Below are 72,089 nucleotides of genomic sequence, written 5' to 3'. Positions count from 1 at the left end.
AATGGATTTTATGGTGTAAACTGATGTTACACTAACCCAGTCTATCTCTCTTAAAAGATGGTTTTTGGTCTTAATTGCTCAAATTAAGTTAACAAAACAGATATACCTTGATGCTGAAAAGATAATCTACGAATAATTAAAATATTTAATCAGTTTTTGATTCATCTGAAAAACCTTTACAATGTTTTAGTTCCTCCATAGAAACACTGTGTTTCTTTCTTGTTCAGTGCAAATTTGATCTCTCTTGATTTTGCATAAGTTCAAAAATTCCACACAGCATTCAGCAATCTCTTAAGTTTAAAGTCATACAATTCATCACCTGAATGAATTAAGTGAAAAAATGCTGTTGAAGATCCTTGAACAAATGTTTGCCGTCTCTCCTGGGTTTAACTGGTGCTCTGAGCGTTACACAAACAGTGATAATTGCATTTTTTTTTAAAAAAAAAAAACCTAATCAGTAAGCACAAACATGACAACCTTCGACACAAGCAAAATCCTTCAAATTTTTACTCTTTGTCTGGAAAGGAAAAAAAAATAATAATTCCACAAACCTGTTCAAATCAAGCCTCTGCAGCATGTCCAACAATCTGAACTATGCCACTAAATAAGGGAAGTGCTGTTTTGACATTGCTTCAGTTTGTCTTGAATAAGTTTTTACTGTGATAGCTTACGTGCACATATTTTTTTAAAAAATATATCTTTCTGCATGGATAGATAGATCAAAACTTGGGTCTTGTACACAGAATCTGTACTCAGCTTAGATGGATGAAAAGTCTCTTGAGAAATAGGAGAAAAACATAATAAATGAGCTTGAATCGGAAAGACAGAAATCAATTTAGATAAAAATGTCACAGATTATTACTTTAATTGCATTCCACATCCTTGCAATTTACCAAAGTGAAAGGCAATATAGTTCTTTTTTTCTGTAAAACAGCAAGTATCTTTTTGTACGGAAAAAAAAGAAGAATCACTGCATTTTGGGGATGTTTTCAGCTACTTGAAACATACTTTAACTGTTTACTTTACTTTTATTTTCCTAAAGGATTTTAATTAATGTGTATAATCTTTCCGCGGTTTATTGAAAGTGAAGAGTGGCGAGCTGTTTAGAGGAAATAAAACCCATTCGAGATGCCGTGGGGGTTGAAGGTGTTTCCTCTTCATCTACTGATGAAAATGCGTCTCACTCAAAACAAATTAAAACATTTTTCACCCTTTGTTTAAATTTCTAGCCTTCCTGTTACAAAATGTCATTATTTATTTCCGCTCTCCCCTAATGGTTCTGCTTTAACGTTTAAAATGCAGCCTATAGATGAATTTGCACAACAGCAAATGCATCCAAACATTAAAAAAAAAATAGCTGAAAGACATCTGTTTGCAGCCATCAGATATTCACAGATTCACAGGAGTAAAGATGCTTTCCACAAGGACAGAAACAGGGCGCAGTCAGAAAAATGAGAGAATCACTTGTAAAATGAAAACAATGGATGAGAGGGTGGCAAATCCACCCTTCCTCCATTAAATTATGTTTCAAGATTATTAATTCAAGTGGGTGAATAAGGATAATAGGTTTGACTAGGATGCACCAAAAGGAGAATTTTAGGAGATGTAGTACAAATCTTTTGATAAAATTGTGAGTACTAGATAAGATGTTTTTTTTACGCATTTTATTTATTTGGCTGAATGAAGACTGAAAAGAGTGAAACAACAAGGACTACAATACAAGTCTGTGAAAGGCTGTTTGAATATGTTTTTGGTAGGACTAGTAGCACGAGAAGAAAACTGATCATATCATAAACAACTGAGTGGTAATTTCACTTACATCCCTGCTTGTTTTACATTTTCCTGACGAGTTACTCATCATGGCTCAGTGGTTGAAGCAATATCTCACACATTAGATTTGTTTGGCAAATTCTCATGCTGCCAACCTCATTTTCCCGCATGAGTTTCCCCTTGTTGATCCTGTTACACGCCTGTTAGTGATGTGCCAGTATCGTGCCTCAGCCTGAAACTTATCATGCTGCTGACGGTCCTCTCCTGTGGCCGTCCACCTGCCAGCATTCACCAGTTTTTGCTTTTTTTTTTTTTTTTTTTTGCCACACACGTCTGCCATCAAATGTGAAGGCAGAAGTGTTTATTTTGGCTGTGCTGGTTTGTGAACTGCTCGCTCATTGAATAAAAAGGCATGAAACCCAAGAAATAACAGTAACACTCTGGTTTAACTTAGAAATGATGGATCAAGAAAAATAAAAAAAGATTAATAAAAGGTTGCAGATATTGTTTTTCCTTTTCTTCTCTAGTAATCAAATTGTGCACCAAGCAATAAGGTTTTACCCAAACACAGAGCTCAGTGGACAAAGTGAGCAGAAATGGTATACAGGCTGAACATAATGAATCCCCAGAACAACTAAACTGCCAACTAGTTTGCAACAAATTGGGATTCTAACAAGGCTTACCTCATATATTGGGGAGGATCTCCTGGAGCCACGCAGGGTGTTGTCTTCTTCTGTTAATAATAGTTGCATAGGAATGTCTTGCAAAACAATCAAAACCTCTGTGGACACTGACAGAAGTAGTAGATATTTTAGATTTCCTAAAAGCATAAAAACCAACTTGACATATTTTACTAATATTCAGAGTACTTTTAATTCAAAATGATGAACAGGAGCATCCGACAAACATTTTACAGACATTCATCTGGCAAAAGACCTCTGGTTTTGTAAAATTCCGGCATGGGTTGTCTTGCATGCATTGCATTTTTTAAGAAGTCAATACACATTTTTTTCTTTCATTTATTTTGGATAACTGTAGGAAGCATGGGAAAAATCTTACTGCGCTGTTCAAGTCGCACACAGATTTTAAAGAGTGTGTTTACAGTTGAAGACATTGTCCTTTTTTTTCTCAAGTTTTCAAAAACAGGTTGACTTTTTGTTTACAGTCAAATGTTAACATTTGGCAAAATCCAACACCAGAACCATTACTAAAATAACATGTTTGACAGTACAGAAAAGAAGTTATTGTCATTAAATTCTGAAGTTGTTTTTTTCTCCTAAAAACCCAACTTTTTCTCATGGCAAAACTCCTGCTTCTTATTTATGTTATAAACTGATAAAACAGAATATAGAAAACACTTTTTTTTGCTTAATTTTCATTTTTAAAGAGTTTAAGGTGGATTCTGTGGATTGATGGGATAAAGTTTAAGAAGTCTTTACATTTTCCGCTGATGAGTCTTCATCTTCTTTCTTGCCATCTTGGTGTCAAACTCCAACTTGTGTAAATTCTTTTGATAAAGATTGCAATTTTTAAATCCAACTAAATTATTTATCAGATTACAATTCTGTCTAAGACCACAAAAGAATTTATTGAATTGTATTGTACTTGTGAACACAAATCAAAATATTGCATCTAAATTTGAAATAATCTCATCTATTTATACAAGAAGTCTTTAATTAAAGTACATAGCTAACTGGGATTCAGACTGACATTAGGAGCAACTCTCCGGAGCCATGACACTTTAAAGAAAACTACGAGGGGGACTTTGAGAAAATTAGAACAATCTTTTATCAGGATAACAACTGATCCTGCCTGAGGCCTTTCTGTGCTGAGTTTGCATGTTCTCCTTATGTTTCTGTTTTTTTTTCTTCTGAGTGCTCTGATTTCCTCCCACAGACCAAAAACATGCATGTTAGGTTCATTGATAACTCTAAATTGTCGTAGGTGTGAGTGAGAGTATGAATGGTTGTCTGTCTCAGTCGTCTCTGTGATGGACTGGAGACCTGTCCAGGGTGTCCCCCGTCTCTCACACAGTGACAGCAGTGGAGTCAGGCACCAACTCCTCACGACCGGGACAGGAGAAGCAGGTAAAGAAAATGGATGGATGGGTGCATTATTACTTCTCATGAATATTTTTCATTCTATGCCATTTTGCTTTTTTGACTCCACTCCTGAAACTGGGAACTTGTCTTCTTGTGGTTGGAGGAGACTCCAGACATTTTTTGATCTCTTCTTTCCCTTGAAAATCAGTATCCTTGTGCGTCTTTTTTAAAACTCTGTTTAGTTTTTCTCAATGATACGAGTAAAAGGTGCTTGAGAATTTATATTCTTCTGTGATATTGTTGTCTGCCCTTTTTTCATGCTGGGAAGACAGTTTTGCACCTCAGGAGAAATCTGATCATTGGCAGCTGGATAGTGATTGTTAAACAAAAAGTGTTTGTCGACTCATTTGTCCGTAAATATGTCATCCTAATACTCTTGTGCTTTTTTTGTATGTGTTTGTTGTGGAGGAAGAATCCTTGCAATAATGCTCCTTTTAAGTTTTTTTTTCTTAAGGAAGTTATGAACCTGATTTTACATTTGAAAGTGGGATGATTTTACATAAGTGTATGCACAAATTAAATAATATGACATCTATTTTTTGTTTCACTAAATTACATGTTTGCAGTTCTTCTGTGCGAACGCTTTATTTGGCTAAAATTCTGCTCCTAGATTATTCCAGTTCACCAACTGCTCTCAGTTTTGGTTCTGGGTGCTGGTATAAATTGAGTCCAGGGTGTGTTGCCAGCCTCATCCTCTGACATTTAAACTGGGATAGTGACAATGCATTTCAATAGCCTATTGTTCTGAATCACTATCATCAGTAAAGCCCAGAACCTGGACGCTGTGCTTTTCCACCAAAAAGCAGAAAATGATCACCCATAATCAGACATCATACACCGAGATGTCTTGAACAGGAGCATTTCCAGCCATTAGATGTAATTACACCCCTGTATCTGCTTTTATATACCACTGTATTCATATCAAATAAGCCTTTTTGCACATACTAAGACCATAGTCCTCTCTGGCCTTTTTATAGGACAACAGCAGTTCAGGGAGCAGTTAAGAAAAACACCCTGAAAAAGACATGCTTGGCAAAGCTGAAGCTAGAGATGAGAGGTCTCTCTATTGGAGGTTTGGAACTTTGTTATTGATTTGTGCTAAGGCCACAAAGCAGGAAAATCTAACAAAAATATCTATATTTTCCTCCACCATCACTTCTTTTTCAGCATTTTTAAGTGCAGATTTGTAGGATTTAAAAACATGTTCAGAATCTCCAAAGCAAAAAGCACCTTTTTTTTTACACAATCCAGCTAAAACCAGAGTTTCTACAGGGATTTTTTTTTGTATCCCAATTTTGGTCCAACAGTATTTTTTTGCCAAATGGCATAAATTTGACAATAGTATTTGTGATTTTGAAAGGCAGGGCATAAAGCTGTACAAAAAAAAAGCAAAAACATGTGCAACATCAGAAAATCCTCTGCCTCGGATACAATCTGAGTGCACATCTGCTCATAATCACATTTTAAACACTGGTTATGCAATAATCTGTCTTTAATGTCTGTGTCCAACTGCCAGAACCTTTGAAATGAGATAAAGAGATTTGTAGGTAACAATCGTGTTTGCAAACTGTTTAACCATGATAAAAAAAGGGGGTGCAGCATTAATGAGGATTTTGTGAGAACATTGTTTCATGAAGTGACACATTTTTTCCTCTAAAATCTGTTGTGTATGCACATGTATGCACATGAGACAGATGCAAAGTAAGTAATTTATTTTTTAACGGATATATACATATTTTTTATTGATAAATTTCATTAGATAAAACAAAAAAGGGAATAAATCTACTGCTAAAAATGAGAAATCTTCATTTTTTTTCTAATTTCTACAGTTTTTGAAAAAAGAATGAAATTTTGAAATGCTTTTAATGTTTTCTTTTCTCAACAGTTTGGAGGTCCCATTTTTCAAATCCTTTTTTTTTTTTACAGTATTTTCAGAGAATTTCTGCACGGTACCCTGTTTTTCTCAGTTTTATGTTCCCCTGGCCAACACCTGTTTTAAATATGAATGTTCTGAGTTTGTAAATCACTGAATCTCTAACCATTTTGAAACATTGGCTATTTTCCAAGTTTTCTCCAAGTGAATGTGGGTTGATGTAGTTTTTCGTTATAAACATTTTTGTTTAGAAGAACACAACTGAATCTATAAAACAGTTGTGTGCTATGATGACAGTAGTTGCAGCAATAGTTGATACTAATGTAAATTAGCTTAAACTACTGAACTTTTGTTCAGTAACAAGATTTGCTGACTGATCAGGGAAGACGATGTGAAAAAAATGAAAACGTGAAACGATTTTTTTTTGCAGTACTTATATCTGTCGCTAATATCTGATCCAGCATTTCTCAAATCAGGATAAAAACTTTCTCTCAAACAGGAATGTAACTTTAAACAGTATAATACCATGAAACTTGATAAAAATGTTTCAAACATTTGGGTGATCTTACATTTTGAACAGTGGGGTATGTCATTGTAAAAAAAAACAAAATCTCTCTCATTGACATTGCTCAACAAGCAGCAAGTCTGCTGAAATACTGACGATGCTGCCAAATGGGACAGTTCTATTTATACGTTTTTGCTCCAAACAGTTTAATCAGTAACTTTTTCTCACAACCACTGGCTGTGATAAACATTTGTTGAATGCATAGTAAAATAGATAGTTTTGCACAAGGAAGAAAATGGTTCTTGGTTTAAAAGGTGTGGACACAGTTTCTAAACACAAGCTCTTTCAGAATGAAAGGAAAAAAATCATTATTAGTTTGAGCCCAAATCTGAGAAGTTAACAGAAAAAAACTTTAATTTATTAATTCACTGACAAGTTTTTAGCTATTAGCGTTTTAGTAATAACATTATAGCTGCAGAAATATAATTAATGTCAGTGAAATGATTTTTTTTGGATACAGTTAAAGAAGAAGTGGCAGACCCAAAAGTCTTGAGTCATCCCTCATTTCTTTATATTTTGCCACTCACTCTTTTAGTCATACCCTTGATCCTGTTCCAATGAAGAGTGAGTAATTAACAGTCCTCCACCACACCGTCTATACTGATTTTTTTTAAACCTCTGAGCTTATATTAATAGACACCACATCTGAGAGGAAATTTAATCATAGTAAATGTTTGCTAAGGAACCACAACAAACATAGTGTTGCATTACTAATAATAACATATTATTGCAAACAGAGGGCATCTGATTTGTGTTTAGACTATTTTGGTTTCTGTTTCCTTTTTCATTTGTGAAATTTAGTCTTTACTTATAACTCTGGCTAGAGCATTAGCAGATTACATATTTTATATTCAAACTCTCCTTTTTTTTCCATCAGGGCGGAACCTTTCAGTTAAACGTAACCAGAATGTCCATTACCTCACACACCAAACAAATTTTCAAAACCTTGTGTAAAGATGCCAGATTTTAGGAGATCCTGTGTAAGAGTCATGAAATGAATTTGTTATTTTAGCAAGGGAAGCTGCCATTCCTTTCTTCAGACTGCTCCAAATTGTTTCTGAAAAGTCTCTAGCTAATCCACAATACTGCAGCTTAATGTCTGATATGAATATGAATGAGCTGAAGAGGTAATAGTTTTCCAACATCAGCCTGTCTGTGACATTCAGAATAGAATTTAAATTTATTTTATTCCACTTATAAAGCATTTAATGACTGAGCTCCATCGTATCTTAAAGATGTTATTGACTGATTCCCAACGGTTCTTTGCTCTCAGACTGTCGTTCCTCATTTATGAAAAGCAGAGTTTTCAGCTATCAGGCTCTTTTTTTGTGGAACCAGTTCCCAGTTTTGATTTCTGGGGGTGAGCAGCTTATCTACTTTAAATACTTGGCCTAAAACTTTGCTTCTCTTATCAAATAATCTTGAAGCCAACCCTTTGCTGCTCTAGACAGTTGGAGGAGCTCTTATGATGCAACGACCAACCTCACTCTTTATGCATATACTGTATGTGTACTATTTTTACTATTAGTAACTTTGTGGATTGTTTTCTTTCAGCAAACATTCTTCTGTCTGGGTCTTATATCTGTCTTTTCAGCTCCCTGGTTCTGCTCTTGAAGACAGTTCTCTTCTCAGAGTTTGCTTCTACATTGTTGCTTGTGGCTCCTGTGCAAATTCAAGATAAGGAACTGAACTGAAAGATTCAAAGTGGTTTCCTCAGCTGAACCATTTTACTTGCATAATACAAATGATTTCATTTTGTTTGAAATTAAATTAACTGGATCTAAATAGGGCTGTACGGTGGTGTAGGTAGTTATGCTGCATCTTATTTGTCTTGGAAGTCAGAAATGGAAATCTGAAAATGACATCACATCTAACTTAACAGTATTTGAAAACCAGGAGCAATGCCTTACTGCTGTGCTGCCCAAGTTGAGTTTTTTAGTAATACAAGCTGATAACAAGGCATTGTATTATCTGTTATGCATTCAGAAGCTGTAGCAGTATGTTTCCTATTAGAGGTAGTCTAGTATATGACTAATTTATTGAAAGACAAACCAACAAAAGTAAAACAAAGTTTATAATTGCAGTTATCACCACTTTTCACTTTCAAGGCAGCCGTAACAGATGATAAGATTGGAGTTGGTCAAGGACCTCCAGCTTTCCAAGTTTGAATTCTGACTTTAGGGGGACTTTCCAGTTGAGTTTTTAACTTGGAAATGTTAGCTTCTGAGTACGACTGGAACGCACAATTAACCACTGGGAGGGTTACAAGTTGAAATCTCAGCAGCAGCTTCTCTGCTCTCCCCGTGCACAGTTCAAAAACATGCTTATTAGGTTAAATGATGGCTCTAAATTAACCCTAGGTGTGGAATGGATTTAAATGGAATCTGATTGTTTGAAAAGCATTGTATTTAATTGGACTTAAATTAAACTTTTATACTTTCTCGGTGTAGTGCTCTGATGACTTTTTATGGTGATTTTACTCAGCGGAGATAAAGTGAATTAAATAAATTAGATTGGCTGAAATGAAGCAGCATCAGGAGACCAGGCAAAGTTTGTGCTCGTGAAGAAAAGTTCAATTAGTGATATCACAGTGTTTTAACTCTCAAAGGCTGTGCTCCATTTGACTATTTGTGGATCGCCATGGTAACCAAAGCAGTGAGGCCATCAAACTGGGGAATGATTCAGCAGCTGAGGTCTTTTGATCCAAAAAGCAAGGTAATTAAATTCACTGGACTTCTGTGTATCTACAGGTCCATAAGAAAATATGGCTCACGTGTGTGAATTTGGATTTTACACAGTAATCGTCTGTGCTGCCTGGTTTTTAACAGCAAAATTTGGACAATGGCATCATCATTCTGAAAGATTGCCGCTCGTCATTTAAAATCCTTTTAAACCTATTTACTTTTACATTTGCAGAAGCTTGTTTGGTCAATAAATTAGATGTTACTCAAACATTAATGTGATGCTGAACATTGCCATTCATCCATATGTATGCAATGAGTGTTTCAAAAATTCATCTCAGTCTGGCACTTATAGGGGCAATGAAAAAGAACTCGAATGTCTAAAAAGTAGAAACAAAAAAATGGGTTGTTGTGTTACCATGGAAACTCTCACCCCCACCGTATTTTACTGCAAATGCTCAATCATGTTTTCTGCGCATTGACTGCTTTCATTATCATTTTCAGATCATGAGGATCCACATGAAAATCTCATAAACTCTGTCCATTTTTTCCCAGTCATCTTGTATTGAAAAATATGAGTTGCAACCTACAGTCCTGTCCTGGATCACAACTTAAAAAAACCCATCTAATTTATTAAAAAATAAAATTACTGGAGTCAATGTGACAAATAAAAAGTTAAACAAATATGTTTTTATTTACGCTTGCATAATTATTTTTAAGTCACTTCCATATGAAAATGTCAAAATCTGTATGTTAACTAAACTGGTGACCCATTCAGAAGGTGTTCTGTCTCCTATAGGACAACAGCATTGATAGGCTGAACAGAAGAAAGTGAGAATGGAAAAAGAATGAATAAATAAATAGTAACTTATAAAAGTTACCCACTGAATTTCTAAAGAAAACCCCACAAAATATTATAAATGTAACAAATAAAATCTTTTAAAAGTGCATTTTCCTTGTGGTGTTGGTCAGGTATATGACTGTCTTCTGTTTGAATGTTTGATTGATTATACAAGTGCTTAGAAAAACCAATTAATGTCTGTCTACAGTTCATATCTAAAATGAAAAAGACTGAAATACAAAGGTCTAAAATAACCAGAAGCTATGTTGGTTCAGATGCAGGCTCTCCACTCTTTTTCACTTACCCAGTAAAGTGGCCCTCACTAGTCTCTCTCTTATCTCTGAATAAAGTGAATCAGTGCGGCCGGCTGAGCAGTAGAGCACCTGGCCCTACACAGCTATCTGATTAGAGGAGGTTGCAGGCCAGGCTGAACCAGACCAGACCAGGCCAGGCAGCAGTGGTGGCAGGGCAGATCTGAGTAAAATGAACAAAAGCAGACTAATTCTATTGCATCATTACCTCCCTCTTAGAGAGAGCAGGGTCAAATCAAAGCAATGCCACAGCACAGATCAGTCTTATCAAGCCAAGTAACAGGAATGAGGAGCACAATGGAGAAACTATAGCTTCACTGGTTCAGAACAGCTGATTAGTGCTCTCTGAAGCATGCATTTAATGATTAGGCTGTAATTATCTGTGGAGTCCCAAATTGGCTTATAAATGAGACTCCTCTGATATATTTTATCTGAATGTTGAGAGTGACAGGAGAGTGGAGGCATTTGGGAGATTTCTGCACACTCACGCATACACTCACACACACATAAATACCGGCTTTGGAGTGTGTTCTGTTTTAATCAGTTTTTGTTTTATTTTAAAGCATAAATTAAAAATGACAAGCAGAGAAGAGGAACAGATATAAACCCAGTTTGGCATAAAGATGCTTGTAAGCATCATTCACAGTTACAAATACTGCTCAACAGTTTGGATTTAAATGTCATTCTGGTGGATTTCATTCCAGATTATTCAATATTGATTATGTTTACTAATTTTGGTTCTTGACCTCATAGTTAGCAGAAAGACAGGAAGTAAAACATGCATGTTGCGCATTTTTATGTATGACACAGCCACATGCTTAGATTGCTTGAAACAGTTTATTTAGTGACACAGAAGCTTGTTAAAAGAGGAAAGTGATGAAGAAATAACAGTAACAACATTACAGTAATACCATTACTGTAATAACATTACAGTTCCTAAAAATCACACCTTTAGGACAAATAAAAAAGGATGAAAGAGCTTTTATTTGTTCAGAGCTGTGAGACATTTATAAATGAAAAATAGTGGCTTTCACTTAAGCAGCTGCTGTTACAGAATAACAAAAATAAAATAAATCAAATCAAAACTAGTTTTAAAAAGGGTATTTCTTTTGTAAGAGACACATTTTATGCATATTATCTTAAGTGTGCAGAAAGGTTTTCTTATGTTGATACATAATTTTAGTGTTAGTGCAACTGAGCCTAAGTCAGAAACAATTATTTATTTTTTAGAGATAATAACCCATTGCAAATCAAAACAAACAAACAATAAACAGGGAAACACATACATCAGGCTGAACTTTTTAAAAAGCAACATCTTAGATGTTAACTTGATGCTTGGCCTATATACTCATTAATTATTTATATGGAGAAGTATTGTTCCTTCATTAAAAAAAAGAAAGTATTTTGTACATATGGTCTCACACAGCTGAAACGGTGAATATTTCACAAGAAATGAGTCACTAAATCACAATATCAGTGAATGTGACAGGGGATCATGCTTACCTAATCCTTCTAATCCTTAGGCACTTGTTAAAGTTGCAAAACCAGTTCTGTTATACACAGTTCACTCCATAACTATACGTTGACATAAGGCCAAACAGTCCTAATTTGTTTACCAAAATATTACTTTGCACCAACTAGGAACTGCAAACTTGGTTCCCATTAGTAAGTTGGCGTCTGAACACATTTTGACCCTCAGTCATGATTGTTGATTTAAGTAAACACACATTTGCACAAAACAAAATGCTGCTACTGTGGTGATTAGTTCTCTGGTTTTGGTTTTGTTTTCTATTTGTAGTTATCTGGTTTTTGTTTTCTTCTTGGTTCTGTCCTCCTCGTGTTTGTGTTCTCATTTCCACTCTCCCCCAGTCATTCATTTGTCTGTTAGCCACGCCCATCTTCTGCTTCTTCTTTTTAATTTTTATTGGCGGTTGGCAAACAACGAATTTGGTGCATTACCGCCACCTACTGGTATGGAGTGTGGACCAGAATGACGCTCAAAACTAAATTCTATTAAATAATTGTGTTAATTTAAGATAACGAAATATTATTTGAAAATTTTTATTTTCCGAATTATTTCTAAATAAATCAACTATATCTAATTTAACTTTATTTCTATTTAATTGTTGGACCAATTGTCGTCTTTCCCCCTCATATTTTTGACAAAATAACATCACACGTTCTATTGTTTCCTCCTCTCCACAATAATCACATTCACCACTGCAATGTTTCCCTAAAATAAAAAGAGTGCTATTTAACCCAGTATGCCCAAATCTAATACGAGAAATGATTGTTTCTTCTCTCCTCGTCCTCCCCGCACTTCTCATTTCTCCAGTCTTCCTTTGTATTTTATAAAACCAACGTCCCTTTCTTTCTTTCTCCCATTGCATTTGCCATATGTCTTTCATTTTCTTTTTAATTATCATTTTAATTTCTGCTCTACTAAATTTAACAGCTAAATCCACTGCTGAATTTCTAACAGCCTCCTTTGCCGCTCTATCTGCTATTTCATTCCCCTCCACACCATAATGAGCTGGAACCCATAAAAAATTAATCATTAAACCCATCCTATGAATTCTATATAATATTTGTTGTATTTCTAATAAAATATCTGGTCTGCTTTCTGAATGTCTGTATTTTAAACTAACTAACGATGAACTGGAATCAGAACAAATTATTGTTCTCAATGGTCTTACTTCCTCTATCCACTGGATGCACGCCCATCTTCACCTGTCCCAAATCAGTAATCATTCCACCCGTTCCCACTCACCTCGTTATCCGCAGTCTTAAAAACCCGGTCACTCTTCCCATACCTCGCTGGTCCATTGTCTAAGGTTTGTTTGATGTTTGTCTCTCTTGTTTGCTTCGCTCCATGTTCCTGGTTTTCTGAGTTCTGTTCCATATATGTATTTTTATTTAGTTCTTATCTGTTTGCTGCCACGTCAGCTTTTTGTTTTTGTTCGTTTTCTTAGTTTAATAAATTAGTTTTTCTTTCTTTAAAATGAGTCTGCATTCTGGGTTCGCCTCCGTCATCTCCACTGTTCCTGACAGCTAAGGGTTATTGGGATTTACAGAAGTTAGGCCTTGCTCACGGACTCTTTTCATTTGCTTCATTGTATTTTTTACTGTTAGCTGATAAACAGTGTGTGAGTTACAGTGCATGCTGTTGTATTTATCTTCCACTAAAGAAACATTAGCTGCATCTCAGTGTTCAATATTAATGTGAAGATTGTGCCTCTGAGTGATGTGGCATCAACTGTTTTGAAAGTGTAAACTGCTTAGCTAAGTGGGAAGAAATAACTAAGAAAAACAGATGGTAAAGCGAACTGCATGGAAAGATAACAGCCTTTTCAAACCATCCGCCTCCTGGTGTCTTTGCCACTCTGAGCTAAACGTGCAGAGACAGATGTTAAAAGGTGTTGATGGATGTCCTCAGAGGAGCAGTCGTCCATCTTCATACAGCCCTTTCTTTTGAGGGATTGGTGTCAAAACATGGCTACTAATGGATGACTTGTTCAGACAGGACTGCAGTTGTGCCTTTGACTGTGTTTTCAGTCTCACTGTGTTTTGAAGTCACACTTGTTAATGAGCCCGTCTACCATTATAGCGCTATGCTGAGTGTTTATGTTGGAAGCACACAACAGGTATGGAAATGAGTGCATTTTACTTGAATTGGTGGCTTCTGGATAAGACACTAATTGCTGCTGTTTGTTTAATATATTGTTGATTTAATCATCTTGAAGAGAAACGTTCCACATCATGCTGTTTGTTTATGATGGTGAGCTGGAGGTGACAGCTTTTCCTGTTTCAAAAGTTTCTGCACACACGTGTCTTCCTATTGGCCTGATTTTAACAACAGCATTCTGTTTTCTTCTCATCTTTTGAAATGGGTCATTCTTGTGGAGTCAGCAGCTGCTTTTATGTCTTGTTGAAAATACTGCAGGCCTGTGAAGAATGAACAAAAGATGTGATTAAAAATGGACTGTGTGTCCTGAAGGGAAGTAGCAGATGACATAGAAACTGTGAGAATAAATCACAATGTTTGTGAAGTTCCAGTTTACGCTGGTATTTTCTCATTTCCTCTCCATTTAGTTTTCTTTTTGCAAAGTAGAATCATTAGCTTTACATCATCTGTTTCACCTTTGTGAACAATGTTGTGCTCATGTTATATAAAGTTAGAATTGCTTTTAACCATTCAAGAGATAATCGATGTATAGCTTGTTAAGAAGTATTTATTTTACTGTGTACTTGCAGTGTGTAGGCTGTCAAGAAAAAGGAAATGTTTTCCAAACAAATAAAAAAAACCTCATTGCCAGTCTATAATTCCAGGTAATTAAAGTTAAATGCAGAGTATTTTTCATGCTGTGGTGATTTTGTGAAGGTCCACTCATTTGTAACAATTCTGTACTTGTATTTATCTTAACAAATGGTCTCTAAAAACCCGCTCTGCTACCTGTGATGCAAATCAATCAAGTGTAATAGATTTTTAATTGACATCACTGTGTCAATTAATGTATTCATTTTTGTTTTAATAAATTACCAATAATTCAAATACATGTTTCAGCTTTTCTTGTTATATCTGGATTCAGATATGAGACTATAAGAGACAGTTTCAGGAGTCTCAAAGGGTCATTTGGACCCCAAACTGATGTTTAGCTCATAATAGCTGTTATGTAAACAGTCAATCAAAGAACTACAAAAAGATATACAACTACTACAAAGAGACTCAAAACAGCCTCACAGGGAAGGGCCACAAATATACAAAAATGACTCTAAGACACAAACGTCAAGAAAGACATAAAATGACACACATTTCAGACACTTATGTGCATGTTCACAAGGAAAAAGATAATAACTCCAGCATAAATATATCCAGCATTCTGTGATGAAACATTTTAACAACTAATTGCAACATACCCTTTTTATTTGAAGGATTATTTTAGGATGGTGACCTAAGACAGTTTCATAGGAGAATGTAAAATAGTGACAAAAAGGGTACTTATGGAACACTTACAGGGGTACATACAGGGTACTTATGGAGGGGCATGCAGGGTAATTTAAGAGTATTTACAAGATACTTATGAGGGGAACTTTCATGGTAAAAACAGAGTAACTACAGTGCACTTATGGCAGTACCTACAGGTACATATTGGGGTACTTACAAAGTATCTGTGGGAATCAGGCTGTTTTATGAAGGGACTTGTTACCCCGTGTTGTACCCCAGTATGGCTTAATACCAAGCAACGATCCATTAATTGATATATTTTTAGTCTCAGCTGCACCCTTCATGAGTTCAGTTGAGACAAAAATGCACCTTATGAGACAACTGCGGAACCAATATGCTACTTATGGATATTATTAATGTTTACAGTTTAGTACATAAGCAAAATTAATATCATAGGGAAAAAGATCAGTTATTGAATGCATTTTGTTTTTGTGTAGTCATGGCATAATCAACTACATGGTCTTACTACATATACTTGAAGCTTAATCTGCTCTAATTTTGTAATTTATTTGTAGTTTTGTGAGTAATTACTGCCCAAACCCGGTTTGTGAAACCCCTGGACCGCAATCTGCTTTCGCCTGTAAGCAGAGGGCCGCGAAGCTGTAAAATCGGAGTTTCGCTGTGTTCCCTGAAGGCGTCAGCTCCTGGGACGTTCAGTGCCCTCCTCCCAGCCCCGCGCCGCCGCGCCTCCGCGCCGCTCCCGCCGCGCCGCTGCTGCTCCCTGCCGCCCGGGCTGCCTGCTGGCCGCTGGGCTCGGGATGACGCCACCTCTCGCTCCGCCCCGGCGCAAACTCGCTCCCTGCGTTCATTTCATTCCTGCTCTCATTCCGAGCATTCTTCGCATCTCTGTCAGTGCGCGAAGCGATTCACCTACACCTTCCTGGCTGGCCCAGAAACACCCGAATAACTTAAACATAGTATCCAAAATACCCAGTAACATCACAATATCAAAAGAAAGGGACATTTGTATATGAGATATCAATAACGAGGTAAGTTTCAGTGGTAGTTGCAGGTATGCAAACTGGTTGTGGACTTCTGCTCATGGAGGTTTAGTTTAGCTCTTTTGGAAATGCTGCACAGTGTATTAAATGTTTTCCTATTTAGGTCTTTATATGTTTCTGTCCCATTCCGTGACGTTTGGTGGTTTGTTTCCTCGGTGGGAATAGATGGCCGCTGTTGCAACAGGGTGCTCACTTTAAACACTGTTGTAGCTTCACGGCTCTGACACGGCAGCGGAAAATCTTTGACATTTTTCACATTTTTCCGTAAAGAAGCCCCCGATCGTACGCCCCTCGCGAAAAGCCTCAGATGGTCCGCGTCAGGCTGCGGGGGGAAACTCGGACTTGGGATTCGGGCACTAACTAAAAATATACCAGAACGAATTACAGCTTCTTTTTTTTCCTGCTTTGGACAAGATGACGGTTGAAAACGCTGCTGTTTTCCTCTCCGTAGTTGGCTCAGCTCAGCCGGGAGTTGGTGGAGATTTCGCCGGAGGGTTTTCGGACCACCTCGGGGAGACTTGTTGCTTCAGCTCGCTGGACGGTGCCGCTTTAAGCCGCCGTCGAAGTTTTTTTGTAAGTATTTTTTCTTTTTTTTTTTTTTTTGGGTGAATGCTTGTTTGTGATTTTCCCCCCCCTCTCCTGTCCGTGTGCAGCTCTCTCCATGTTGTTACTGTAACAACTGGAACCGGAGGGAAACAGCCCTGCCGAAACTCTTTTATTGTTTCACTTTCACGCGTCTTTGTCGCCCTTTAATTATTTTACGCACAAGGAAACGATCAGTTTGAGCAAAATCCACGCAGTCTTTTGAGCTTTTTGGTGACCTGAGGTAGTTTAAAACAGCATCAAAGGAGACTATTGTGATACTTTCTGTTTATTGCTGATGAGGAAATTTTCCCTAAATTTAGAATGACTCCCTTGTTTTTATGACAGACCATTTTATCCAAATGTAGCCATGAAGGGCAGCTTATGGACTTGACTGAATAAAATCCAGAGCCGCATATAAGCTATAGCTTTAATTTGGAGTTTCTTTCAATGTTGTCTTTTTTTTTTTTTTTTGCCAGCTCAGCTAAAACTCAGCTCCCCCCCACCCCCCAGCTGAAGACCAACTCTGTCAGTCCCAATCTTTTCAGCCACATTTAGGTGGGAACCTGGGTAGTTTGCAAAATGAAGAGTTTCCTATATTAGCAACAGAAAAAAGTTAATTATACACCATGTTGCAATTAAAGTTTAGCCCCTTTTGTAACTGACATGGGGTTGTCTCCGCTTTGCTTTCCCGTGTTTCAAGGTTATGTGAAGTGTAAGAAAGAAACAATCGCACAGTCGGATGGTAAGTAAATAAGTTAACAGTACGTCACACACACATATGCTAAATACAACCTTTACACACCTTCAAAACTCTAGGACAAAACACAGAAATCCTAATTTAAAATCAAACGCTTTTAAAACTTGCGACTCCAGTTTAGGGCTTTTGGATACACACATTTTAACCAATTTTTGTTCTAACTCTATTTTACAACCTGGCAATATAATCAATATGGTTGCATGCCGCTCAGATCAGTGTTGAACGTTTTGCATATTCACCATTGTGAACTGGAAAAGTATTGCATTCTTGAAACCTTTGACTGTAGGGTCTATGAGCGATTGCATGACAAGGCACTCTGTTTTTGTGGGTGAGAGGGTAAACTAATTTGTGTCATATGTAAGGCCTTCTTTCCAGCGTACTGGCTGTTTTTAAATAGTCAGTTTTGGTTTGCTTTTCACAGATAATCAGGCTGTAGTTGACACAGCTCTGATAGCCTGGTGTGATTTAATCAAGTTGTTTAATAGATTATTAGCTTAGCTGAGAATGATAATATAAATAATCCTCTATTCAGCCTATTTTCAGCTCTCTAATTGTGCTTTTATACATTTTTATTATCTTAACATGCATTTAATGCATACAAAAATTACTTGTTGATTAGTGACAAATAAAGCAAAAGATGAAATAATCCCCTCTCATTCCTTCCAAACTTTTTGCTGCGCCCCCCGATTTTTTTTTCTTTCTTTATTAAAAATGTAGCTGGTTACTGTAAGTGAGCGACTTCTGTGCACTTTTAAACATGCGCTTTCTTATCATTAAACTAGTATGAAATGTTTATTGCAATGTTTTGAGTCACAAAAATATTTTTATTTTCATTGAATTAAAGCAAAGGGTTACCTTTATTTTATGGGAAAACAGCTTAACTGCAGTTAGGTGTAACCTCAGACATGTCACAGTATAAATTTGCTTCATAAGAATAAATATGCTTTGTTTTTCTTTCACATTATGTAACCATTGGACCTGTTGCACAGAAGCCTGGAAACCATTTATACAAGAATAGCTTGTTGTGTCTGTTTTGACTGAGACTTTGGCCCTAAATTGTTTTCTGTCTGCTTTATTGCACAGTAAGCATTATCAGCAGTCTTGAGGAAAGTTTGACACAAAAAGGATCACAGATTTTTTTTATTACATTAAGGTTAGGTTTCACTTTTAGATGCATAATTATGAGCATAATTGTACTTTAAGAAATACTGCAAAGATCATATTGCAACATTGTCTAAAGAAGCAGATTCAGATGAATGTCTGAGAAAGGATTGTGCTTGTAGATATATTGCCTCATTGTTCAGGTTGTCTTCCTTTCTGCTGCCTTGTACAGGTCAGAGAGGGCAGGACTGCAGAAAGTGTAGTCTATCTGTGCTGAAGTGTGGACAGAATAATGTGCTTTTGTGAAGCGCAGAGTGGATTGTGTTACGTCTTGGAGCCAAGTGAGACTCTTCTTTTCTCTTGTTAACCTTTAGAGAACTGTATTTTGGTCAGACATTTGTCTGATGTCCTTATTCAGTTTGTGCTTTAAAGGGAAATGCTGCAAGTATCGTGCTGTATATCAAACAAGTCATTTCGTCTGTCAGCGAGGGGGGTTTGTGAGCTTGGCATCATTTGCAGGCAGCACATCTCCGTCTCATTCAGTGAACTATAATGACAGAATATGACCATAATTACTTATGACAATTGGAAGTACACTGAATAGATAACTACAGTTATCGGGACTAAACGGTAACACTGAGAAGTTTGAATGATACTAAAACTCATTGCCAAAGACAAGCTATACCTTTAACTGCTTGTTAATACAATTAACAAAATTTCCCTCTGATTAGAAATAGTTTCGTGCTGATTTCATAAAAAAAAAATTGAGAAAGTCATTCCTATTTGATTTTGGGGAAACCAGTTCCACAAAGATGTGGTTTTATTTCTCAGTATAGCATCTCATTTACAAATAACCTTTTTATTCAGCAAGCATTACATTGCAATAGTGTGTATTTGCTTTTTTTGAACTTACAACAATATTTACAAATGATGTGGGCAAAATTCTGTCCTCAATGTTTTAATCAAGTATTTAAATTTCTCATACTGTTAACAGTTAAAGATTCTCATTGCAAACTATGACATACATATATATATATATATATACACATACATATTCTGAAGTATATCAAATGATTACTCAAGTAGTTTTCTGAAGATATTGATGTGTAATTCTGAAATGCAGGTATGCACTCAATGTTAAAAACAAACCACCTTTTGCTGCATTCTTTACTAAACAAATCTTAACCTACATATGTATCAGTACATAGAAATCGCCTGACTTCTCAATCCCAAACGGCTTATCCACGGACGTTGACCTGTTTCCAGTCACCTCGGCTCTTTCTGTAGAACAACACACAGTAGTTGTCTGCCATTCACAAGTTTTGCTTGGAAATTTTTGATTTAAGGACACATAAACCAATATTTTGAGAAAAAAAAGTGCAGATTTTGTTTCCTATTTCTGACTTTTATTTTTTGACCTGTATTCATGACATTGCAACTAGTACCTTGGACAACTCCGGTAGTTTTCTGGTTTTGCATTGTTTTTGTATGAAGGAAAACCAAACAAAACACGGATTTAATTTATTGGGAGGGCTTGTCTTAGTCCTCTTCATTTTTTTTTAAGTTTTAGTAGAAATTGTACTAAACATTTCATTGCAATGAAAGTTATTGGCTTTAAAAATAACTGATGTCTATAACTGTATTATGACACAGAGTCATTAATTGCGCTATTGGATGTTTTTGTACCAGAGGCTGAATCACATCAAAACATTAGTTTTCTGCAGTCAAAGCAAAAGAGGGACTCTGCTGCAGGCTTGCTGGCTGTGTGTGCCCCGAGGTAAACCCTGGTCTAGAAAGGGAATTTTAGAGTGTGCACTGCTGCTGAGCAGTTTGAGAAAGTCCCACTGAGGCCAATACTGAGAGCCACCAAAAAGGAAAAGCTGGCTCAAAGCCACTGACGTCATCTAAGTAAATCTGTTTCAGTAATGCAGCCATAAAATGACTGCCAGTTACCAAATGCCCTTTGGCCCTATCAACCACCTCAGTTTAGAGTTAGAACAACGTTGTCATTTTGTCTCGTCTTTATGCGTACTTATAGAGGGCTATGTAAGTAAATTTCTATCTTATTCAGGTATCATTAGACAATGGGTAATCAATAAAAAGGAACATGTTAGGTTAAAGCAACATTAAAGAATCTTACACACTCGTTTTTTTTACTCACATAATTCTGTTGAGACTTGTGTGGAGCTGGTGCATTACCCAGCAGTCAACAAGTGACAGTCAGGTACACCCTGAACAGATTGCCAGTCCATCACAGGGTCAGCACAGAGAAACACGAGACAAACATCCATGCATGCACACACTCACATCTGAGGTCAATTTAGAATCACCTATTAACCATAGGGTAGTATCTCACTGGGCTGCAGCTGCTGGAGACTAGTTGGTGACTCAAAATTGGAACAAAAAAAAAAGAAAGCAAATTTTCAGCTGCAATCTCACTGAATTCTGAGTGTTTCTGATCAGTGAGCCATGCTGCCGCATTTTGCTTAACCAAATTTTGAAAATCGCAACCTGTTTTTATGTGCACAGCTTGCAAAACTGTATTCTAGGCTGTGGACAATGTTGTATTGCCTGCCTCTGCCCACATCGAACCTGCCTCGGCTCACTTTGTACTACTGGAGTACATTTTTGACAGGAAGAGAACCAGATTTGGACCTTTTTTTTAAAAAAAATTTAATCATCATTTATCATTGGTGTGGTTAGCGTTGGGGGCTGTAGGTTTAAATGTTTTCTGTCACTACAAGCGATTCTGCACAGGTGTCAAAAGTATAGCTCTAGCTGTCATGGACAGTGGGAGGAAACTGGAGAAGAGCCATGCAGGCACAGAAAGAACATGCAAACTCCACACTAAACAAATGGTGACAGTGCAGACCGACTCACCCAAAAGAGAATCTGTGAACTTTTGTTCTGCTGATTTATTTTGATAGTGCATTGTCATCTTATTGAGAACACTCCTGGAGCCAAAACTGCCCTGAAACAAAGAAAGTGAACAAACAATCGACCAAACATCAGCAAAACATTGGACTAGCTAGAAGAAAAAGAATTTGATGCAGATCCTGACCTTGTTCTTAATAAACGGCTGTTTTAAAACCAATTAGCTTGTTTTTTGTTTGTTTGTTTTTTTGTCTCATCTTTGCTTTGCTTGACTGTTGCGATTGTTCTTGAAAAGAATGACACCAACAGTGTTGTTCGCATAGAAAACAATACTTTTCTTATTGATTACAAACTTTTTTTGTGAAAGGGTTTTGATTGTTTCAACAGCATTTTACCTTTAGTTTAATTATTTCAAACTTGTGTTGGTAAACTGGACACTTTAGCTTCTGCATGTTATAAATCAGGTAGAGGTGATTCCTCTAATAAAACCACTGCTTTGTCAAAGTCAGGCTCTCATTTCACTCTTGTATTGTACAATATAATTTCTATACAAATAAAACGTTTTATCATGTTTATATATTCCTGATATTTGCTATAGAACTTTGTAAACCCTGTGGTATAAAATACATTTAATTAGGGCAGGAGTGTATTCACTTATTATTTATCAGGGACTGAAATGTTAGAAACCTATGGAAAAATTTCCCTTTCTCACAGTGAAAGTGCATCATTTAACCATCTCAGTTTTGTTTATATGAGTGCACAGATAAGTTATTCCCTTGTAAGCGAACATTTGTTCAATGTTACATCTTTCCAAAGGTTCACTGCAAGCTTATGACAACTGGTACTTTATTTCTTCTTTTATTGGTTTCACATATACGCCAGATTCAAACTAAATTCTGTTTTTTTTTTTGTGTGTTAGTTTATCAACTACAGTATATTTTACAGTTTATAGAAAGGTTAAATCTTCTTTGGTCCTATAAAATGACCCTATCTTGTTGCGTGACATTTTTGGAGGCTTCATTTTTTATTCTCTTCAGCATAATAACAAATAGACGTATATGACTTTGCAAGGGCAGGGTTTAGATTGAGGCTAGTTTTTACAGCAATAGTAATATATTTAATAACTGTTGGGGGGAGCCCAGATGCAATAAACAATTGAACATTTTTACTGTTTGAAGTCATACTGCTTTAATATTAAAGCCTTATAATATTTACCATGTGGCACCCTCAGTTATTTGTTGTCTACTAAGGGATTTCAGTTTCATTATGTCCTAACTTCTTTGATTAATGTGGAAGCTTCAAAAGGTTTTTAAATGGTAGGACATGTTTTTTTTTTTCTAATTGTTCTCATTATATTTAGAAATCACAAGACAAACGAATGAGTTGGCACATGGTCATACGAAGACAAAAAGCAGTATGTACTTTATGAATCATTTTATGAGTCAGTTTCTGAAACCACTATAGACATTTCCAGCTCTTACCCACAATGAAATCAGGAAATCTGGTCTACAACAACTTCCTTTCTGAGTGCTGACCATAGAAGAAGCCAAGGTGCTCAGCTTCTCACTAGTGAAAGGAAATCTTTGCAGCAAAACCAGGGAGTCACTTAATTTATTCAGATTGTGTAAAGTTTGTGTCTTGCATTCAAACATGCCTTTTTTACCCCTCTCTGTACCACTTCATTCCCCAGTCATCACTTACACTGAATTCCCTCAGGAGCTTTTATCGGTGGTTGTTGTGTTGTTATCATGGCTGACACAGATCATGAAGACTCTTCGTGCCCTAAAGGTGTCCTGGATTCAGTGAACAGCACAGAGGGTAAACTCCTAACATTAGTGTGCTCTTTATGTCTGGTAAATCAATTAGGAATGTGTTTCAGCATGTCTGGTCTGTTTAAATTTGTCTAAATATTGGATATTTACAACAAAGATCTGTGGATTTCTATTACCAGCACGTGAACTGGATGTCCATTATTATTTTGAGCATATAGTATGTAGTCTTAATAGGATAACCATGTAATAATCAACATTTTGATGATACAGTAGCATGAAATTAGTGTGATTTCTTACTCTTTTTTTTTTTGAAGTTCCAAGGTTGTTCATTGCAGCAAACGATGTTGCTCTGAAAACATGTTGCAGCTGTAACAACAGGCACGGGATATAGGAATGTGTAGTTTGTGTAGTTTGAGTTTTCTCACTTTTAAAAACCAGTAATGAATTTTATCTGACATTTTTTCAACCAAAACCTTTAAAGTACAGATGTTTTGGCTTCTACCACACAGCAGTGACGATATATGGTCTGTGCGACCACCCAGTCATGGGATTAAACAGCAGCAAACAGCTTTATTACCCAGGGAAAATCAATGATGACGCCTAGCAACTTTGTATTTAGTTAAGAAAACTAGTTAACCACAAAGAGAATCACTTAAGTAAATTATTTTTGTCATGTTTGGAAGAGGATTTGAGTCAGACATCCCTCACACATCTAATGTGATGCGCTCCACGTTAATGCAACTTAGTCCTGCTCCATGCCTCTTTTGGTTCCAAGATACTCACTTCATTTCTGGAAGCTCACATGTATGCAGGACGTGGCCAAGCTCCATCACTGATTTATGAACGACCAGAGGCAGCTTAATGATGGACTGGTCTTTGCGGCTATGTCACAGAACTGTTGTGTGAAAAGCCTTATAAGAAGAAGGCATTGTTTTTGACTTAAGCCCTCTTCACACTGGATGGCAACCCCTCTCCGGCATAAAAAGTCAGACAGACTATGGATGGCTTTTGCAGGGTACAGTGGGCTCCCCATTACACATGATAGGGCGTAATAGATCCACAATGATTTTGAGCATGCACAAAGACTTCCATGGTGAGTTCATGTTAGTTTAATATTTTGGTGGCAATGTGTCTGGTTCCTGGTTGTAGCGTCATGAGCGTGGTGGCAGCGCATGACATGACATGGGGCCCGCGTGCACTGGTGTGGCTTGGTCATCCAGAACTTGAAGCAGGACTGACCACACTGGCCTCAAGTCAAGACTAGTTGTGATCATGACAAGATTACTGAATTAACCTATAATACCCGTAGCTGCATCCTGACACGGTTTGAGAATGTGTAGAGTGTAGTGAAGGCTCAGGAGAGCGTCTTGAGAATGCAAAAAATAACAGTGGAAAAAAAAACTATTTCATGAGTACTTATTGTGTAGCAACGTCATTATACCCTTCACAATAAACAAGGTTTTCCAAATTTGGTGCAATCCAGCTACGTTCCAAACGATTGTGTAGGTTGTGGAGAGTGTATTGGGGTCATCATCATTATGGAGGGGGCATTACAGGTTTGTGAGCTGCTGCTGTTTGAAGCCTCATCCTGAATGTTTTACAATAAAAAGTAACAATATTTGGACAAGAGGATAAAGCTGGAGAGTACAGACTGAACAAAATATGTGTTTTTGAGATCTAACATCTTATAAACATGAACAAGAACTTTTTAACAAGGTTTTTGTTTCTACTGCAGGACATTTATATCCTCATAGTCCTCATTGTTTTGCCGTTCCCACTTTAAAAACCCAGTGTTGTTTAGCTTCATACAACAATTAATGTGATTAAAGTCTTATTCTTTACTGTGAAAATAGAGCCTTTTCAATTAGGTGTTTCCTTAGTGAAACGACTTGCACTGTTTAATTTGGTTAAATATTCCTATGCCACTAGAAAACTAACCTAACATTGTTTTTATTATTACTAATATTTATCAAGTCTACAAATTACAAATATTTAGTTGCTTTTTTAAACCGTAATTGTTACAGCTAGTTTTCTTTTTGTTTCACTCACTTCTGTCAGCCCGCCCCAGGGCAGCTGTGGCTACAGTGTAGTTTACCATCATCAGTGTGTGAATGGGTGGATGAATGGGTGAATGAGATTGTAGTGTGAAGCGCTTTGGAGTCCTTGGACTTGATAAAGCACTATACAAGTGCAGGCCATTTATTTAATCAATAGCCATCATATATGTTATAAAAGAGCGAGAGTTTGTATACAGAAGCTATAATATCACAATTTGGAAAGTTTGTCTAATTTACAGTATATTTTAAGCTTCTGTGTGTACACATATTTTTAATGCACTTACAGTAACTCTTATGCTATAGTCATAAGACAATAATAATAATAATAATAATAATAATAATAATAATAATAATTAGAAAAAAACAATTAGTCTTGTTAATTTGCCTCTTAATGACACTATTTTAATCAGTAGTGTGGAGGATCTTTTGAGAGTATATAAAGAAAAGAAAGATGAAACAATGGCAACAATGAAACAAAAATGAAAGAGGAATACAAAGGGATAAATGATGGCTAAAGAATCAGAAATAAAGAGATGAAAGTCAGTGAGAATTGGCAGCACCAAATGCAAATGGTGGCCTTCATGCACATCTCTATGATTTGTTTTTTCATGTTCGTCCACACGCGTCCTGAATGAGCCAGCAGCCAGCCCTCGGCCTGCTCTGCTCTCATAACTGTCAGGAGATCTTTTATCTGACAGACCTTTATTTACAGCTTTAATTTCCTGAGCTTTATGTGTTTCGCTCGCACTCCACGCTGCTGTGACATGGACTTATGCTGTTCGGAATGCACTGCAAATTTTTGATAGGAAAATGTCCTCTGAGCTGTCATTAAATTTCTCGTTTAAATGGCAGACTGCGATTTTTATATTTCATGCAGAACAGGGCTGTATCACCACCAGAAGAAATTGTATTGTTAAAATTTACAGTAAATTTCCCATCTGTTGATCAGAGAGAAAGACCTTTGGCTATATCGGGCTGTTTGCTGGGCTGCCAACATTTCTGACGTGGTCCATGTCGTATTGTTGCCTGTTTTTTAGGCTGAGCCAGGTAAAGACGGCTGCTTTGACAGAACCTGTAAATCTATAAACAAAGATTGATCCCACAGTTGCCTGATGGTTGCTGGGTAGTTGGACGGAGGCCTGAGATTTGAGATGTCAGACGGAGTCACTGCACTTAAATCTGAATGTTCAAAAAGCCATGAAATAAGCAAACTACCACTGCCAATAACAAAGATAGCGAAATTCAGCTTTCTAGTATCTAAAAGACATTGATGCAAGTCTATTTTTTTCTTATTTTGTTCATTTCAAATAGTTGCTCTTCAGATTTATTCATCAAAATGCAGATGTATTGTCTTGAAATATTTGTGAAGTTTAGTGACAAATTAATTCTTAAAAAAAATCTGTCATACTATCATTTTTTTTCTTGAAACATTTTTTAAAGTTTTGCACTTTTTAATTACTGCAGAAATTAAAGTGAAATGAAATTAACCAAACAAAGTCTGGATGCCTCAACTTTAGTTTGACTCTAAATGAATTCAAAGAATTTCTATCATTTTTTAAATAGTTTTATTTGTCCATGGAACTGTATTTCAAGGCCCCTAAAGACTTACTGAAAAAGACTGCATTTCATAAACATGCATTTCTCAAGGTAATTAATTTGTTTCTAATGAAAAAAAATGAATTTTAACAACATTTACCATTGTCATTGTTCATAGTCGGTAACACATAAAAAGGAATAATTTTGACATTGCTTTTATAATTATGCAAAGGCCAGGATATGTCTTTACAACGTGTTAAAAATGTTGAGCTTTGAAATCACATGGTAATTACAGTTTTGCACATTGTGGCCTTAGCTTGTGTGGGCCATTATGGGGTGCACAAAAGTCATTCACAGAATCATTATTGCACCCTCTGAGATAACAGCACAAAAGAACTCCACATGGAAAATTACATTTGAGACCTCTCATCTGCTATTTCATTACCCTGCTCTGTCTGATGGGTGAAATGGGTTCTCTTAATTTAAGGAGCTGGATTCCAGCTAGGTGAGTGGTTTATGTAATCTCACGGTAAGTGTAATTTCCCGTAATTCCATGTCACACCTACTACTCTGCCTAGCTACCACATTCATTTCTCACATTGCGTGCCATCTTTGTACTGCATCTTACAAATAAGTCCATTTCTATGGTGTACACCCTGCAAAGACAGAAGTATGCAATTATTTTTAAGCCACAAGTGTTTCTATGGGTGACATTCATTCCTTCTTTGACAGACATAATTAGACTCCAGATTCTAAGGCACTAAGAGACCGTCCTTATTGACAACTGCCAGGTTAGTCACATTTAACATAGCAGAAGCATCTAGTTGACGCAGTTTCTTTGAATCCAGTGGATGCAAAGCATTTAATCGGTTGGAAGATTGAGTTTTACTTTATTATGTTGGCATTTTGAGAACAAGTCAACAATGTGTCAGTGTTGGAAAAGAAGCGAACAAATGGCATCCTACAGATATAGAAATCCAGATTATTGGTAATCACCCACAACGTTTAGGTCAACCTCATAATAGTGTGTTGGTCACCCTTATTTCAAAACTCTACTTCTGACCTGTTGGGTCACAGACATATTACTTTTTGATACAGGTTGACTCGTCAGAACTTTAGGAGATGATTGCTTTACGCAGTGTTACCAGTCACATCAGGAATTTGAGGTTTTCTTTTTTAATTCCTTTTTTCTCTCTCAGTCAAAAATCACCCATTTTAGGTTAACTGTTTGCCTCTTTTTTTAAATTAGGAATGAGCGTGAGATTGCTTGGTTGTGTGTTTCTGTTTTGGCCTGATGGCGGATTTTTAATCTGTCTAGGGTAGGGGTCTCCAATCCTGGTCCTCGAGGAAGACTGTCCTGCATGTGTTACTTGTTTCCCTGCTCCAACACACCTGATTCAGTGGTTAAATTACCTCTTCATGTTCTGCAGAAGCCTGTTAATCACCCATTGATTCAAATCAGGTGTGTTGGAGCAGAGAAACAAGTAAAACCTGCAGGATGGTGGCACTCAAGGACCAGGATTGGAGACCACTGGTCTAGGGTGTACCCCAACTCTTGCCCAGTGACAGAATTGCTTCAGCCCCCTTGTGACCCTGCATTTAATTCAATTTTGTGTATTTATTTAGCACCAATTCACAACAAAAGTCATCAACAGGATAAAGCAGATTTAAAAAAATGGACAGATGAATAAATGACTGAAGAAAAAACAGCAACTACGCCTGAAGATTCAGTTGAAATCAGTGAGATTCTGTTGGTGTTCGTATTAGCTTTGCATCGCTGACAGTTACTTTTTAGGCTTAGCTTATATGAAATCAGAGCTTGTAATTTATCTAACAATAACTAGGAACAAAGTGGGACATAAAAAAGAGCTAGAACATTTTGTGTTGATCTCTAAACTGTAGCAGACACAAGTTTTAAATGAAAGATGGAGCAGGAACACAACTGTGGGTCCTAAGTAAGTTGTCTTTGCTACTTCTGTTATCTAGGAAATGTTTGACTTTATTTTAAGAGTACCACACTGTTTATCCTTTCACTCCTCCTGTTCATTTAATCAACTTTCACTCCGGATTTATTCTAAACATAAATGTGTTTTAGAGTGCTTGTACATTCATCAAAACACATTAAAATGATATTTTCGCACTGACATTAGTTTTTTGTTTTAGACACGATTTTGTCTGTGAATTTCTAATTTTACAAAATTCTGAAAGAAGTTTTGACCATGCCTGTTATTGTAAACGTTTGTTCAGTGTATGGATTTCATGAGCACTGAAATAAAAACTCTCTTTAGGTTTGGACTCTAAAAAAAATGAAAGTTGGTTGTTATTATGAGCGCACCTCATAAGTTGGTTGGGATAAAATGCGCACATCTAGAAAAATGTTGCTGCCTGTTAGTGGTTGAAATGGGAATGTTTCCCCTCCCTCATCAGTTTGTTGGTTCTGCAGCGTCAGCAGACAGAACACAAAAACGGAATTCAGTAAAAGCTCCCTCTGCTCTCCGGGAGTTTTTTTTTTCTTTCCAGCAGCTTGTTCCCATCCCCCCCTTTCCCCCTGATCAACTGACATGTTTGAAGAAACATATGGTACCATTCCTATTTCCTGACAGCTTGTCCTGCTTGAATAGGATCTGGCTCAGGGAGGAAGCAGTTGTCTGGGAAAAGAGATGAGATTAAGAACAAAAAGAGATCTCGGTGAAGTGTTAGCAAATGAGGTAAAGCATGAAAGTATTTTAAATTCAGTGTTAGGATGGTAACACTTTACATTTGACACAAACAGTGAGTTTTTTTATGCTAAAAGTGTGGTCTGTTTCCGTGTTTGGTTTTGAGCTTTAAGTAGTAAAAGGTTCTCTTATGCACAGTAGACTTTGACTGCATGTAAGCAAGAAAGTGACCTTTACATCAAATTTGTGGTGATACTTTACTTATATTGCATGTTCTTCCTAAATGTAGATGCTTTATCTGTTCGGCTTCAAGGCTGTGCAATTAAATGCCTGACAGAGCTCACAGCCCAATATGCAATTATCTACTTGGCATGTTTAGGTGGAAAAATAAATAAAAAGGCTAAATAACATTTCAGTTTGCACAGCGTGACTCAATTGGAAACAAATATGGCAAAGACAAATGCATTGATCTGAAAACTGCAGCTGAAACAAGTGTGAATAATGCCATCTATAATACCTTTAGACTGTTTGGTCAAATTAGAACTGTACTAGTTTATTGATCCCTAACCACTTGTTATCTAGTGTATGTGTAGAAAATTGCTCAGCGGATATCCTTTTTAGAAAGTGACATTCTTTTATGTTTGTGTTTAATCACTGTCCCTTAATGCTTTTTACATTGAGTGGCAATAATTTATATCATTTATCCATAATTATTTCAGTTTAATCTGAAGCTTTATACATTACAGGATTTCTTCTCTCTACATGCTGCCCGCTAAATCCTCATAGTTTTCACCCTTCGAGAAACAGACGCACGAACAAGATGCAGAAATACTTCTTTGTTGACCCATGTGGTGCTAAAAGAATTGAGGGGAGAACTCTCACATCTTTCTAATCATTGAACCATTTTCCCCTTTGGAAAGTATTGATTTATAGCTTCTACATCTGCATTGACTAAAGGTCTACAACAGAAAGGGCTTGTATGTTTCCTCTGTTCACCTGCTGGTTTAATGTGTTTTGCATAGAACAATGTTTATTTCTTAAATAACACAATTTATCTTAATTACAATAATTTGAGATATAATTTTAGGACAAAAACAGATGGGTACATTGCCATTTATGTGTGGCAATTCACAATTGGACTTCACAATACTTGGAAAACATGCGGTTGCGAAATTAGTGTTAAATATTGCAATGCTGATACCAGTTGCTATAGACCTACATATTCTGTCATTAGAACGTTCACAACACTGTCCATATGGGCATTTAGAGGAGTGGCAGGCCGTTTGATTGGCAAATTTGAATTGCGATATTGATTTTGTGCACACTGAGTTAGAGCTATGATATCAACTCTATGCAGCCCTAATTTACAATAATAAAGTACTTTATTATGCGTATTCACCAGCAGCTTGTTTTTCTCATCGATGCAGTGCTTAAATGTTTTTTGTTCTTTTGTACGATATTAGTTGCATTGATATTGTTTCACTGCATTACTTGACTGTTTGATTTCTATACAGCATTTTCAAATTTGTTTTCTTTTTGATTTACAATATAATATCACAAGTGTTTTAAAATCCAAAAAAACCCAACCATCCACTGTTAACAAGTCACCAACATTCTTGGCTATGTCCAGCCTTGTTTGGCTACTCCTGCTTTATAATGTGCTCCCAACCAACAGTGTGTACTGACTTGCAGTTTTGGAAGCAGATCTCCGTTGCTCTATGGTTGTAGTGATGATTGTGTTCTGTTTGCTTGTTTGGGAATTCCAGGTCTCTCCCTAGTCTGGTCCAGGCTTCGGCTTGGAGATACCGACCGCCAAGATTGATCCCAGCAGCTGGAGTGGCAGCGAGAGCCCTGCCGAGGACATGGAGAGGATGAGCGACTCGGCAGACAAGCCTGTGGACAATGATGCCGAAGGGGTCTGGAGTCCTGACATAGAACAGAGCTTCCAAGAGGCCCTGGCCATCTATCCTCCATGTGGCCGAAGGAAGATCATCTTGTCAGATGAGGGAAAGATGTATGGTGAGTAAAGATGGGTGTGTTTTTGAGTGTAAGCTCCTAAATAGCTTTTTTATCATTTAGAACCACAAGCTTTTTTATTTTATTTTATTTAGCCATGTAGGATAAGAGTCGATAAGAGTCTTCCTCTGTTTCTTGGAAGCTGAGTGGGAATATGAGCACTGTTTTCTTCTTTTCTGCTGACCACAGTCACATACTTAGTTGCAAATATAAGGGAAATGGAGCTTTTAACAAAATGTTGCACTAGTTTTCTTTTTAATAAAAAGCATTTTATGCATCGCTGTTCTGGGTAATACAAGATTATGACTGAAATGCTGACCATACAGACACCATACTGGTTCACAGAAGTGCAAGTTTATAAGTAAAGCAACATGAACTATTAGTCAGTAGCAGATGGTACAGTGGCTGCCACCAGCTGTACCCCCTTTCCTCCCTTCACTTTCCCCCATTCCTGGCTGGGTGATGTCATGGAAAGAGGGAATGTTTTCTTTCTCTGGTGTTGGACTGTCTCACAAGCTGTCAGTCTGAAGTGAAAGCAGAAAGTCCCGCAGAGCATTAGCCTGCAGCTGTCATATGACCCCTCCAGCCAAACAAAATGTAAATTTCAGGAGTTGCATTGAAACCCCTCAGTGGCCACTGCAAAGATGTGGGCTCAGACAAAACCACCCCCCTACTGTCTCTTCCTCCAGCCCACAGAGTCAGACTGCTCAAGAAAATGGTACTGAAAATTAAAGCAAATGTACATTTTTTCCAAAGTTATGAATGAAAATTGCTTTGTAGATGTTAATAGTAAAAGTTCTATTGTTCAGCCTTTAGGGAAGTATTAATCCTAAAAATCTTGCAACACTCTCTATGCCTTTTTGACATAAAATGAGGTAAATTTTCTGTCACTTGTCAGCTTACATTACTAACTGAAATACCATAATGCAAGTCTTAGTCATAACAGATGTTTTTCCTTTTTAAATATTTAAAATTTTGTCTCTGGAAACACTATAGGTTGAAAACGCCATTAAAAAAAATGGATTTTTTTGTGGTGCATGCTAAGGAGACAGCTGCACGGTTGTGCAGAGGTTTATACAACCAGATGTGGTCTGTATTCGGTTACAAATGTCTTGTCAGTAGCAGAAACAGTGTCCCATTTTTCATTGAAAAACACAAGGAGAATAATTTTATAAATACTGTATGTGTGTGGAAGACATAAATACAACAACAAATCATGTTCATGTTGGAAATGTAAGTATTTGAATGTGGTGGTAAAGTGTTACAGGGTCATGTGGGCTTATTTCAGTGGACACTGCTTGTTGTTTACCTCTGCAGGTGTTGCTGCATTTTAGTGCCAATTCATCATGATGCAAAATGTGACAGTTCCCTAAGCTTATCGTCAAAGTTGGTGTGTCTTAAAAACAAAACGAACTGGGGTTTTTATGTAACTGCTCTGCAAAATATTTGAACTGAGTTATTATCAGCACCTGCAAATTACTCGTAGTGTTTGAAGAATCAGGTGGAAAATCTTTCAGGGAAGATGAGCTAATGGCTGGTCAGAGAGGGGTCTAGACCAAAGTGGCTTTCTGTCATCTTAAAGCAGCTCCAATCTCAAAAAATTCATGCAAATACTATTTTGTAAAGACTTTTATTGCATCACTTTTGCATCAGACAGTTATTTACATAAAGGTTTACCTTAGTATAGACTGAAGGTCGCTCCAGTCTGTGGTGCGCTACCAGTAATGGTCCATGTGGCTATTGTTCAAAAACGAATCAAATTTAGTAAATCATAATCAGACAGTACACTGGTGTGCAGCTTTTTAACAAGGGGTAAAGTACATCAACAGGTTACACTTACTCATTTTAAAATACATCTTTGTTCATCTGAATATCTACATCGAAGTACTTTTCAGATTATACCTTAGCATAGATTACAAAAATTATGAGTTTCTTGTACGTGATCTAAAACCGTCCAGTCCTGTTTGTTATGAACATTTCAAATGATTAAAAGCTTACTGTTGAATGAAAATAAAACACCAATCATTTTAAATGTACTAGTTCAGCTTTACTATTTAATTCATTCAGTTGGGAAAATATAAAACTTAAATGCAATAAATCCATAAATTCAACAACAAGCCAATTTTTGTATAGAATGTCTCAGATATTACTTTGTTCTGACCACTTTGTTGGGAGTGCTCTCATTTAAATGCTATGTGTACTTTTCTGTGAATTATTTCTCCAGCCTGGTACATTGATTTTGAACTGCATCTTCACGGTTCAACAGACATATTCAGACCCCAAAGAAAACATCTTATGGCATCTAAGGTGAATGCTGGCAACAAGAAGACAGGTATTTTGTAGTTGAGAGTCTCTGGGGATGGCATAGTGTTCCATACACAGAGCTCATCACAAGAGGAGCTGCCCTGAGTGCCCTTAAGCCCTTTGTTATCCTGGGGTAGAGTGCAGTTAATTAGCAACAGTCTCTATAGCAACTGTGTTGCAGTACAAAACAATTTCTAATTTCTGCTTCTTAGTCTATTGTGGTGTTTACCTGAAGGGTTTTGAATGTGCCGAGACCAGTGTTGGCTGGCATTGTGCTTATTGTCTAAAGCTAATTGCGGCTGCATTTGAAGACACTACATCTGCATAGACTGGATCACTAGCTCTTGTCTTGGCTTCACATTTTACTTGGGAGAATATTTAGAAAAAGTACAGCAGCATGAGGGCACTGGCCCCTAGCCAAAGGCCCCCAACTCCACACTTGCATAATTTACCTGCTGTGCGAGGCTGCATTCATTTATCGTAGAAATAGAGTTGATAAGTGAAGCAACACGCTTCTCTCAAATTGTATGTTTATTCATTGAGTTATGTATTTGCACTACCCAGCAAGCTAAATATCATTGTCAAATTTGTCTCTCTTACTCCTGTGCAAAAACAAACTAAATATTATTCCATCTATTGATGCATACATACATGCTATTACTATAGAAAAGCTTGTTTATTTATTATCAGTAATACTTATTAGTAGTATTTACTAGTATTGTATTCACATCCAGATTTACTTTTGCCTTTGAGGAGTTAAGACTATTATTTGTGTGTGTGGGGGGTGAGGGGATAGATAGATAGATAGATAGATAGATAGATAGATAGATAGATAGATAGATAGAGAGATAGATAGATAGATAGATAGATAGATAGATAGATAGATAGATAGATAGATAGATAGATAGATAGATAGATAGATAGATAGATAGATAGATAGATAGATAGATAGATAGACAGACAGATAGAAACTTTTATAAGGTTTTCATTGAGACATTAACCTTCAAACTGATTTTGTGTATTTCTTTTCTGTGTTTATCTGGTTCTGGTAAACAAAAAAGCAAGTTGCAGCACAATAATCACTTTCTTTCTTTCACATATTCTGAAACTGATGTTAACTCAAAACAAGGCCGAGTTAATGTATGTTTTGTAGTTGGACTCAAGGATGCACTACCTTTATCTACATGTGTCTTTTGATGTAAAGCTTTTCCTATTATCATTCTGCTGTTTGCTCTGCCATCTCATCAGTGGTCCAGCCCAGACCCCTCCTGTGGGAACTAAGTGGCTCTTGGTTTGCAGAGATGCCAAGGATGAGTTAGATATAATGAGCAGACCTGGCTTTGCCCCTGATGGCCCAGTGCTGTGCTCCTCTGGGGCTCGTCTCATCGGGCCAAGCATGCTCCGAGACAGAGCGAGCGGACCTGATCCCCCCTGCCGGGCAAATAATGAGGAATTCTGGGATCAGCTCAGGCTCCCTGAGTCACCTGCATTCACTCAGAATAGAGTGTGAGGAACTTCATTGCAGGAGAGGCATCACACACCTCCAGAATAATCCCTCATTTGTTCCTCTGCCATTGTCAGTGTAAGACTACTGTGTTTTCACACACCATAGTAGAGAAAAAGTCCAATTATTTTAAGTCTTTCTTAAGAGATGAAACTGTTGAAAGTGTAAATAGTATTGATGTAGGTATGATGAAGAAAGGAAGAAGTCATTTTGAGTTTAGGAACATTCCAGGTTGGAAGATTAGTTTGTGACGAGTGAGAGATTTAGGTCACCACAAGGTCAAGGAAAGATCATTTCACGTCGACACAAATTTAGTTCTCCGCTCTTTTTTCTTAGCTTGCTTTTTTATTACAATTGTGTGATGGGAAAATATAAATTCTAAAAACTTAAATCTGTAAAGGAGATATTTATCTAGTTGTATCCATTTTGATAGTTTTTTTCCCCCGCATAATATTATTAAAAAAAATTATACACAGATATGTTTCATATAAATGTTTTCATTTTCTTTGTGAAAACAGAAATACACTGTGCCAACCAGTTTTCAGATGATCAGGCAGGTAAATTTAATTGTGATTTGTATCAAATCCAGTGACATAAAAACAGGTTCAAACTAAATTAAAAACATAAAAAGCTTTGCAAATATGAAAAGTCATTGTTGCAATACTATCTAATATTTCTAGTATATTATCTTTTTCTTAATTTATTTAAAACATTAGAAAGCATCAATAAAATTAGGGTAAAATAAAGATATAGTTTCACCTATTGTAAAACAATTATTTCAGCCTTCACAAAGTAAATTCTGTATCTTTCTCACTCTCAACAGCATGTCAAATACGGTTAAATTGAGCTAATACATTATTCATTATCCAAATGGCACTCACAATTGGCTTATGTAATTCAAGTCAGTTTTTTTTCACGCCTCTTTCAACAACCTTTTGCAGATGTGCCTTCTGTGCAAGCTGGTTTGAACTGCAGATAAGGTGCAAAAATTGGTCAGGTATTTCAAGTGCACACCATTTCGTGTTTAAACACTGTTTAATATGAACGTGCCTGAAATAGAAGATTTGAGACCAGTTGGATTTTAATGTGTATGATTTGCCTATTCCACATATTTTGGTGCATTTTACTTTGTCATTGTTTTGTCTCTGTAAGCTGCAGAATGGATTTACATGAGTCTTCTTGTTGCTAAGCGTCAGAATACATGTTACTTTATATAAGTTTGTTCAGGGAGCTGATTTTAAGTCTTACTCATGTTCATGTTGTGGTGATCAAGCATAACATGTTGTGACTAGTGAGTGTTCAGTAACAACAGCCCAGAGTTGTGCGGGGGGCTCATGCATGCAGGGCTGACCCCAGACAGTGGTGATAGAAGAGATTAAGATGTAAGCAATGCTGATCACATCACTGGGGAAGGGTTAGATTCTCCAGAAGAATTAATTTTCTTTGGCTGCTTGTGTGTTTTTTGCTGCATTTCCTTTTGGATGAACAAATGTGCAAACTTTGAGCTGATAGTACAATGGTGGCATATTAAACAATAAATTGTCTACTTTATCTCTATGAAAATCTTCATGTATACATTTTTCAATTGTATTTTAATGCTAACATGTCCTAGTCGGTTTTTAAGTTTTACTTTATATATTTTTAAACCTGTATAGGAAAAAAAAACCTAACAAATTGACCCCTAAGATTAGAAGTATTTGAGATTTTCTTTTTGTCTCTGTCGAGGTGTTTGCAGTGAATGGTTAGATATCAGGCTGTGGCTCTGTGCCTGTCTGAATCAGGAGCACTCGGGGTGTGTCCCTGCTCTGAGGTCTGTGTGAGGCCCTCTGAGCCAGGCTTCTGGTTTCAGATTGCATGTTCCCAATTGGCTGCTTTTGTTTGACAAAAACACAGTGAGACTCCGGTTTCTTAAAGATGCAGTGTCACGTTTAGTTCTCTGGTCATGAAAAATTATCAGTTTTCTCCTGATTACATAATATTCCATTGATGAAGCACTTTTGTTGTGATGAGATTGTGTAACTGATACAGATTGTGTGTAATAACAGTATGAATGGAATCTGAATGCTTCTGTTGTGATCTCACCGAAGCACAGGGACTAGACTCCACTGCTGACACAGACTGTCATCTCTTCTGAACAGCAACCCTGGAAACAAAGAAGGTCTGTAGCCATGGCCATATAGGATTATCATAACTAATGCTGTTTTATGGTCTGATCCTGATACATTTCCCCCATCCATGTCAAAGTCAACACGAGCTGTGCTTCAGATCATACAGCAAAGAGCATTTTTCCTAAAATAGATTTTGAATAGGCAAACCAAGGCAAAAAAGATTAAAACAACATTACTCTGTAATAATGTAAGGAAGAATAAGTGGGTAAAAAAAACTCAATTGATGGGGAAAATTTAAGTTCTTGCATACTAGAAGTATTGTACAGAGTAATCCAAGTGAGAGGTACAGTGCATGCTATGCAAATTTGTGTTTGCTCAAACAGTTTGACAAACCTGGGGTGTTGGTCGTGTTTCTGTATTTATTTAAGGAAGCTGAGGAGTCAGAGAGCTTAGAGAAGAAACGTCTGCAAACCCTGGAAGTCTTGTATCGCATGCTGTTATAACTTTTTTTCTCACACATCAAAAGAGCAAAGAAAGAACATGTATATTTTGTTGTGGCTGGTTGTTTTTAGTATTTTTTGTTATTTTACTCTCCTTTTCTTTAAACTTAGATTATCTAATAACTTTAAGACAGGACATTGTTTAAATTCATGATCATAAAACAACATACGACATAAAAGCCATCACGAGCAGAGTTTGACTTCTTATTCTTATGTATTGGTCACAGCCAGCATGTCTTCCTTTGTGCTCAGATGCTGAATTGATCCTGAGAGATTGAAAATATCGATTTGACTTGGTGTCTTACCTTGTTGAGCGAAGGAGGCCAGGGCACCTTCCTGACTGTTAGCACCATGTTCACACATTGGACTTGCCACAAAGCCAGTTCCTCGAGAGACTCATAATTACAACAGTCCTTTCAGATTAGTCCAGCAGCCTGTCCAACTGTGGCTTCGTTCCCTGGTCATATATTTCATCTCTTTGCCTCTCTTGAGAGGCAAAACTCAACACAATGACCAGGACAGCCTCTACAGTAATGTATGTGATGATAAACACAGTGGCTCCTAATTGATAGAGTGATTCAGACAAGGCCCAGCTGTGCAAATTGGTCCCCTGAGAGTATATTGTACTGAGTTGGGACAAGTAGGTTTCAGTCCTGGCCTTGTTTAAAAGGCAGAGAGCTGGGAAAGAGGAAATAGAATGGGCTGGACCTGCAGAGTGATAAAGAGCCTGTCTTTACGTCTGTATACAGGCACAGTTCAGCAGAGGTTGGCTGCTGTAATCCCCTCAGTGTCTCCAGGAAGGCTCAGGTTAGTGACCTGCTGCTTTGTGATGTCTTGTAAGATTTTCAGAGAACGCCTCACCTTTAATCCCCCACTGCTCAGCTAACACATTAGCTCAACCGCTCCTGACCCAGCCCCTGCAATAAAGCCTTTTATCTAGCTCGATAAGGTCATTTGAAGTTAAGTATTGATTTCTTTTGGTGTTCAGAGAAAAATGGATTTTTAAAGAGCTGTTAATTACAGTTGCTCACTGCATTGTATCGAGAACCTAATTTTTGTGACTGTATTTTAAGGTCCTGGGTGAAACTCAGAACCATCCTTTAAATGACTTTAAAGTTTCAAAATCTGTATTGCCATGCCTTATTTTAAAGAACCTTGTTAGGTGAAACGCTCCTTCCTAGTCAAACATACATCACTTGGACAGTAAAACTGAATGACTTGGGAAACAAATCAGTCATCACTGCTGTTGAATTGTTGTGGTGATAGTATAAAATTATTCAATCAAAAGGCTCTTGAACTACCATACTACTGTCTTTACCAGCTTATAATAATGCCAGTAAGACAATTAGAGTTTGGGCAAATTAAAGCCCATGTGAAAAAGAATCCAGATACTCAGGAGTGTTTTTGTGTATGACAATATTATTCTCAAAGTTATAGAATCTATTAGACCTTTTCACACAAGGGTTCAACGTTATGGCTGCAGAGATAAGCCTCTCTTTAAGCTATGATTGGGTGTAACAGCAGCAGGTTGACTTCAAACCCTCGTGCTCCCTTAGTCCCAACATAAGTCACACTGAGACAGGGAGAAGGCATCTCAGGCCTGGCTTATACATGTTTTGTGAAAGAGATTGATACACAATGAAGACAACATTTTTTTTGTTTTGCCTCATTCTGTTTTTGAATCAGAACTAAATAATCTGGTTATAATTTATAATTGGAATGCCCATATATGTGTGAAACCAAAAAAAAGTCTGTGTGGGAACTGCTGCATGTAAATTACAGTACGCTGTAAGGTCCCTATAATAATCACTTTTGAGTGTAAAATTATGACAAGCTAAAAGCCAATGTGCTATAAAAACACTCTGTACCCACAACAAGTAACGTTTTTATTTATGTTTGGAAGATATACTTTCTATTTTTCTTTTTAGTTATATAAAGTAACATCTAAATGAAACACATACATGCCAGTTTAAGAGAAGAGTTTTCTTTTTTCACACACGGTGGTTTTCACTTGAGAGAGTATGAAGCCCTGTCCACACCAGAACAGCATTTTGTGGGTGTATGAAGGTTTTTTAATGTTTCAGCCCTGCGTCAACAGGGAAACAGTATTTTATGAACCCCTAAACTGCACTTTTCAAAACTGGGTTCCAGAGTGAGGAGTCTTTCAGGGTCTGGTCATTTGCAGAGATTTCATATTTCGTCCTAACAGTTGTGGCTCACACTTTTTCATATTGTAGAGCCATCCTGTTAGTCATTCATGATTTATTCTTGCGAGATCAGTCATCAGGCAGGTTGACAAAGCTGTCTTTGACCGCTCAGCCTTGGCTAACATAATCTAAACGGATAGCATGCTGATTTCCTGCCAAAACGGCGTACCTTCAGGTTTTCTTTTGCAGTCAGGAATAAGTGCTTCTCCTTGGCAAGCGATGGTTTACCATTGATATTTCAAGTAAATGGCTTACTCTCCCCTTCTTCTGTTCCCCAAACCTGGAGCGAATGCCTTCATATTGTTGGTTTAGTGTATTGTGATGCTAATTCCTGTCTGTGACCCTTGAGTCATCTATCACGGATGACAGGAAAGCAGGGGCCATTGTGTGGCCAACACTACACACGCGCACACATGCACAATCACACCCACACACACAAAACAAAGACAGCTTGATGGGGATCTACATAACTAGCCCCCTTTTTACATCTAAATCAGTATATCCATGGTGATTTATTAAAGATGCACTATTTAACAAGATAACCCACTGATTCAAACTCAATTATTAGTACTCTAGTGATACAGCTTGTCAGAGTATTGAGAAAGTAAAGGCAGCACTAACTTTTTAAATTTCTGTGTAGCATCCTAAAGTATATTCTTACAAAAAATAAGAATACAAACAATATACACAGTAAAAGATGCTGCTGCCGTGAGCTGTTGAATAAATGCTTCCTACCGGTAATGTCAAGGCTGTAGTACCAAGTTATTCACTGCTTATTTCTATTTTAATTAATCACCAATGAAAAAGACTCAATGAAGAGTGAATAATACATCATAATGTGCTGAACAGTGTCACATACTTAGTCTGTGTTCTGTACTTCAGCCCTTTCAAACCTGACACAGAAAAAGTCAAGTAGAAGCCACACATGCAGGCAATATGCCTGCTGATTCTGGGCCAGGCCCGGCGTTGTTTCATGGCAGAGTGCTGGGCCAGATGTGACTGCGGTTCTGCCTGCATTAGATGGAAATAAAAGGCTGTTACAGGAAATGGATGAAAGGGGGGAAAAGGAAGCAGAGCATTTAACTATTGTTCTTACAGCTCAAAGGACGAAACTAAGCGAGTTAAATAGTCTAATATGCTATTACTTAAATTAGCTTCAGTATTTATGTCATGTCGGGTTATAAAGGCCTTCATTCTGAGTTTAATGACAAGCTTTTGTGTTTAAAATACCAACAGAGATTCACCACCACCTTACTAAAATTACCAATTCACAATTAGGATTGAGACAAGAAACAAATATTATTTCACCTAAAGAAGAATAAAGTAGTCATGTCGAAGCATCATCATTATTGAAATAAGTGTGTATTTATTTACAAATGAAATTTAAAATGTAGGTCACACTCTTTGTATTGTAACAATTTTTAGAGATAGAAAAAAAAGTCATTTTTCTTCAGCTTATGACTGTGATGAGCTCATTTCACATCTGTAAAAAACACAAGTTTTAAAAATAGCTATTGCTAAACACTCGTAAAGGAAAAACAAAAATAAGAAAATGTTTGCATTTGCCAAATTTTTTCCAGTGCTGATATGATAAAGTTGACAAATTATCAATTTAAGCCCCGACTGCTGTAAAAGTGGAATTGTGCTGTCTCTTTTAAAGGGGACCTATTATGCAAAATTAACTTTTTGCATATTTTTGTACATCCATTTTGGTATCTACTGCTTCTAGAAACAGTCCAAGCGCAAAAAGTAAACAGCAGCTTATTTGTATAATAGTGACATAACCATAAAACCTCTCATTCTGAAATGAGCTCAAAACAGGCAGGACTGATCAGGTGAAATCTCAATATCTGTGAATGATTTTGTGTATTAAATGTAATGAACATTTTTCGTACAGCCCACAGACCTATCCTGACTTGTTCAAGGAAGCATAATAGGTCTCCTTTCAAAACAAAGGTGCTAATGTATGTTTAGGCTATTCACATTTTACTTTCGTTAAAAGAAATAAGAAAAGATATAATGCATTGTAGGTAATGCCAAAAGCTTGTGAGAAAGCTGGAAATGGAAGTAGAAAATTTACAATCTCTTACACAATTCAGGTTCACATGGAAGCTCTTTTTACATCGACAAGGTGAAAATGTCTCTGTAAGAAATAAAAAGTAACAACAATCCCTTAAGTGGATGTAATGACTCTTAACATTTGAACTGACAAGTGTTTGAAAGCACTTGTTGAAGAAATTAAGAGAACGAATACACACCTACACTAAAGCATACCTCTATTAGTCGGTAAGGACAGTCTTTGTCCCTCTGGTTTTTCATAGAGGTGGTAATAAAGAAGAAAACAGTTCAAGGACAAGAAGCCATTCTATGAATGGCTGTACTTATTGGGGATCATTTTTAAACTTTGTGTCATTATTACCACTTATATCAAACTTGTCTTTTGAGTGGCTCCAAAACATGAATAATAATTGAGGTGAGACAACCCCCCCCCCNGAATGTAAAAAGATAGTCTGAGAGATATTCTGGAATATGTTTAGTCGCTTTTATTTGCATAAAAATGAGTTGAAAACATGGTGCATTGTTTGTTGATTTGTGTAATATAATTCTTATTGAGGTGATTCGGATTTCTGGGAACATTTTACTTTATTAGAATAAAATGTCAATATTAAACAAGTCTTATTAGAACTTAGTGCCCTTATTAGGTGTGCAATTAATGTGTAATGTTCAGAGACTTTAAATTGGCTGCTTTTCTTTAATTTATGTGCATTTTTTAATAATTTTGTTCAAACTAAAGCTAAAACAAAACAAACTAATCCATCAGTTAAGGAAATAATCAGACTAACTGATGCATTTGTACTTGCAGCGTGTTAGTACAGTGACTTCTCCATATCTTGATTAATATTGTAATAATTCTTTTTAGTTAAAGTTGATGTAAGTTATTTCTTGAAGTAGCATCTCTAAAGTTGGTCCACAGTGAACTGGGACAATACACTGCATTGGTATTCACAACAAAGAAATGCCTATTCCATGTTTCCTGAAAAAAAAAAAGGATTTTGGAGGGATAAATTAGATTCCTTCCTGAAAGAAGAATCAGCTTCTTGGGCACTGTCTGGAGAAAGTTGAGCTGCCATCTCTTTGTGGGGTTGCTGCAGGAGTGCCATTCATATGTGGTGGATCCTCCAGAGTCATTGAGATTCAGAGAGAAAGTTCACTGACCAGTTGGAGCGCTGCTGCTCAACAGAATAAATCTGTTCTGAGGTAAAACTATAAATATTTAATCTTTTCCCAGCTGCTTTGATTGATAGAACCACCCCACAAAGGGTTAATTTTCTCACTTCTCTGCATGTTGTGCAACCAGAACTTCACTAAACCTTCAAAGGCTGACTTTGCAAGCTAATATTGTTAATAGAAATTGTTTGAATCAAAATAGAAGTATGGTTAAACAAACAAAACAAAACAAATACAAATCAATTGAATATACTGTAGACTGACATTGTTGCTGCTATATTTATAAGTCTTCTTCTCCTTCTTCTTCTTCTTCTTTCGGCTGTTCCCTTTTTAGGGGTTATCGGGTCATCGTCCAACATCTAACTCTGTCTTCTGTGTCCTCTGTCCTCAATCCAACTATGTCCATGTCCATCCATGTATCTTCTCTTTGGCCTACCTCTTTGTCTTTTTCCTTTTTCCTATTTTTCTCTTTTTCTGCTGTTATCCTTACAAGAAATAATTGAAATCAGATCACTGATAAGCCACAATTCAGGTTCTGAACAGGTCCATCTTCAAAGTGTAATTTATTTGTATTTTTTATGTTGTTGTTTTTTGACCAAACTACACTTTAAATTAGGTATATTAAAAAATAACATACTGTCATTCTGACCAGGCTTTTTGTTAGTTTCTACTAATTTATACTTTACTCACGTAATGGATGAAACAAGTGATGCAGCATCAAGGAGAAGGAAATTTACATAAGATGACTTGAGCTAAAAAGTTTGGGTTTTGGTGGAACTTGAAAATCTCCACAGCTTTTTGTTTCTCACAAAAAAAATATATTTTAGGTTCTGGAAATTCTGCATTTTGTTAATTTTGTTTGTGAAAAGCAGGGCTGAGTCTACAACATTTTTTTATGTTTGATGTGAATAGTCAAATCTTATTTCCAACAATAGTTGTTTTCCAGTAGAAAGGGGGGTAAATGGTGCTTGCTGGCTGGCGAGGACCCACTAGGCTTTTTTTTTTCCAGCTTGGTGAAAAGAATGAATTATTCAACAGTAAGCAAGCTTTCAGCTGGCCATTTGTGTGCTTTGATCTAGGAATCAGGAGTTTGCATGAATGCCTGTATTGTCATGTTGTGTTTCCACAGTATTTGAATTATTGAAATGGTGCTGGTCCCCGCTTCATCTTCATCTGGTGAAGTTAAGGCACACTGGATAAGCACACAAAAACGGTAAAGCCATAGGTGTTTATTTATGTTGTGAGGTCACATGACCAGATCCAGATTGGCATTGCCTAAATGTGCAGTGTAGAAAAAGAGACAGAGTCTACTAAAAACTATCCCTCCCGTCTTTACGTGTTGGTGTTGCACACAGACAGGTGTTTCAAGTATCGAAGATCCTTTTATTGAAGATTATATACAATTTTATTTATAATAGCGCTTTAATTAAAGCAGTCTTGATCTAAAGAGCTACAAGAGAAACTGCCAGTAGAGACCGTTTATTCCTACTCAGAAAGAAATCACACTAAACCACATATTGTCAGGTCATCTACATCTTATTACTTATTTTAACTCAACATGACAAAATGGTTTTCTGAAAAACATCATTTGCAGTATTAGGAACCTTTTTATATGATATGAAATGTTTTTATTTTAGGATTTATTGCAGCGGTTCCCAGACTTTTTAGCTTCCGACCCACAAAACAACAGTGGCAGAAATCCCAGCTATCACTGCTTGACAAACATTGCTGTAAGGCCACTTAAACAAGGGACTAATGCCCCAAACCTTGACGTTCCACATCCTACAATTGGGTCCCAACTCCATCTTTAAGAGCCACTTGTTTATTGGATGCATTTATTGTATTTATTTATTTTTAATGCAGTTCTGTTTTATTGCTGTTTTTTAAAACCTCAGATGCCTATTTGCAAAATGCAAAGAGACTGGTGATGAAAATGAGCCTTATGTTCAACAAGGTTTCATTTACAATACACTTGTTTATTTGTTGATTAACATAACCTATGTTTTCCCCTTTTAAATAAATGTAAATAAATTTAAAGGATTTTTTTTCTGTAAATGCTAAAAAGTTCTATGTCAGCTTAGGAAAAAATACTTTTAACAAGTGGATAATTTAGTGATATTTTACTTGTATTTACATATATATATATATATATATATATATATATATATATATATATATATATATATATATATATACATTTACAGTTTGCCATTTATTTTAGTTGCAGATTCTTTTGAAATTTACTTGCATCATTGGGTCTTTACCTTCTTTACACAATATGTGTGTTTGTTCACAAAAAAGGAGGATTGCTCAGGTTTTTCTAAAGATGTCAATTTACTGGTTTTATTCATAACTTAAAAAATACAAATTAAAAACAAGATAAATAAGATAAATAAATAGATTGTTACATTTCCTGACAACCTATGGACCAAACAATTTAATGCTTAATTCAAAATAAAACAGACAAGATGATGACAAGTCTTTAGATTTGTAAGTGAAGCTTTTATTTGCAGACCAAGCTTCAAAGCTATGCTTCCATTTTACAAGCAAGGCTGTTCTTCAGAGGATAAATATATTGAATTTGTGTACTATGTTGTCTACATCCATTCCTCTGAGATTTCCTCTTGCCCTTTCTCCTTCTATGATCCCTGATGTGTCGCCATTGATAGAAAATGCTTTTACCTCTGATTTCCCAAGATACGGCTTATTATCAATGTGTGGTACTTTGTTGTCCCATTGTGTCACAACAGCAGGAAGGCCTTTAATTGAAATAAAGTAAAGGTAGAAAAATGTTTAATTATAACAAGGATTTGGTGAATTTCATTGGGAAGTATGGCAGCTCCATGGCACTGGCTGGCTACAGCTGGACACATAATTAGAGTGCCTCCCTACCAATAATTTGTCTAATAGTTTTGGTTAGCGGCACATTATTACCATATGAAAGGGCTAAGCAGGGTCAGTGCATTTCTACAGCAATTAGAGCAGAGCTGAGGGCAGAAGAATGTTTTGGGCGGCTGTTAATTGGAAATTTCTACAAAGCTATGCTTTAATTATAATTTAGTCAGGCACTGTTTTAAACTCAATATATTCAGTTGCCATTATTTTTTGTATTAGCATGAAAAACTAGGTCTGTTTCCTTTCAAAACGTTGGGCTTTGAAGAGCCTGAGGTTGAATTAGATTAATTTAAAGGGTCTGCTGCCACTGAGGGTTTTTTCATGCTAATGGAGCAAAGTGTTGTCACAGGAAAACTGGACCTAATTTGTTGAGATGTACATACCTTCCAATTTTTGTCCTCTCAAAATGCAAAACTTATTTTGTTCCATAGTAAATGTTTTCGGAAAACTTATTTGATAAACTGTATTTATTATAATAATCAATGTGACTTTTTCTGAGTTGAACAGATTTTGTTTGAGAAGATTTTAAAAGTAATTAAAGGTATAAACATTGCCCTGTTTTCTTTTTAGAGATACTTTATTCTGTTTTATATTTGAGTAATTTCTTTACTTCTTCTGTTCTTTCAGGTCGAAATGAACTAATAGCCAGATACATCAAGCTTCGGACCGGAAAGACAAGGACTCGTAAGCAGGTAAATAAATAAATAAATACAGAAATAAATAAGCACATAAACAAATAAATACAGAAATAAATAAATAAAAATGTTTCTGTTGGATGATAATTGGAGGGCTGTCAAGTCCGGAGCTGGGAGAATATTGCTTTTATTTCTGCATGAAAGAAACAAAGAGAGACAGAGACTTGCACCAAATTAAAACTTTCAAGTGGACTTTGACATTTGATGTGGATTTTTGGGATCAATTACTATTTGCTTAGAAGCTGAATCTGCCAATACAAATCACAGATCACATGGTCAGATTGAGCCTTTATCATGTAGCATTACTTACAAATGAACTTTTTTAAAAATCCACATTACGTGTTAGGTATTAAATTCAGAGAAGAGAAGATATGATTTGACAGCTGCTGATTCATTGTCAGACAACAACCCCATCAGTGTCTATAAAGACTTGAACTGCACTACGTATTTACTGATTGACAGCAGTTTAGAGCTTAAACGTGGTTTTCTTGTGAAGTAAAATGAGTCGGCTTTTGAATAAATTGCATTAGAATACAGAGTAAATTAACCTTCCACACACAGTTAACAATAAATTACATCAAGACAATTAAATTAAGCATTTCCCGGTGGGCTGCTATTGTTTTCAGTTTTGTTTTGCTAATTTTGTTTATCACACAAATGAAAACTAGGCAGTTTGTTAATAACCCATTATTTTCTCTCTGTATTTGAAACAAGTGTTTTCGGAAGCTACTGAACCGGTGTAGCATCATTACAAATACCCTATTTTTGTTGTTGAAACTATTTAATTAGACTAACTGATTCCTGATGCCAACAAACTTCTCTTGTTCTCACAACTGCTTGATAAAAGTCTTGATAGTATTTTTGTACTGCTTAGAAATGTTGTTTTTTTTTGCATCTGAATCAAAAGTTGTTTTAAACCAAATATAGTAACTTAATACACATCTATACACCCTTACATTCTCAGTTTTTGTGAAAAGAAACAGTCAGCCCTACAGTTTTCCACTGATAAACTTCTTTGTTGCCTCCTTTTTAAACTAGTACACATGACATTTATGACATTTACATTTAATTTGATGAAGTTAAGCCATGCATGTCTTTGTCACATGATACACAATTAAATGCTAAACAGATTGTGTCTCAAAGAAGTCCAGAAATCAACTGGAGATGTGATGATCTTCTGTGCTAACGTGAAGGTTTGGCTGTTAAAAGCAGATCTTCCAGGATCTGTCAGGTGTCGACAGTTTATCAGCTTTGATAAGTTGATATTTTCTGACTGTGCCGTTCGTTCCCCAATTTGTTTGGTATTTATATTAACCCACTTCTGAATAGCTCTGATTGTGATTCTGTCAAACTATGAAGTCCACTGATAATCCCTCTAAATGTAAACTTCCCTGCATGGCCACCGTCTTCAGTGACAAACGAGCTGGTGTCTGCAGTGACACTCGATCACTGAGTCGGTATTGATCAGTCTGGACCGGAAAGGCCGGGCGGTTCATCGCTCTGGGACACAGAATCAAACTCGAACAGAGTTGTTTACACACAGCTTCACCCAGAAACACAACTGTTTCTGCTGCGTGTTTAAATTGAACACAATAATACACACATTTTTATTCATTCTGAAACTATAGGTGTCCAAACTTTTGTGTGGTTTTGGACACTATGTTGCAGATTAGTTAATCAGTCACCTAAATGATGAAACTATCCTAAGTTCAGTTACTTAAATTTAAGCTGATTATTTATAGGAAAACTACTTGAAATATAGCTGCAACTATTCTCTTTCTTTTTTTATTTTAAAATAAATCCCCACTATACACCACAACATAAAAGGTTTGTGATGTTTAGTGATTCATATAATGATTACAGCTCTGTACAGCTGGCAAATCAAGGTAAGTATACTTTGAGCCATGAGCAGTAAGCATATTTAGTGGAAGTTTAGCTGCAAAGCCGGCACCTGATGATGCTTTTGTATGAAATCACTTGAGTCCTGTTAGAGTATTCCTCTTTAATTATGATTTGTGTGAATAACACATTTGGGGACTACCTCTCAAAGCTTCCATTAACACCCATTTCTTTTCAATCAAAGTGCTATTTGCACTGTTACATCTAAGAGTATAGGATAATTTTGAATTGTGAAGTAAACTTGGCGAGAAAAAGGCCTAACCCATCTCCCACTAGATACTAGACCAGGCAATTTTTATTCAGCACACACTAGATCGCATCTGTGCGCTCTTAATGTGTGCTAAAGGGGCCTGCATCTTCCCTAATCAGTTCACTTAAGTCACGACAACACACTGTATAATGCTTTATTGGCTGTTAGCTTGTGTGTGCTGTGGAAATGCTTCAGTTATGCACCTTATCTCCTTGAAGTGTTATAGCAAAGAAATATGTGATCCACTATTTGTGTTTGTTTTTCTTGTTTTTTTATTTTTCTTTTTCTCTTTTTTAATGGAGGTGTCTAGTCACATACAGGTCTTAGCAAGAAAAAAAGTTCGAGAAATCCAAGCTGCCATTAAGGTACGTCTGGCTTTGCCCTGTTGCAGGGGGCTTTTCATTGCCATGGTTACAGGCTCTTCCTTTGTTTTCCTCCCCTCCCCTACCCCGCAGGTGTCTAGTCACATTCAGGTTCTTGCCAGAAGAAAATCTCGTGAGTTTCATTCCAAGCTAAAGGTATGCGCTTTTCTGCTTTTGGGCTTGTTGGTTGCTGTGCGTATGGACTTCCTGTTTCCTGTGGTGACAGACTGAATGCCTGTTGCTCTGATTTCCTCTAACCCTAATTCTCTGCTAACTGTAACCTGTTCAGCTTTTCTAACCTTTTTTCCTTTTCTCACTTATCTATCACTCAGACACCCCTTTGCTGACCTGTCTGCATGCTTCTGACATGTTCTTTTTTTTAAGGGTCATAGCTTTTACAGCACCTGCACATCATATTCTTGACAATATAAAACAAGTGGAAAATAACTTTATTCCTGTAAACTAATAAAACCAACTTTATTTATTAATTTTTAATTAAACAAGTACTTAACTGACACTTCTTATTTAAGGTTAATGGTATTGAAATTTTAAATTAGATCATGAACCAAGGTCTAGGACAAGCTAAAATTTGAAAAGTGACGATGATGATTGAAGAATTAACCAGTGGGTCACCAAAGTTTCATTGATTGTGACAGAGCAAATTCTTCATTCCTTACCCCACAATGAAATATGCTTGTTGTAGCCAATGAAAAGTCAGGCAATCATTTAAATCAATACAACTCTTTTCTTGGGGACTGTGAATTAAAAAAAAGATAACAGACAATGAGTCTAATGTTTCTATCTTCATCACAGTGGTAGCCATTTTGAGCCTCAGATTCCCATTTGTTTAAAGAAAGCGTAATAAGATTAATAATAATGTCAAAAATACAATTTCCTAATGACTGACCATAACACTGAACAACATGTTGGCCTCCTGGTCAAACTCAAATTTTCAAGCTAACAGTGTTTGTGTTAATTTGGTATGAGAGTTTAACTTTTGCAAAGCATGCTGGCACTGGCTGTTGGTGAGTGGCTGAGCGCTGACTCTGTTAGGGAAACTGTCTGCTTTCATCTTTTACCAAGTGAACTCCATAAAAAGGGGGCACGGCACGAGAAGGGGGTGTCTGTATTGAAGGAAAAAATAGGGAAGAGATTACACCTCTACTTCCTTTGACAATGAAACCCAACTTTTTTTGGCTGTCAAAGTCTCCGCGGTGCACATTCAGAGCGGAGAATGGCTGCGAAGCTGGCTGTTTCTGAAATGCCCTCTTTGCTTTCTTGTCTTTTTTCCAATCTGTTGAAAACTCCAGGTTCTCACAATGCCATGGCTGTCAGTCGCTTTCCCTCCTCCCAGTTCATTTCAGAGCGTTCCTGTCAGTTATTTCAGAAATGGTGAAATCTGTTAAAATCACGAAGGAAAGCTTTTCAGAATGGCAGATTAAAATGGGAAAGGGGCATTGTGAAAGAAGTAATCTTGAATAATACTGACCTGTATTAAGGGTATTTTTATATCAAAGGACACTCTACCCATGTGCCAATTTCTTTTTTTTTTCAGGCAGCCAACTATACATTTTGACTTTCACACTTTGCTCCTCTCCCAGTATTCAACACGAATTAATGACCCCTCATTAATCTGTGTGTGTGTATCTGTGTGTGTGTGCTGAGTTAGACAAGCAGCTAGCCACATCAATGCCTGGTCTTTCAGGGGCACAGGCGGCCGTCTGAAGAAAAACAGACAGCTTTTGTATGAATCCCTGTCTTTTCTCATTTAAAGCAAATTAGAGTTCAGTGGCAAAAAGAAATACAACTGTATCCTTCATTTAGGCCGCATCAAAACCTGCTGTTTCGGGTCTTTTCTATAGCATTTTAGCAAAATTACAGTCATTAGGCTACTGTTCTGTTGTTTTGTCTCTAATGATGATGACTACTGATCAGATTGTGAAAATTATAGAGCAGACTAATTTGTAAATACAAATTTTATTATCCTTTTGCTCATTACTCACATGTTCATGTTGTGTTAAGGCTAGGCATTCTGAAGTTAAAGTGAAAGGATTTTTGACTAATGTTTGGCACTGTGATGTTGAGAATTATTTATGCATAACTCAGATCTTAATTACTTACAGTAGTTTCATTGCAAGTTTACAATAAAATTTCTTTTGTTTGCATTTAGGTTACAAGTATGGTAAGTATTTCTATTTTTGTGATGCTTTTTTTTGCTTTATCTAGGGCTTGCTTTTGATTACGCTGCTAACTTTTGTGCTCCAGCCTTAGTGACAGAATATCTGCTGCATTGTGTTTTCTGTGTTTGTTGGTATCCATGTGTGCCATAACCTGCAAGTGCACTGTCTGCTTCACCAACAATCTACTGCCAGCATGCTTACCTGTAGCTTCTGCATGGGGATTACCAGTGTGCATAAACTGCTCTAGTATTTATGGCTCTAAATAACATCACGTTTTGCCTAAAAGGGGGGGGGGATATGCAATGCACTTATTTAGGCCTTCTCTAACATTCAATCTCCAGATTAATTAAGCATTATCAGCATGTTTACCGCTGCATTTGCAACAAAGACGATCTATTCCCTGGATTTTTATGAATCTCTGAACCAAAGATGAAACAAAAGGAAGAATTTGAAGCTGCTCTTGACAAAGTGGTTTAGCTGTTCTTCAGTTTTGCTTGATAAATTCATAAAAATGTTTACATGTGATGATTTTTTTTTTTTACCATGCAGACAAATGCAGCCTTGAGAGGTGTGCCTCTGAATGTGCATTTAAAACAATTTCCATGAAAGAGTAGTTGTCAAGTAAACTTTAATTTCAGCACATACCACTGCTTTCCACAGAATATTGGAATTTGAAGGTTATTTTTTAGTACATACCTTTAAAACAAGTCTCCCCTTAGCATAGCAATGCTGATGGTGCTTCTCTTAACCTGCTTGTTGTTTACTGTTGTGAGAGAGGTCGGTGGTGCTTTCAGCATGTTGTTTACAGTCTGGTTGTTGCTACCTCAGCAACATGCCCCCCTCCTCTCTTTTCTCTTCTGTGTGAGCACTAAGCCTTTTGTGACTTCTGTTAAAGGACCAAGCCGTGAAGGACAAAGCCCTCCAGAGTATGGCCTCTATGTCATCGGCTCAGATTGTCTCTGCCACAGCTATTCACAACAAACTGGGTCTGCCAGGCATCCCTCGTCCTGCCTTCCCTGGAGCAGGGGTAAGAACCCCTTTGGCACCCTGTTATTGATCTATTCTGTCCAACCTCACCCAGGACAGCTGTAGGGCCAACAACACTAACACTCGGGCCAAATCACATTACACACTACGGCTTTGCACAACTGTTCCAATCTGATAAGCAATGATCATAAGGGGTGGTAGTCAAGATAACTACAAGCACTGAACACTAAAAGTTGTTTTGATCTTGTCTCTAACAGCTGCTGTTTTTTGTTGTGTATTTTTATGTTTTAAACCTTTAGTTATGGCAGGGGATGATATCGGCTGGTCAGCCAGGATCCTCACAAGAGTAGGTGTCACATTTTCTTTGTCAGACAATAAAATTATTCCCTTTCATGGGAATACACTTGGTGTTTTCACAAGTCTTGTCCTCTAAAAAGTGTGTTTTTTTGTTTCAGTATTAAGCCTTTCACCCAGCAACCTTATCCCATCCAGCCAACAGTCACAACAGCCATTTCAAGTAAGAATTTACTTGATTAAACGTGTAGTACATGTGCCATTTATGCTCTGGGTTAATAAACATACTCCTGTAGTCAGCAAACAATTTGTGTTACAAACTCAACAATGAAATATTTGAAACAATGACAAATGAATTTAAAAGACATAAAATGTGTAATTGTGAGCACCGTAGCAGAAATGCTGTTGGTGAATATTCTCTGACCAATCAGTTGTCAACAAAGTACCTACGTCAGCTTATAGTACCAACCTATAGTACCAATGTATCAATAAAAAACATATCAGTATCAGTTATATGATAATAAGTGAGCCATAGTCCTTTATTTACATAAAATATGTTTAAGTTTTTCTGTAGGGATTGAATTTACTGAGATAATCAGCAGGATTTCTTGCTGTAAAGTGAAAAAATTTACAGAATCTGGTCAGATTAAACAGGATAATTACAGTTCTGCTTAAAGTCAGAGAGAGAAAGTTTTGAATAAAATGCATTTTAGCAACTTCTGTTTTTCATCTTTTCATATTTTTAGCTTAAACTGTCAAAAGTACATTATAATGCAAGTTATAATGGCAAAAATATGAGTATGTGAAAAATATGTATAATATCATAAAACAAGAATATTCTAATACCCTGAAGCTAAATGTAACCCAGTGTTAAAAACACAAAATACACATAAATACTGTACATAATTATGAGAAGTCTGTAAAAACAGACACATGCGGTTTGTAAATAGAAAGCATCCAGATAAAAGACAAAAATTGAGACATTTTACATCTAGCTTTTATTGTTTGACCCTGCTTTGACCCTAAACAGTTTTTCAGAATATGATTATAAATATAAAATTATGTTTTTCTATGTAGTCCTTTGAAGTGAATTTTAACATTTAGGTCAGTATAACTGCCTTTTCTAATACAAGGTTTTGTTTTGGTGTTTTCAGAACAAATGTATTCATAAACTCTGCGGAGACAGAATGAAACTCTAATTGTTCTTGTGTAACTGCAGGTTATGAACCCGCAGCGGCTCCAGCACCCACTGCTCCAGCATGGCAGGGCCGCTCCATTGGCACATCGAAACTCCGACTGGTGGAGTTCTCTGCCTTCTTAGAGCAGCAGAGAGACCCAGACTCAGTGAGTAGGAAAATATACCAATATACCAAGCCATGCTTCTGATGGTTTTCCTCTGCAAATAGAGGAAATGTTTTCTCAGGCAGAGAGTCAGCCGAGTGTGGATAAAGTCTGGTTTGCAGAGACACACAACATTAAAACCTGCAAAAATAATGAATGGCTTTATAATAAGTTCCTTAAAAGGCAACTTAAACCGTTTTACAATAGACAGACTAACTGCCTGGATACATTTGTCTTGACACTTTCACAACTTAAATGTTATTGAATCTGAGTGAAGCAAAGTTATATTTTGGATTTCTCTTAGAACAATCTAGGGCAACGAAAGGTTTTTGGTTTTAATGGAGCTGAATGTACTTATTTATTTATAAATCATAAAAATGATAAGACATAAATAAAAAGCAGCATTGCAAATGGTTATTAATTATCATATTGTGTTATTAATTTAATCCTGGTTATCAATTATTGTGGGGTTTTGTTAAAACAAGCTAATTTAGATGTAGTTAACATTTTCTGCTGAATTTCTGGATATTGATGTGCAGTTTTTCCAGATCTTGATTGTCTTGTGGATCTTTTGTTCCTTTATCAGAGGAAGAATTGTAGTTGACCTTTCTGAAACTAATGTCAAACTCTGTAATTTAAATTATTTGAAACACAAATTAATTTATTTCGAATTGACTTGCTCTTTCAGTACAACAAGCACCTGTTTGTACATATCGGACAGACAAATCATTCCTACAGTGACGCCCTCCTGGAGTCGGTGGACATTCGACAGATTTACGATAAATTTCCAGAAAAGAAAGGAGGACTAAAGGAGCTTTATGGAAAAGGCCCCCAAAATTCCTTCTTCCTCATAAAATTCTGGGTGAGTGTAATTTTAAAAACCCAAATAATTGTTTTATTATGTTTTATGTGAGCAATTTTAGTTTTAACACGACGATAACCTTTGACACATGCTGAATCCAGTTCAGTAACAGTGTTCAGGTTTGTGTTTAGTGATTCACAGTAATCAGGCTGCACAGAGAAGATTGCTCTCTTAATGTTTGCAGAATGCACTCTGCTATATTTGGACTTGCATAGCAGGAGAGCTTTTGATCAAAGCACTCACTAATTCAGTGTAATATCTCCAAACAATGGAGTGACCTGGTTGCACTCCTAATGGCTCTTTAAACATTGTATGTATTTCCTCCCTGATGTAAAATGCTAACAAGCGGCAGCCAACAAAGTAGGCCCGTACACACTTGGACTAAGTCCCCTCAAATTCCTTTTGAAGTGACCGACAAATTTAAATTTCAAATGAAAGGCAGAATCTGCACAATAATGAATGTGTAACTGCTTTGCTTAATGAAGGAGGAGAATTTTGTTGGGAGAATGTCTCCTCTTTTTGTGTCCATAATGAACAGGATGTTCAGGGCAAAGAAAGGCTGCCCTCCAGGAGCAGACCCGTTCAACCTTGCAAATCAGTCTTTTAATGTAACTTCATTTATTTCTTGTTAGTCTCTTTTTTTCTCCAATACAAGTACATTAACATGCTTATTCAAATGTGACTCGGATCTTCCAAAATTTATATTCAGTGTACCCTAATAATCTCTGCTGATTATTAGGATGCATTGGATTTTTCAGTTCTATGGCATTCTGTGTGCCACATGTACTTTGATTTGATAGTGATAAAACAAAAGCTGCTACTGAATCATCTTAAAATCTTCAAACTCTGAGGATAATAAGAACATAACTGCTGCTTGCTCTTTTCCTGCTCCTCCCTGTTGGTAAATGTAATGCCAGGGCTTTTCTCTGATAAATAAATGCTGCATTCAAGCTGTGGCTGGAAAACAAGTTACTTCCTGGTTATCTTTTTGGTCTCCCAGCAGCCAGCTCTGAACCTGAGTGCAGTTTGTACATCTGTGCTCTTTTACTCAGCTCTGGGCACGTCACCTGCAGCGAGCCCGGTGCATACCGCTTCCTATTTGTAGGGGGCCTCGGGCATCAAAATTCCCCCCTTCCGCCTGATTACATACACTTTAAATGCTTTTTCAGTACGATCTTTCTGTCTGGGATATTATCAGAAAAAGAATCAGTGAACAGATGGAGCTTCTTACAGACAATTTAATCAGAAACTCTGGTGCCATGGTGATGTAGCCGGGCTCAAAAAAGCCTCCTTTGTTATTCCAAAAACTCTGACTTACAGCTGAACAAAGTCGGCTAAACCATTAATCTCGCTTCTTGGTCCAACACTCAGGAATCCAGCCTTGGCTGTTTCTCCTGTAAAAATCACCAATGAGTTTTAATGTAAAGGTTCTTTACATTTTTGTGCTAATAACACTTAATGCTTTTTGTGTAAAGTTTGACTTTAACATATTTTATTATTAATATTCTAAAATTCATAAATCAGGTTGTTGCTCCCTGAAAAATACATCAGGTTGTTTAGTAACTCGAACATTAGTGCGGCTGCAAAAAGACCAATTGGTTATTTGGAAACAGTACATAGATAACAATCCTCTGATTAATATAATCTAAAATACTGATACATTTAGTATATTTTAAAATGTATGTGCTGGTAAAATATTGTTGACTCCAGGACAAGCGCCAGATAAAGGATAAAGTTGCTTATAAATAATAAGCTTAATTTCCACTGAGTGAACTACTTTACCAAAACCTTAAAAGCATAATACTTAAGTAGATTAAGTGTTAATATTCTTCTTTTTGTTACCTTGACCCTGTGGCTAACTTTAACTCAAAATTTACTTCACATTTTCTTTTCTACAGACACCATTTCTAATATGTTGCCTTTTGTTTAATTAGGTGCTACTTTTAGAACGCACAGTCTTAAATTAAAATGTTTAATAATGTTTGCTCTCATGTTGTCCTCAGGCTGACTTGAACTGTAACATTCAAGATGATACTGGATCTTTCTATGGGGTGACCAGTCAGTATGAGAGTTCAGAGAACATGACCATAACATGTTCGACAAAGGTTTGCTCCTTTGGCAAGCAGGTCGTTGAGAAAGTAGAGGTAAAGCCTTTTTTTTAGCCTATGAATGAAAACAGTAGCTGGAATTAAAATGACAGCAATGTTGTTTGTGTGTTTTTATTCTCTTATTTTTCTTAGACTGAATATGCACGGTTTGAGAATGGACGTTTTGTCTACCGGATAGGCCGGTCACCCATGTGTGAATACATGATCAACTTCATCCACAAGCTAAAACATCTGCCGGAGAAATACATGATGAACAGCGTTCTGGAGAACTTCACCATCTTATTGGTAAACACCTCCCTGACCTCAGTGGGCTGTGTCCCTCTGCAGGACTCTCATTCTTCCTTTCTTTTCTGTCAGGATGTGTCGGTGGCTCCAGTTGTCTTTTTTTTTTTTCTGCTCTGACATTCCTTTCATTCCTCAGAGGATGAAACACCATCCCAGGAGCCTCATTATCGAAAGGGGACAGAGAGAATAAGAGAGGGCAGAACCCCTGTTATTAGCCGTCACATGGGGTTTTAGGTGTCATTCACCAGCACTGAGAAAGCAAAAAATAATTAAATTAAGAGACAAATTTGTGCTGTGCAGTCTAAGATGATCATCAAACCCATTTTTATTAATCTACACTTAAAAGTTTTCTAAAACTATGTCTTGATTTGAGATGCTTTTAGAAATAGTTGTCGATTAGGAAGTGATCAACCTCTCATGAGCTGTTAAAGGCTAAAAGGTTACAAAAAGGAGAACGCCTGCAGGAGAAAAGTGTTTCACACTCACACAAAAAGGTGAATGAACTTTATTCAAACTCAAATGTCATACGTTGAATCTCCTTTTTTAGAGAAAAAGTATAGAAAAAAATTAACTTTTTCTTTTTAGAAACAGTTTAAAAAACAAATTTGGATCCATAAACTAAACCCAGAAAGAAACAGGTTATTTTGATTCAACTCACCGATTTATACTTTAGTTTTGCCATTTCTAGGTAGGTGTTGTCTTTTAACTTACTGTGTTGATAAGCGACTGGGACAATACAAGCTATATTCCCCCTCTCACACACAACCATACAACACAGTCGTTCATCCACAAACCTTACTGACACACCAATCAAACTCCCACTGACACAGTGAGGAATACAGCTTTTAAATTTAACACAGGTTTTGAATTTTCAATCTGCGCTGACAGCCCTTTTATTGGACTTGAGAAGTTTAATTGTGAAGGAAAATATTTTTAAATAAAAAAGCAGAAATTCATCTAATTTCAAAGTGGCAGAAAGAGCTGAAACAGTGTCTGCAAATCTTTAAAGCCTTTGCGCTTTTATTGTTTTAGGTTAGAATCTAGGTTTTAAATTTGTGTTTTTACACCAGATTTAATCACAAATTTTATAAGATGGAAATAATAAATGATGTGAAAATGAATCTAAATAGTATTTTTAGTCCGTTTTATACAGTTTGATATGTGTCTTGTGTGTTTTATTGCAGTGAAAGCAGTAATCAGATAATAAATGTGGATGCTTCTAACAGCAGGAGTGAAATTCTTGTGTTCATGTTCACAGATTGACACAGATGCACAGAAAGTGTAAATCTGTTTTCATGCAGCTCTAATGCTGCATCGGTAAACCTTCCAGCTAACTGGAAAACACGTTAACTCTTTTTGCTTGTCTGTTTGTTTTAAACATTAGCGAGTTTAGTGCTGCTCTGCTAGAACGTGCTGTATTTTCTCTTGCAGGTGGTGTCGAACAGGGACACCCAGGAGACGTTGTTATGTATGGCGTGCGTGTTTGAGGTTTCAAACAGCGAGCACGGCGCCCAGCACCATATCTACAGACTGGTAAAGGAATGAAAGCCTCAGCTGCTCTTAAGACGCTCACATTTTTTTTCGTGGACTTACCAACCTCAAAGCAAGTGGCAGTGCCTCTACATGAAAGTCCTACCTGCAGTGGTCGAAGTGTCAGGTGAAGCCAGTTTGTCACGAGTCGGATTTAAGTGTTTGTTATTTGACTATGGCTGTGAAATACGGTACAGCTGTTTTTATGTTTTAATGGGAATTTTATGGGAATTTTCTCTTTTTTAATATGTTTAATAGTCTCCGATGGTTATATAAATGGCCCTTTCAAAAGAATTTACTAGATTGATTTGATAAATGGAAATATGTGTTGTCTTCTGCTTCGTTCTGTAAACTAAGAAAAAAAAAGGATTTAGTGGCCTGTGCTGGTCTGTATAAGTAAGTCTTGGGGACGTTTGTATGTGTGTGCTTTATAATTTGTGAAAATAAATAATGTAGATATACAGACATGCACCCACAGCAAATAGATTTCCCAAAGAAACACAGAAAACACACTACATACATGCAGTAGCTGAAAGCAAGTGGTTGTTGGAAGATTCTTGTTTTTAAGGAGAACAAACCTGGCTTTCAGTCATGTTTATCTTTGTTGAAGCACTCCAGATTTTAGACACCAACTAGAGAATAAATGCACTGTGAAAACAAAACATTTTACCTGCATCTGCTCCATAAATGTAGAAACATCACCTGCTAAGTTTTTTTTTCTTGTGCTACAAACAAATCTTTCCTCTGTGACAACTGATTAGAGAATTTTTAGTTTCTAGACAGGTGAAAGTACATCTAAAATGACTCTGAATTGGACTCATCTGGTCCAAAAGCACTTTGTTCCCCTCCCAGTGCTCACCTTAGTGATGCTTACTTTTGCTCTGTGGTTTTAAAACCACAGTTTAAATTACTGTCACACTACAAATCACTTAAAGACAGCATGCCTTGTTCTGTATGCTCTGACTATGGCCCCCCAACGGACTCAGAATGTCTTGTTGGATTTTAGTTTGTTAATTCCAGTCAGAGAGCTGCTGCCTTCACGATCACAACTAGTTCACACGTTTTTTTCTTTTGCCTGCATCAATCCTAAGCCTTAAACATGTTAAAGCTGTGTGCGAACTCCAAAAGATGACACTAAAACTGTGATCTCTACATTAGACAACTCTTTGTGTTTGCAGTGTGTGTACAATACAATCTGCCAAAGTGGAAGTGTTCAGTGCCTTAGGATATACTCATTTCCATTTTTTTTAGGGTTAAAGTCAATTTTCTGGATAAAAGAGACAGAAATACCAACTTGGTTCACATTGTTAAAAAATATGCTTCATAAAATTTGTGCACTCCAAGAAATCCAGATTATCCTGATTTTTAATTTAAGATACAGGACTTGATGTATAGAGGTTGATCGGTCAGTCAAATTTCAAAAAGTTTTAATTAATCAATTACGCCAGAGCCAATTAAAAGAAAGGTGGATCTTTAAATCACAGATATGAGCAGCAGACTTTTTGACAACATGAAACCTTTTTGGATCGACTGGTTCGAAATCTTGTGCTATTTCTGCTATAAAGAGTGGCCCAAATTTCTTTAATTTCTTCTTTTTTTTTCAAAATGTAGTACATTTATATGAATATATTTTAAAACAAAACAAACAAATAAAATCAGTGACTTCATAAATTTTCAACAGCTGCTTTTGTTTTTAAATAATTTGATGTTAGCCATTGAAAAACACTAATCAGATGACCTCTACTAATGTTTAAATAAGAGGAGGGATTTTTATTATTTTTTTGCTTTTTAAACACTAATGATTTTCTTTGAGTGTACTACAAACACTGCCTTTCCTGTTGCAGAAGACCAAAAAAAAAACCCGGAGACTCTGTTGTCATGTCCTACGTGGTAGCGAGAAAGTGCCTTTGGTTTCAATTTTCTCCTTCAAAAAGAACAAGCGTAAAAAAAAAGAAAAATTGCAAGACCAAAAACGAGATATAAATGAAACCAATCACCACATTGCCTTTTTTAAAAGGACTGAGGACTGATTGACAGCAGGAGAAAATATGATTAAATAAATAAAGCATATATTCATTTTAACTACAATGTAAAATGATTTTAAAAAGTATGTATTTGAAAAAAAAATCACTTTTTTCTGCATGAGCTGAAAAACTTTTAAAAGACTGTCTATTTTTTTTACACCCGCTGACTGCATGCAGGTTGTCAAATTGAAAACACTGAAGCTGTCTGCTTCATGCACACTTGCAGGCTCAAGTGTTTGTAAAAAAAAAGTTTTTGGAAACACTAAAGTTTCTGTTTCAGTAACCACACTCCCACATGTAGGAAAAATCTACAAATGTTACTCGACACAACTGTAATGCTGTCAAACCTTTGTTATTCACTAAATCTTTTAAAATCAAAAGTTAAATGGCAGAGGTTCTACACTAAAAACTCTAAAATTACATTCAGGACTCTTTTATAGTTAAATCTGTTTCTAAACTTGTTTCACAAATTCAACTGATTTTTTTCCAGCTGCTACAATAGAGTGAATGGGGGCATCAATGTTAATACTCAGTGTAAGGATCGTATTTACTCAAACATTTTACTCTTTCTTACGAAGATTAGAATCAGTTGAGATATTTTAATCTAAGAATTGTTAAATAATTGCCGACGGTTTCTCTGGAGGATGCAGTCGTTCAATATTTTTGCCACAGTCCTGTGGACACCGTGGAGATGTAAAATGCTTTTCTCTTCTGTTTACCCTGTGTATCTGTTCACATTTATTGATTAAATACTGTAGTGTGAGATGTTCTTGTTTTCTTATTGTACCTGTACACTTGGTTTTGTGATGACATTGTTTGTATATTGCGAGTCCATGACGATGGTAATGTTGTCACCGCTGCACTGCTGATGTATTAACACTAAAACAGCAGGACTGATGCCACTGATGGCATAAATAAATGTCTGCTGGACCACTTGACAGGAAAGTGGACGCAGGCACCGTTAAGTTCAATCATGCTACAAACATATCAGCAGTTTAGCTCTTGTTATTTGTATTTTCTTTTTTCAGAGTAGGTGCTGGTACCTGTCTGTTTTATGACCATCTCTGATGGTGGCTTTAAAGTGACTTTTGACATAGCTGTCATTCACTCACTTTGGTTTTGTGTGCAGAGATTTCTTTTATTTCCTCTTTTTTTATTTGTAAAGAGGTGTTTTGTATAAAGGTATCCCTTAGCTTTTCTTGGTACAGATGTGTGATATCTTTTCATTTCCATGAACATAAAGTGTTGGAGCTACGAAGATAAAAGAAGCTGTGCTGTTTCTGTGTTCTGCTCATGGTCTTGTCTTCGCTCCATAACATTACGATGCCTTCTCGACAACAATAGATATTTTGTAGCTTTCTAGATATTTTCTATGTATGCAATATTGAAGTTTAATAAACCTGAAAAACATGGACTCCTCCTCCTTCTTGTCACTTGAATAAAACTTCATGGCTGAAGTACAAACCACTTCTTTCTTGTGTGACATCCTGAAACGTCTCAGTTTTGTAACTTTTAACTGCAAGAACCTCACATCAACAGCAGATGGAGTCATTACTTCTTTACTTACTAACTCCATGTAGGGAGGCATTTTTTTAATGTATAGCACTGCAGTAACAGGAAGCACCACCAGAGGGAGGTACTGAAAGAAAATCTCAGTAAAGATTCACTGATGAGGTCAAACAAAATAATTATATACAAGACAACATGTTTGATTTTGAGCTGTGAAGTTGTTTTTTCCCCAGTGCACAACTGAAAGGGGAAGGAAATCAAAGATGGAAACAGGCCCTGTTTTAAAACAAGCACATTTAAAAATAATAATATAGATGACTAATTTCTTCTGCTTTTAAAGTTTTGAGTTTTAGTTAAGGAGCTCCCACATGGGAGTGGACTGAGACTCAAACTTGTGATTGTTGCATCAGGGCTTTTCAAATGGTTTCTGACAAAACCTCGTTTTGTTCTGCAGAATATGATAAAGTGGTAATGAGCAGAGTTCAGGACAAATGGTAAGGAGAAACATGTTCTCATGTAGCACCACGAGAACATTGTACCTTTAACAAGCCGTGACTTTATTGTCAAACATCTTCAATAAAGGTTTGACAGGTGGTGAAAATCAGGATTTTAAAATTCAAGTGAGGCAGCTGTGTGTGAAGTGGAGGTTCATAAGATAAGATAGCACTTTATTGATCCTCAGCAGGATGAATTTACATCTTAGAGCAGCAAGAACAGGTAAACCATAAATAGAGCTACAACAAAACAGTAAAAAAATACAGTATGTACAATATATAGATTTATCTAAATATGCATAATATACAGTACCATTATTAGGTACTGTACAGTACCTAATATTGTAATAGTAACTGTAATAGTAGATGCTCAACTAGCTGTTGATCAACAGTGAAATCATGAGTCCATCCTTCTATAGAATCGTTTTGCTGACTCGGAGGTCATGTGATCCCAGCAGAGAAACACAAAGTGTTTCCCTGTCTGGGCCTCAGGAACATTCATAGAAAGACTCATGGAGTTAACAGCCCGCAGCTCCGCCGAACTTCTCAGACGCGTCTGAGGTCTCTGCACACACTGACGCGGACGCGCTTTTTCATGCGGATCTTAATTAGGAATGTTTCCTTTTTTAAAAAAAGAATATAGTGTAACAGAAACCAATCATGGAATCGACAATTGAACCACAGAAGAGTAAGATATCGGTCTGGGTGTGCCGAGAAGAGAAGCTGGTCCTCGGCTTGTCGAAGCGCACCACCTGCGCCGATGTTGTCCAAGTGCTTCTGGAGGAGCAGAACGCACAGCCCGGCCTCTCCACGGCGCAGTCTTTCTGCATTGTGGAGAAATATGGCGGGTTTGAGAGAATTTTGCCGAACAAAACGAAGATTTTGAGGCTTTGGATCGCGTGGGGAGAGGAGCAGAGGAACGTAAAGTTTGTGCTGGTGAAAAGCGACGCGTCGCTGGAGAACCACGCCGCCCGGAGCGCAGAGGCGCGCGTGGTGCGCAGCAAGCAGAGCCCCTGTGTCACTAAGGGGACGTCACGGTCTCTCATGGAGGGCATTTCACCCGAGAAGCAGCGTCGGGTCGTCAGGAAAGCCTTCAGAAAGTTGGAAAAGATCAACAAGAAGAGGACGCGCGCGGCGCACAGAGACGCGTCCTGCGCGGAGAGGATGGAAACGTTGGTTCATCTTGTGATTTCTCAGGATCATACCATCCGACAGCAGATTCAGAGGATTACAGAATTTGATGTAGAAATCGGAAGACGTGAATCAAAGGTGCATTTCGACCGAATTAAAAGACATGGGATTAATTATGTGCAAAACACTTATTTGGACGCAAATCCGGCCCCAAAGCAGGAAGGAGACGAAAAGTCTCTGAGTGAGACTTTTGCCAAGTTTGAAGTGTATGCCCGGCAGTGCGAGGAGGTGCTTAGATTAGAAGAGGAGCTTTGGGAGCAGGAAGCTCTTATAGAAACGATCACAGCTCACATACAGGAGGAGCTGAACCACCGCTGGATGCTGCGGAGGAAAGAGGAGCTGAGGCGCAAACAAGCAGAGCCCATCAGGGGACCACAACATTTCTTCTGCTCCGAGACAGACTCAGCATCCCAAAACGAACTGTTTATGGAGAAAGATCGGATCAAAACGCAGCTGGATGCAAGTTTGTACATCGGTCTGCGGCTCAACGCGGATTTAGAGGCTATTAGGGGCGATTTAGAGCTGTCCCAGCAGATTTGCGCAGCGAGGGAAAAGGAAATGAGGGATTTGCTGGAGAAAGTGAACAGTTTGGACATGGAGGCGGGGGCAGGCAGTGAGGAGAGATGCGAGACAGAGGAGAAGACGACGATGACTGGCACTTTGGAAGGGAAAAGCGTGTGGATAGAGCAACCCAGAGGTCTGTCTAAAGATCAAAGTCTGAACGATGATGACTCAGATACTGGTTTAAGTTCTCTGCACAGTCAGGACTCAGACGGCCTCCCAGTTTGGGAATCACTGGTTTAATTTAGGTGACTGTTCCCACGATTTTTTTTACAAAACTAAAAGCTTTTATAGTCTATGGGATGGCAATGAATGTGCATAAACAAACACATCACTCTGAATGCTACAGGTCCATATGAATAAAGTTTTTTTATGGTATTATAATACAGATCCCATGTTAAAACCATTTAAAATCTGCTTATTTTCTTAGTATACCTTTTCATCTAACCAAGAAAACTGTTGTTTTTTTACATAAAAATAAAACTGCTTTTAAAGATTGAAAAAGCTTGAAATTATTTCCTCTTTGTGTCTATCTTTAGAAAAAAAAGACCTTGGTGTGAAAGAAAGATTTTTGCCGGTTATAAGTAGAAGGATAGCATACGATGAACTGTGACAAAATCACTGTTTACAGCACATTTCCACAAATTCTGCCACAGTACAATATTCAGAGCCAGCGGGGGCGACACAGACAAAACACAAAGACAAAGATGTTTGGGATTAGTCATCACTTCAGCTTGAAAGCTGAAGTGATGACTAATCCAAAACATTCTTTGACCTCTCACAATGAGAGAAAACAAAACAAAACTAGTTTTGCTGAGAATCATGAAGTCATAATATAATCTGAAGTCAAAATAGAGACAGAAAGTTTAAACAGGCTGTCTTCCTCACATCCTGTCAATTTACCTTTCTGTAACGCATGACAAAGCTGCACATGGTGATGAACAATGTTCTTTATCTTCCATGTGTCTCACAGCTGCTGCTGCTGCTGAACCAAATCAAAATCCCAACTGAATACGTGCAAACAGAATCACTTCACAGTTTAACTGCTAACTTTGGAAATCCGAGAGGCTTTGACATATATTAACCCAGAATAAGGTCATATTACAGTTTATTCAGCAAAATAAACTTAATTGTGAAACTAAAGGATTTTGAGGCACTTATCTCACCCTTTCGGTGATTCAGGTCTGCTGGTTCCTTTCAGTTCTGGATGAGCGTTCTTGATTTGAGAAAAAAAATAGTGGTAGTAAAAAATAAACTGCATTATACAAGCAAGTAGATTGTAAAAATCATAAAAGGTACACTATGGAGGGTTTGAAAAATGTTTAAATTGGTTTTATTTTGCACATGAAAATGAAAGTTGATCCTGAAGGGAAAGCTTTTTAAATCCCCACAGAGGCTGTATGTTTGAAGTCCACTGAAAGAGCTTGCTTATGAGGCAGAAATCAAGGCTGTAAGAGGGAAAAGCAGAAATTGTGTACTGCATGTATGGGTGAGCGTGTTGTTTCTGTTGCTTCTTCAGGACCTTTAACTTTGTGGGAACCAGCCATTCTTGGGGGGGACCAAAAGCCCAGTCTTAACTGGGTGCATCGCTGTTACTGTGGTCTTGGTTAAGACAATAGCTGGAAGTCATTACAATATCCTCATAATGTTAACTGTGCAAGTTTGTGTGTGTTTGCCTGATTTTTGTTACCATTTTAGGGCCTATTTTGGCATAATTCTCTTCCTCCTCGTCAGGACCAGTAGTCCTAACAAAGTTTGGTCCTGATACGGTAGAACCTAATTTTGGGTTAGGGTTAGGGTTAGGGATAAAATGTGAATTGTTTTTAAGTTAGTGTTAGGGTTAGGCATATACTGGTAATGGTTAGGTGTAGGGTAAAGGTCAGGGTTAAGCTACATAAACTAAAGTCATTACAATGTCCTAATAAGGATAGAAATATACACTTCTATGTGTGTGTGTTTGTGTGTGTAGGAAGGAGAGGGTGTTTAGAGGGAGGCTCAAACTCTTTTTTTAATTCAAAGCTGTTGAATGTGCAGCTTATATACAGTCATGCAATTTGCACATCATAATTAAGTCACATTTCTTGTGTCATATCTTCTTATTATTTCCATCAATATTAACTTCAGATCAGCACACCACAGTGGATATTGGTGAGTTAGGGACAAGTAATACTTGTTCACAAATTTTATCAAAGCAAAGAGAGTTTTCTCTTGTAGGATAAAATTACACACCTAAATATTTATTTTCTGAAGGAAAAGCCTTTTGGCTTCAGCTCAGAGAATAACAAACATTAGACCTGTATTAAGTTTCCAACCTTGATGAACCCACCCATGCGCTGCTTTATACATGAGCACCCAATGATACTTAAAACAAGACAAAGGTATACATTACTTCCTGCATCCTTGGAGTTTTATACTTACAGTATTTAATAGGTCTATTGACACAGACTAAACCGCAGGAACAAGAATAAATGAACATGATGTTTTCTCAGCATATAAAGTGACTGAGTCGCAGGGTAAAGAAAAAGTTTTGAAACTACAAAAACCCTGAATATTGGATCATTTGGTGTAAAATTATCTGTTCCCACAGTACACTGTTACAATTTTGTGACACAGTTTTGTACAGAGATAATAAGACACCATGTTGAAAAATGAACAATCATCAGTATACATTATATACCATATAAAACTATCTAATAGTTTTATATTTAGTTTGAACTAGTATAAAACTTTAGAGTTTATTCAGATGTAAAGTTTGATTTCTCTGTTGATATTGCAGAAAGGAAAACTTTTCAAGAATCAGAAAATGAAATCGTTATTGGATTTGTCAAAGCATTTATGTCAACATTTGTTTTTCTAAAGTGCTATATAAATAGTCCAACCAGGCATAACTGCTTGAAAAGCAACAAAAAGATGTGCTATTTAATTTTAAACTTTAACACACTCAGTACTGGAACAATATTTGACTTCCAAAACGAACACTATCACATTAAAATGTAAATTATTCGCTATGTTTATGGACCCTTTTCAAAATTATGATTTCTTTTTCTTAACAGAAACTGGTACTATCATGGTCTTACAGTTTTTTGTACCAAATATACGTTGAATAAAAGGATATTAAATGTACTGTAAACCAAGGTTTGAGCTTCAAAGATACCTCTGAAGAACTGAAATAATAAACTTACTCTAGCTACATGTCAGCATCTGAAGTAGAAATACAAGAAGCTGCACACACACGACAATCCAACCTAAGTGTCTTTGTTCTTTAAATTTAGGCCAACATTGGTGTCAAACAGGAGCCGGGGCTGTATTACATGTTGTGTGAACGACGGACTTTCCTGTCTTCTGACAACAGCAGCAGTTCCCTCTGCTCGACTCTTTTTACACCTCTCCTCTGAGAGACATAAATTGATCCGACCTGATAGCAAAATCGTGTCATCTGACAAGGAGGGATGTCGTGTTGCATGCAGTACTCAAAGAGGACAACAAACACATGTCATCAGTCCTTTTTTTCAGGGGCCAAGTCCTTGTGGAGAGTTCTGATTATGTGGGGTTTCCCTGGAGCTCAAAAGTTCTTTGAGACAAATTTCAGGAATTTGAAATATTCCTCAAAGCTTTCTATGAGCTCGCCAGGAGAGGAATATCAGCCCAAAGTCTATTTGTTTCTGCCGTAAAGCAACCAGAGTCCTCAGAAGCTTCTTGTTTCACACCTTAATAAATTAGCTTAGCCCTCCTCAAAACATTTTAATATGTACACAAACTCACAGTTATGTGCATAAAACAAAAATGTCTAAGTTTAACACAGAGCACATCTTTTTATTTGTTTTGAAGTTACATCGTATCCTGTCATTAAAGGTTAATGATAAAACAGCAGCCATGTCATCTGAACGCAAACAGCAGGTAAAATTGATCATAAAAATGAACTAACTGAATTAAACTGATATTATTTAGTTACTGTTGGAACCAAAAATAAAGTAGTAAAGCAGTGAAATTTAAACACCTTATCCAAAGAAAACTAAACAAATACATGTTCCTGTTTTTTTTTTTTTTTTTAAAGAAAACTAATTTTGTGTTCAAGACCGCTCAAGAAGTCCTATCAAAATATTGAGTAGAAGAAATGTTCTTGTCAAACTGATTACCCTAAAAGGTCTTATTTTTTTCTGTTTTCAAAGCAAATTCCTCACATTTAAGAAAAGAAATGACCGTCTTCTAATAGCGCTAACCTGCCAGTGTTCCCTAATCCCTGGAATGTGTCACTTTGTGTTCCCGGCAGACTTTGTACGCTCTGTTGGACGGACCTGCCATGAAGTCACTAATGAAGGTATTGACTTGAGAGTTGGGACCTCAGTGGAAACCCACTCAGAGAGCACTCGGACTGCGGCTAACAGACTGGGGCTGCCGGTGTGCGCTCATTAGACCTCATTGTGCTGGTGGCAGGTGTGTTAATCCTGTCAGGCTGGGTGGTGACCCTGTGACCTCGCCTGTGGGACACTGTACGGTTTCTTTCCGATCCACTCAATGCCTGTCACCTCCTGTTTGGAGCAAATTTAGTTCAGCTCTGTCTGCAGCCTTGTTACTCTCCAATAACTTGTAGAAACACAGCTAGTGCAACAAGAAAAGTGTGAGAGCATTTATTTTTATACTTTGCTTGATAAACCAAAGGCCTAACTGAGGTCATACTGGAAGAAAATATAGTTTTTAGTATAGTTTACCTTTGTGAAAATATTAGGATGAAAAAGTAAATACATAGATTTGTCGTAATTATGTCAGCAAAAAAGATTACTCAATAACAAAGGTTGGAAACAGCTGTTTTTGTAAATAAAGATAAACATTCTGTAATAATATTCACACTGAACCTGACCAAAATAGATTTGTAGAAGAAAGCAAACCTTATCAGTAAATTATTTACTATGGGTTTTATGGGTGTGAGTTATGTATCAGTTACAGAAAAAGCTTAAGATGTCTGGGTGTATCTAAATGTCACTGAATTGTCTTCCTCTCCATAAAAAGAGAGAATGGATTTGTCTCCAGGCAAAAATAAATAACAAGATCTTTTCTCCAGAACAATTCCTGCAAACCCCGCTACCCACCCTCTTTACTTTTTATCACCTGATGGAAAAGTTTAGCTTCACAAACAATGGGAATGGATTGTGTTGCATTACTTTTGTGGGTCACACCATTCCTGCCTGAAAACATGTACGCCCTGGTCCAAGTAGACTGAAATATCAAAACAATAAGGCTGTGTCAAGTTTCTAATTATATTTCACCTTTAAATGCGGGGGGTGCTGGGAAAATAAAAAAACGTCAAACATTTGTTTATGTACAGCGTATTTAATCAATGCTACATTGGCCAACTAACTCAATAAAGCAAAACTGCAACTTGAGCAAAAGGCTTCAAATTTATGGGAAAAATGATGAAAGATGATGATGAAAAATGTTTCATCAACATGCTGTTGCATTTACAGTAAAACTTCCATCTAAAAAGTCTAACAACGACATACACATAAACATTTATCAGGTAACCAAATAACTTTGATGTTCATTTTTTTCTTTCTGTTTTGTGAGCAGCTGTTCATGTGATCCACTGAAGATCTGGCATCAGATCAACACTTTCAGAGCTTTTGAATAGTTGTCTGTTACAAACGCAGGTCTTTTCACTTCATCGCAGCTCTGTGGTAAACAAGACAAAACAGCGTCTATGAGCCAAAAAAGACTTCTTATTTAATATATCAATGTCTTACAGTTTGCTATGAAAAAATCTCTCAAAGCAGTCACACGTTTTAAAACACCTGCCAACAGGGATTGTGAGGAAATGTGCTCAGATTGTTAACAGAAATGAAACATTTCGTTGAAGCATTTATACTCAAAGCGACTTGTTGATTTTTTGATGGTACAGAAAATAAAACACAAAGTGAAACTTTTTCACAAGTTTGTAAGATATTTGAAGATCTCTCTAACAAAAGGTATCCCTGTGGAATTAAACAAAACACCCTTTTGTACTTTTGAAATGTTGTGATGCACTGATGATGACAATTATCATAAAATCTCTTCTTTTGACCTGGTCTTGTCTTCTGTTTCCACATTGCTAGTGGGATAAACAACGGTGCAAAGATAGTAGTCAAGGAAATATTTTTATTTATTTTTTATTTTTTTGATAACCAGAAGGCCGACAAAAAAGAGTGAATCAAAGCAATGATTTTAAAATTTGAGTTGTAGGAAAAAAATGCATTGACTTAATGTTTTGAGAACAAACTTTGAATGAGAATATTTTAAAATCAGATTTACTTTGCAGCCAGTCCCAAGAAGCTATCATTGATGTTGCAGTTTTAAGCACTGTGGCTTCAAGTTACCTCTCCTGACACGTAAATGTGGCTACTTTTAAGGGCAGAATTGCAACTGGAGTGTGAAAAATATCATGTTTACATCATTTTAGATATGATTTTGTTTTGGTTTATTTACAAATATCCAGACATTTGTAAAAACAGGACTGAAATACATCTTACATCTTCAAGTTCTCTACATGATAAGTAGTCTTCTACAAATAAATGCACACTAATTAGCACTGAAACCCAGCTGACAGGAGCTCACAATGGAATTCAGTTCCACATAAGCACTCCATGTTTGGAGAGAAGGGTTGAAAGCTCTTCAGCTGCAGTCAGAATGAATCTAAAATGCATGTCTGGGATGCCGGGGCCCCTCTTGTCCCTTGTCACTGGGTTTAATGAACACATGTTCAGTTTCTTATTCCCTCCTCATAATCACAAAGCTCAGCTGCTCCTTGGGTGAACTGCCTGGGAACACAGGGCTTCTGTCAGCTCATTAGAAAAGCTTGGATTTTTTTTGATCAGAATAAATTAGGTCAGTTTGCAGCAATTATTCATGACAAATTGAGTCTTGGCAAGTTTTTATCCGAGAAAGATACTTGCATGACGTACAGTGTCTTGTCCTGAAAATTACACTTTGATTTAATTAAACAAAGCTCTATATATTTCTAAAGAAAAATAATGATAAAGTGGTATAGGTTAGGAGCATACAGGAATATTGTTTTTAGAATACAAAGAAAACAAACAAAAAATGATCAGCATCTTCAGCTCAGAAACTGCAAAACAAGAAGATAGTCTTACACTGAGTCAGATTTTATAGTGCAATTTTTCTCCCAAAGCTTTCTGCCTCTATATTTGAAATCCCCTCTCTCTTCAGGTGAGTTTTGTGCTGCTGAACATCCCTCAGAAGTAGAAGAGTTAGATCCACAGAGCTGCACTTCCACTTC

The 72,089-nt window shown here is 36.8% G+C and overlaps 2 protein-coding genes across 9 annotated transcripts; both read left to right on the top strand.

Moving 5' to 3' along the window:
- The first annotated feature begins 15,958 nt into the window (after positions 1–15,958).
- On the top strand, positions 15,959–62,481 carry tead1b (TEA domain family member 1b). Of its 8 annotated transcripts, none has more exons than XM_025002935.2 (15): positions 15,959–16,137; positions 16,601–16,722; positions 17,435–17,476; positions 31,255–31,507; positions 46,878–46,942; positions 49,397–49,612; positions 51,627–51,638; positions 52,532–52,663; positions 52,923–52,969; positions 53,079–53,140; positions 54,137–54,261; positions 54,947–55,120; positions 57,124–57,264; positions 57,361–57,513; positions 58,945–59,082. In XM_025002935.2, the coding sequence occupies exons 4-15, from the start codon at positions 31,351–31,353 to the stop codon at positions 59,056–59,058; spliced, it is 1,398 nt and encodes a 465-aa protein (XP_024858703.1). In that variant the 5' UTR covers positions 15,959–16,137; positions 16,601–16,722; positions 17,435–17,476; positions 31,255–31,350; the 3' UTR covers positions 59,059–59,082. The 8 variants fall into 8 exon arrangements, with proteins under 8 accessions (XP_024858703.1, XP_017259877.1, XP_017259855.1 ...); XM_017404388.3 differs by lacking the exon at positions 17,435–17,476 and having other exon boundaries at positions 15,960–16,137; positions 49,397–49,459; positions 49,550–49,612; XM_017404366.3 differs by lacking the exon at positions 17,435–17,476 and having other exon boundaries at positions 15,960–16,137; positions 58,945–62,481.
- A 1,106-nt stretch (positions 62,482–63,587) lies between these two features.
- Positions 63,588–65,304, top strand: rassf10b (Ras association domain family member 10b). Its single transcript, XM_017441542.3, has one exon. The coding sequence runs from the start codon at positions 63,731–63,733 to the stop codon at positions 65,063–65,065; it is 1,335 nt and encodes a 444-aa protein (XP_017297031.1). The 5' UTR covers positions 63,588–63,730; the 3' UTR covers positions 65,066–65,304.
- The last annotated feature ends 6,785 nt before the right edge of the window (positions 65,305–72,089 follow it).

Source organism: Kryptolebias marmoratus, linkage group LG15 (assembly GCF_001649575.2).
Source record: "Kryptolebias marmoratus isolate JLee-2015 linkage group LG15, ASM164957v2, whole genome shotgun sequence".
Classification (NCBI taxonomy): domain Eukaryota; kingdom Metazoa; phylum Chordata; class Actinopteri; order Cyprinodontiformes; family Rivulidae; genus Kryptolebias; species Kryptolebias marmoratus.
The sequence above is the reverse complement of the archived record's forward strand: the minus strand, read 5'-3'. Positions and strand labels throughout refer to the sequence as shown.

Coding starts and splice junctions, on each gene's coding strand:
- tead1b (XM_017404366.3), top strand. CDS start 31,351: ATGGAGAGGATGAGCGACTCGGCAGACAAGCCTGTGGACAATGATGCC. Junction 57,265..57,360: donor AGGTCGTTGAGAAAGTAGAG/GTAAAGCCTTTT, acceptor TATTTTTCTTAG/ACTGAATATGCACGGTTTGA. Junction 57,514..58,944: donor AGAACTTCACCATCTTATTG/GTAAACACCTCC, acceptor TTTCTCTTGCAG/GTGGTGTCGAACAGGGACAC.
- rassf10b (XM_017441542.3), top strand. CDS start 63,731: ATGGAATCGACAATTGAACCACAGAAGAGTAAGATATCGGTCTGGGTG.